The following is a 65,327-nucleotide window of genomic DNA, read 5'->3' on the forward strand; positions in this document are numbered from 1 at the left end:
GTAGCCTGATATTTGCGGGTTTACGGTTTTGGTTATTTAGTACAATTATTATCCATGCTGGCGCAGGATGCCGCGCTCATTTGCAGCAACAGTTTTTCCATGATTGTCCATTATCCGGCCGAGAGCACACTGTAAGCATTTATAAATGATTTATTTGAATTTGTATAATGATTTTGTAGTATGTGTCATTCGCTTTTTTGTGCATTTAGGTTGTGTATGTCAACTCGTTTCTATAAATAGAAGATTCTAGTTCACTGTGTATAATTTCACATTGGTACATGTGTGTAGTTTACTATATGTGATCTCCTTACTATTAATTCAACATTACAAGTATCCTACATGTGTTTGCTTGGAATTTTACTATATGTGATCTCCTTACTATTAATTCAACATTACAAGTATCCTACATGTGTTTGCTTGGAATTCAGATGTTTGTTAAGTCAAATAGTTGGCAATATTGTTTTAAATGTAAATTTGATGCATGTATGTAGAATTCATTGTCTAGTATCAGTTGATTTTATGTACATGTTTGTTTGTTTGTATCTTGTAGCTTTTCACCACATTCCTCAATAAACTTGGAAACATACATCTGGGTTTGATTGTGTGGTTAGCTGCAACGCAGTGACATTGAAAAGAGTGTGAGTACTGCAGCCCACTGGTAGTCGGACCAATACTCGAAGTCATGGCATCCAAGTACTCAGATCCAGAGGATTTATACTTCCTAACAGACCCTGATTCCATGTTGTCCAGCCTGGATGTGCGTCCCAAAAGACAGTTAAAACTTACGGAAAAGGGTTCAAGCCTGTTTCATGAATATTGTGATGTTTATATAAATAAACTGTTGTCATAAACTGTTGTCGTTGGGTAGAAACTTAGAAACTCTGTTGCAGTATGACATATCAGTGTGTAAAAGAAGTGAATTGGGGCTAAAGTTAGACTCTAGTTTTAATGACTATAAACATCTTAGTGATGAATATCTGGAGTTCTTATCAAGAAATAACACCCATGAAAGTTCCCTTGAGCAGACAAGCCATATGGTTGTGAGACGTACCTACATGGAGAGAGTTGAGATTCTGGCACGCTCTATATCCAAAAAGCTTTCCAGTATGCAGTCACCGACACCATCTGCGAAATCTTCCTCATCATCTAGCTCTCAATCTCACCATACAGTTTTACAAAAAAGACTCAGTTTAGAAGCTGCTAAGGCTCGTCTGGACTTTGTGAAGAAAGAAAATACCCTTAAACAACATCCCCTCAACATTCAAACAGAATTAGAAGTGGCTCAGGCAGAACTTTCTGTGGTGGAGGAGGATTGCAGGTCAGATATATCCGACTTGGATCAACTGAGTGTTGTGGATGATTTTATTCGTGGTCTCGAGCCGCCATCCTTGAATGTGAACGCTCCAGAATTTGAACCACAAAATCAGAGAGAGAACATGTTACCATCTTACTTACCGACTTCTTTTACTAATTGTGTTCCAACATACAGTCCGTCTCACTTCACAGATATTCCACTTCCTGTGAATCACAGCCTTGGACCCTCTGTATCCACAATGAGAAAACAACTTACACCCCTCACTGAGACTGGACTACAACCCTTGAACACAGTTGAACCTCCCAAAACAGAAGCCCATATGTTCACAGACTTTGCGAGGTTCTGGTTTAAAAAAGATCTGGTAACCAAAATCGATTCCTTTGATGACGAGCCTGAGCACTACTTGTCATGGAAGACTAGCTTTTTGCGAGTCATGGCGGAACTCCAAGTGACTCCAACAGAAGAACTTGATCTGCTTGTCAAGTACTTGGGACCGAAATCAAGTGTTGAGGCCAGAAACATTAAAGCATGTCATGCCAATGATTCTGTGGCAGGTCGGTTGAATGTTTGGCGTCGCCTGGAAGAGCGATATGGTGCACCCTCACTTGTAGAGGCTTCAATCAGAAAAAAGCTGGAGAACTTTAAGACTCTAGACAGTCAGGATGAGAAAGAACTATACCAACTGTGTGATATTCTGAATGAGATCCAGTCTTTGAAAGGAAATGACAATTTTACTAATTTGTTAGCACAGTTCAACACATCTGTTGGTATTACACCTATAGTAGCCAAGCTACCAAAGAAGCTTCAAGACAAATGGACAATCATAGCCTTCAGGTACAAACAGCAGAACAATTCACAGTACCCTCCATTTGAACACTTCTTAAAATTCATCAGTGAAATGGCAACTATGTGCAATGATCCAGGATTTGTTTATAATCCACCGCGTAAAGATACTTACCGTTATCCTAAACCTGTAGAACGCAGGAAGACGATATCTGCGCACAAGACAAGTGTTTCTAGAGACAATCGGATAGAAATAGATACAAATGACACATGGAGTCAGAATAACACCAATGATGTAACTACTCGTTGCCCAGTACACAAGTCCAAACATTCATTGAACGAATGTGAGGCATTTCGGAAGTGGAGGCTGGATAGGCGTCGTGCATTCTTAAGGCAACACTCTATCTGCTTCAAATGTTGTGCATCAACTCAACATCAGCAGTCATCTTGTACCGCATCTTCTCCATGTTCTGTCTGCAGGAGTACACTTCACCCTACAGCCATGCACTGGTATAGGAGGGACTTGTGTGTTGAAGACACTAAAGCAAAGGTACTCACCTCGGATCATGGCGGGGAAGGAACAGAGGTATCGTCAAAGTGCACTACACTCTGCGGCTCAGTTGATGGCGGACGTTCTTGTGCCAAGGTTGTTCTAGCTAAGGTATTTCCCAGTGATCGTCCACAAGCTGCTGTGACTGTATACGTGCTGCTCGATGATCAGAGCAACCACACCCTAGCTCGCTCTGAACTTTTGAACCAACTTGGGAGTCACATTTGATCCCATTCCTTACAGACTCAAATCTTGTGCTGGAGTGACCGAGGCCTCTGGGAGAAGAGCCGTGGGATTCTGTATTCAGTCTATGGATGGACTTAACTGTCATAAGCTTCCACCTATCATAGAGTGTAATGATATTCCAGACAACATGATGGAAATCCCCACTCCAGATGTCGCTTGTGCTCATCCTCACTTACGGCACATTGCAAAGGAACTTGCCCCACTACGCAGAGATGTTGGTATACAGCTGCTAATTGGAAGAGACTTGGTGGATGTACATCAGGTGCAAGGCCAAGTGACTGGGCCCCCAGCATCTCCCTTTGCCCAGAAGCTTAACCTTGGATGGGTCATAATTGGAGAGGTGTTTAGATGGTCGTCACAAGCCAAGTGATCTCAGTGTCCTGAAGACCAATATTCAGAATGATGGTAGAGGGACAATCTTTACCCCATGCCAGAACAGTATCCATCTTAAGGTCCAAGGCCCCCCTAGTCATGTAACTTTGCAAGCTCGGGACTTCAAGGGTGATAATGTGTTTTACACTGACAGACATGACAATAAGGTGGGAAATTCAGTAGAAGATCGTGAATTCCTGTCACTTATGGACCAGACTTTCCAGAAGAACTTTATGGAAATTGGACGTCTCCTCTTCCTTTCAAGAACGTGCTCCCACATCTAGTGAACAATAAAACTCAAGTTTTCAAACGGGCCATCAACCTTGACCACAGTTTGAGGAAAAATCCTGAAAAGTTAAAGCAGATGTGTGAATTTATGGAAAACATATTCCAAACAGGAGCAGCAGAGAGAGCACCAGAGATACCCAAGGGGCAAGAGTGTTGGTACATCCCCATATTTGCTGTGGCGCACCCAAAAAAACCTGGCAAGGTTCGTGCTGTGTTTGATTCTTCAATAGTTTATCAGGGGTGTTCACTCAATGACCCTCTTTTGTCTGGACCCAACTTGACAAACAACTTGCTAGGAATCTTGTTGCGGTTTCGGAAAGATTTGTGTGCTATCGCAGGTGACATCCAGCAGATGTTCTACCGTTTCTTTGTGAATGAGAGAGACAGAGACTACTTGCGGTTTTACTGGTATGAGAACAACGATCCACTCCGTCAGATGATAGAGTATCGAATGACCGTCCATGTGTTTGGGAACCGGCCTTCCCCCGCAGTGGCAACATATGGACTCAGACAAGCGGTACGACATGCAGATCTTGACGTTGTCAATTTTGTACACCAGGATTTTTATGTTGATGATGCATTGATGTCTCGACCTACTCCTGCTGAAGTAATTGATTTGATGAGGCGTACTCAGAAGGTACTGAATGATGAGGGTAAAATTCGGTTGCACAAGATTGTGTCAAACGTACAAGATGTGGTAGATGCATTCCCTGCAGCTGACTTGGGAAAGGATGTACAGGATTTTTCGATTGGTGAAGATGATGATTTGGTTCAGCACAGCCTTGGATTGGCCTGGAATCAGAGATCTGACTGTTTCATCTTCCAGAAGCCAGATGGGGGCGTCTCTTTCACTAGCCGTGGAATCCTCTCCAGGGTCAACAGTATCTTTGACCCCATTGGTTTTCTGTCTCCACTGACAATCTGTGGAAAGATGATTCTTCGTGAGATGTGTACGATAAGTTCAAGCTGGGATGATCCCTTACCAGAAGAGTACCGAGAGCGATGGGAGAGTTGGAGTAGGTCACTGGACCAGTTAAGCAGTCTACAGATTCGCCGAATGTTTGTTCCACAATCGCTGAGCATAGCACCTGACCCACAAGTGCTGATATTCTCTGATGCATCTGAAGCAGCGATTGCAGCAGCAGCTTACCTGAAGGTCAAGCACCACATTGGCTTTATCATGGGGAAGTCAAAACTCGCTCCTCTGGCAGGACATAGTATTCCTCGTCTGGAACTATGTGGAGCTGTATTGGCAACAGAGATAGGAGAGTTTGTCTCAGACCATCTTAATATCCCGACGTCCTCTATTAGATATTTCACAGATAGCAAGGTCGTACTGGGATACATCAGGAACAGAACCAGACGTTTTTACACGTATGTGAGCAATAGAATTGCTTGTATTCATGCCGTATCAACCCCTAGCCAGTGGAGTTATGTACCCACTCACCTGAATCCAGCAGATGCAGCAACTAGGGGATCAGTTTCTGACGTACGGAATTCTTTGGATACTTGGCTCGTTGGACCAGTGCAGTTATGTTTAGGGGACCTAGCGGATGTGAACCAGATGTGGACTATCCACTCATCAACCCTGATGATGACAAGGATATTCGACCAGAAGTGAGTGCCTTTAAGGCAGATCTATTAAGCAACCCAACTCCTATTGAGGATCGTTTCACAAAATTTTCAACATGGGACAGTCTTGTGTCTGCATTGTCTATTCTGCGCCATGTGTCTGCCTCCTACAAAGGTTCGATTGATTGCACTAGTTGGCACTTGTGTAACAAGACTAAATGTGAATCTGCACTCAAAGACACTGAAGACTTCATCCTTAGATGTGTACAAGCTCAGGCTTTTAGGGGTGAACTTGAAGCAATCAAGGGGAAATGTGACCTACCTAAGGACAGTCGTATTCAGCACCTATCCCCATACATTGATAATGTAGGCTTACTGAGTGACTGGCAAGAAATTCCTGTGCAAAAGCCTTACAATTGGAGTCACATAAATCAAGGTTTATATTATTTTATAGTTACTCACGTTTGTGCATTAGTTCACTTCATCATCGCAAGCCACAGGTTTTGTGTTTATTCTATTTCCACATAGAGAAAATAGACTGGAGACAAAACCCGTGGCTTGCGACAGTGCGTTCACTTCTGAGGGTATGTCAAACATCCTTTACTGATTTGATGTTTGAATGTAAATGATATATAATATATATAAGTAATTATATAAATGCATTTATATCAGGTATGTAAAATGTATGGACAATTTATAGCATTATTGGTAAAAAGAGACAAATATATACTGCAGCACTTTTGTTTACAATAACAATTATGGATTTTATAAATTTCATGTCAAATGTTGACACGATATGAATTTGTTTTCAGTGAAAGTGGATTGGTGCTCTCTTATGATGCTGGGTGGCAAAAACGAGGAAGTGGTAGAAACTACATTAGTCTCCAGGGGTTACAAAGCGCACATCTATCATTACTGCTGTGTCCAAATTCATGGAAGAGAGATAACTCTACATTCTGAAAATTGACGTCATATTGATTTCAGTCATTATCTTTCATATTTTACTGGATACAATGCAATCAATTTTTATTTTTGTAATCCTTTCACCCAAAGGATATTTTGTTTAGGCAGCAAACAAGTCAACATACAGTATATAAAATACAATTTGATGAAACTGAGATAACTCTTTTTGTTTTCTATTATTTACTGTATACGTAATGATCAATTATCTCATAAGATCACCTGGATACAATGGTAAATAATTAGCTATTCTTTGTCATAATAACAAGTACGTAAGATAAGCTTTACAATAATGGTAAAAAATGTCTTCATTTTTTTTGCACCTGAGGGACGGAGTACCTTAATTCAAGTATAACAGTTGTCGTATATATACATGCAGGATTTCTAGATCTTCGTTATTCAAGTTAATTATGAGTGTATAGCATAATCTGAAATGTACGGTCAGGTAAACAATTGCTTCACAGAATACAACTGGAAAGACTTAACATTGTCTTTGGGATATCAAAATTGATAAGTCGTACGTAATTGTTTCATTTAGGACATTAGAGCACAATACATAGTATATACATTTAATCTCCGCTTATTCATCAAAATTCATCATTCTCTTCTCATTGAACATAACCACTGATGAAATCCTTTAACATCAGTAATTTAAAATGTCGCTTTTCATTCGGAAAGGATGGATGTACTGATGTAGTATGGTGTTTACTTACCAAAACTAGCTGTGATGAAACAAGGCCGGAAGTTCGGCGGGTCTAAATCAATCCAATATCACTGATCAACAATGGCTATCCTTGTCGTCTGCAAAACGCTCTCGAACTCCACGCCCATGCTCGTGATTACGGGTGATGACCCTACCGGCCTTCGTGAATTTAACCGCGACACAGGTTGAGATCGCACCAGAACAAGCCTCCGCTTTCTACTTGTTGCGCCAGTGCTGGTAATACTTGGTGAGAATGCCAATTGTTTGGGCGGCTTACTACTAACACTCGGTTCTGGTTTATCGAAATATTCCTTATACCAAGACACCGGTTTTTTTTTCACTTTTGATTATTAGCCAATATATTTTGAGATTAAAACTCCTCTGAAGATAAATTCAAAAGTCTTAGTGAAGAGAAAAGTTTTAATAAAGATATATTAAATGTGTTTCAGATGTGCCGTCAACCATGCACAAGTTCCAAAGCTCATCGCAGTCAACACTTGTTACAAAGAACATGAAGAAATCCATGGGTTATCCCTCTACAAGACAGGGTAACCACACTTGTTTATGTAAAGGATATTGTAAATAAAAAATTAAGATAAATTCAAAAGTTTTAGTGAAGAGAAAATGATTTTGTTCGTTGACATAGGCATATCATATTTGACACATGAGTGTATCACCATGAGACGATGTGTCGAGTACCTTCATGACCTCTAACCTCGCGGTCAAAATTGATTATAGGGTTTTGACATAGTCATACCAAAAGACATGAGTGTATCACCATGAGATTGAATTAAAAGTATAAATGAATTACGTAATTATCGAGTAACCGTTCATGAACTTGAAGCTGAACGTATATATACAGTTACCTGGTTACTTTATACAACTTGTTCTCCATCGACACTTGAACCACTGCATTGACAATGTAGAACTTGTTAAATAGGGACATAACAAATGGTTGTGGTGCACTGGTTTTTTGGACGTGTAGTTGCAAGTCCCAAACTTAATTACGCCCAGGGAAGAGTTCAAGCCATTATGAGAGCGGGGCTTGAAAATAACTTTTTATGTCTCCAGTGTAGTCAGTGGAGGTATAATTTCAACCAGTCCGTAGAAAAATCTACCAGTCCACCAGAATTTTCCAGACATAATTAAACATATTTCGTTCATGTTATTCAAATGAAATATGTAATTTAACTATATACAATATGCCTTACACTATATTTTAATAAGTATGTGAGATTTACATAATTTACTTATCTGGTTTGCCTGATATCTACAGAGGGATACCAAATGCTCGTTTTAAGATTCACAAGTATACGAGCATTTTCCTGAACTTGCACAATCTTGAACATTTGTGACACTTACACCTGTGATTTCAAACCACCGATTTTCCTCAACTATTCCAACCATTAAATTACAGCAGTATTCGTACAAATGGTTCAAGTCTCTTAACTGCATTAGTAAGCTTTTACCATTGGGATCTACTAAACCAAAACCGTTTCTTGAATGTGAATCAAACAGATATAAATTTTGGTCTTGCTTTAACACCATAAACGTTTTATCTAATGCACAAATGAAACAACCATCAGCTTCAATGAGAGATTCTTGTATTGCAAGATCTAGTGGTAAACAATCATTAAATGCACTATAATCTATTTCCACTGATGAATTAACAATTGCTGATATAGAATTTTTTCTTTTAATCCCCATCATTTTCCCTGATATTTCTAACATATCTGGCAGATCTGACATTAGTAATAGATCATTTGTTCCATGTACCCATGTATAAATCTCATTTCCTTCAATCAAAACATTGTCCAAATATGCTTGATCCCATTCATTTACATTCTTTAATTTGATATGTGCTATTGCTGACAAACTATTTGCAACACACTGTTTTCCACTATTAATCCCAAACCTGGGATCTCCCTGATGAAAACTTCCTTGGATGACAACATTTCTCATTTGGTTTCTCTTGGGATGTTTAATAAATAACACATGATCATTTTGTTGCATGTTTTTATTCTATGTTCTTTTCCTATTCCCTTGATCTTTAACTTTTTTTTTCATCTTGTTTTTCAACAAGTTTTGGTTCTTGCTTTTCATTTTTATTTACTTTGTCTTGTTTCTCATTAGCTTTGTCAATTTCAATCGGACATTTTATAGAGTTGACGCTCACTTTCGGACAGTTTATAGAGTTGACGCTCACTTTCAGACAGTTTATAGAGTTGACGCTCTGATTTGGACACATTATAGAGTTGACGCTCTCTTTCGGACAGTTTATAGAGTTGACGCTCTCTTTAGGATACTTTATAGAGTTGACGCTCTCTTTCGGACACTTTATAGAGTTGACGCTCTCTTTAGGACACTTTATAGAGTTGATGCTCTCTTTCGGACACTTTATAGAGTTGACGCTCTCTTTAGGACACTTTAAAGAGTTGACGCTCTCTTTAGGACACTTTATAGAGTTGACGCTCTCTTCAGGACACTTTATAGAGTTGACGCTCTCTTTAGGACACTTTATAGAGTTGACGCTCTCTTCAGGACACTTTATAGAGTTGACGCTCTCTTTAGGACACTTTATAGAGTTGCCGCTCTCTTCAGGACACTTTATAGAGTTGACGCTCTCTTTAGGACACTTTATAGAGTTGATGCTCTGCTCTGCTGCCTGACTCCTTCGCTCTCGCATTCTCAGCTGCTGGTGTTTTTTTTTTGCTTTAGCAGCTACACTTTTCTTTCCTTTGCGAGGCATTATTCTAAAAGTAAAAAACAAATAGCATTTTTAGATGACATTTTCAAAACTTAACCATTCTCTAAAATTGTTAATACTATGTTTACAATTTATCAAAGCTTTTACCTTTGACTTACAAAAGTCCATTACTTAACCTTGACTTGTAACCTTTTTACTAAGAAATAAATACGTATATATATTATACTCTCACTATATATTGTATTCTGCACCAAATAGATAATTTTGACATCATACTCCTAGGTAGAGAGAGCACAATTTTAAGTTTTATAATCATTAATGCTTCAACTATTTCTGTACACAGTACCATATCCATTTTTGAGATTAATGTTTCATGATCCTTATATAAATATATGACCTCTAGTAAATGACAATAAAACCACAAATTCCAAAAAATGCTTAGCGCTCAAAACCTTCTTAGGGTCCTTTAACATGTTAATCTGTAATTTGGTATTTATGTATAGAGTTATTTAAAAAAAAATTCCTCAATTTTAGTATTATCTTAATGCCTTTTTAAAAAAAAAAATGTATCTATTGTTCTTTGTTTCAGTTTGTTCTTGTTTTACATGTAGTGTTTAGTGTAATTGTTTTAAATGATGACCTAAAAATAATTCAACATTTACATGTGCATATATATGTTCATTTTAAATTTAAACATTAAAATATGAGACTTCAGTTTTTACAGTCTCATCCAAAGGACCGCCCCATTTAGTTGCCTATAGCGACAAGCAAGGGGTACTGAAGACCTATTCTTACCAGGATCACCATATGATTAAATGCTCAAGAGTATGGGATTAAATGATTAAGAGTACTACCGGTATTAAAAGTACTATTTTTAAAATGTAACAAACAAGAAATATTTTAAACACAATCAATTTTGAATGTGTACTATCATAATGAAAAAGTGGAAATACCTGTTTTCCAGGTTTGTAAATCTAACAATACTTTAAAAAAAAAATAGACATGCATTTTTACACCTTAATTATATTTCAAAGTTCACTTCATTTAGTATTAACTTCTTGAAATAAATTTGAATTATAAAACATACCAATTTTGTCAGGTAAAATGTCACAAGCAACAATTATTGATGATATGATCTGTACAATCTGAGGACCTGTAAAAAGGAAGATACATTTATTAAACACAAAGAAATCTTTTAAATACCTCACCCTCCCTTATTGTTGAAATATTGAACAGGATCAACTTTACATTTGCTAATAAATATCTGAAGTGATAGTGAAACAATATGGGTTATTTACAGGTCAGGGGCAACCACAATCCTAAGTTTGATCTCTCAAGATAGCGAGCTGCATGACAAATCAATTTGATTTACATGTACTTTAGGGAGCAACAGTTCCCTAGCTTGATGCCTGTCAATCAAATGTTTCTCAATATACTGGGCAGACAATATATTTCATCTACAGTAATTATGGTACCCCAAAAAGGGTGAATAATGAAACTTGTATCACTAATTATGAAAAATTATGGTCAATGTTCCAAGGTTTTTTGAAAAGTAGGTCAAACTTCAATGTCAAAAGTTTTAAGATAAAAGAATTTGTTACCTTAAGAAAAGTCACGTCCAAAGGAATATACATATAAAATATGAAAGGCTTTACTATTCAAAAGTTATGGCCTAGGGTTTTTAAAGTCAAACTCAAAGATGAAGGATCTGAGTTCATAAAGATTTTGTCACAAGAAATACACATGGGGAATATAAGTGCTATGTAATATCTCCATCCATTCAAAAGTTGTGACCAAGGTTAAAAGTTTTTGCGGACACAAAAGGAAACAGACAGGCATTCTAGCAAGAGGCCCATGGGCCACATTACTCACCCGAGTCACCTTGGCCATATTTAAAGATTTTCTCCATATATTTGTGTGTAAAACTTTGATACCTATTGTGGCCCTAACCTACCCCTGGGGGCCATGATTTTAAATAACAAGAGGCCCACATGCCTTATCGGTCACCTGAGTACTAGTGAAAAATTATCACTACTCTTAAAGGGCTATGAAATCTAGAAAAAAATTCCTGTTCTCAATATGTAAACTAAATTTTAACATACAGCAAAGGTATCAAACAATTAAGATGGAATACAACTTCAATGCCCTCATAAGTGCATACACTGATGAAAGGCTTCACATAATATAATAGGCGTATTAACATTAAAAAATTTGGACTCATCCTACAGTCAAAACCCTGGGTTGTGAAATTCACCATTTTTTGCACATCTTTTTCTGCTATTCTTTAGTATGTATTTAGATTTTATACAGTATCAGCAAACTTACACAAAAATTATTTACTAAGTTTGGACCCACCCTGGGGTCACTTAACCCCTACCCGGGGGATCATGAAATTTACAATTTTGGTAGAAGCATTCCAGCTTTACATCTTAATGCAATTAGTTTTTCTTAAACATGTGCAGTTCTAGAGAAGACTTTTGAAAATTGATTAATTTTGAGCAAATTTTGCCCCACCCCTAAGGCACCAGGGGTGCTGGAATCCTGAAATTTACAATTTATGACCCCCTTGTTCCAAAGATGTTCCATACCAAATATGAAAAGAATTGGAATGATAGTTATCCAGAAATTAACAATGTCTATTATTCACACATTTAATAACTGACCATTTTGGCTCCATCTCCATATTAAAAACCCATACCCCTGGGATCACCAACTTTACAATTTTGATAAAGGACTACCTGTTCTTTCTAAATATCCGTTTACTTTCAATATAGTATCAACAGCACTAAAGAAGATGTTATTTAACGTTTTACACATAAAAATGATATACCAAGTTTGCATTTAGTTTTCTTACACATATGCAGTTTTTGAGAAGAATTTTAAAGATTGTCCTTATATATTTGTATGTAAAACTTGATCCCCTATTGTGGTTCTGAAGAAGTCCAAAATGTAAAAAGTTTACAGATGGACAGACAAACAGACGACAACCAACAGGCGATCAGAAAAGCTCACTTATGAACTTTCAGCTCAGGTGAGCTAACACTGCATGTCCCTGAATGGGCACAAAAATTAAGACAATACCAAAAAATAAGGTAAACTTGTATGACAGACTTGTACAAAAAAAATGTCATTGTCAACCAGTCTATATTCATTGGTTAAAACATGTTGCTTGGTGCATCTGTTTGTTATGTTTAGCAGCATTAAAGATATACCACGGAGGTTAGGTCTCCGTTTCATTTCGGAAGAGCTTTATTCCATGTGTACTATAGAGAAAACCCGATCAAAAATGACCCAATTGTTCACGAGATATTTATAGTTAAACATCCCCATTCTCACCTGTGCTATCGATCGATAAATCTTACAGTGGAACTTCCGGTGTAAATGCAATCTGAATCAGTGACGTCACACGTGTGTTTATCTACTCCACATGGGTTACCGACATGGCCAAGAGTGACAATTTTCCCAACGAAATCGAAGGGTTTGATGACGATGCATCATTAGATTTATCCTGCGGAGAAGAAATTCCAGATACTTCTGAGTAAGTTTCTACAGCTACACATTAATAAAATAATACTTTTTAAGACTTGCATGTTAGTGACACTTTTTGAATTAATGTATGTGTTGTAACTTTCAGGATGTACAGATATGTTGCTTACAGACAACTAGCACGGTGGGCTTGGGGCTATTTGGGACAGAAAGTGAAAGTAGTGTTACCTTCCTGTGCTGTGAACTGCATAAGAAACACTTTTCCTAGTGACTCTGGATCTTATACAGGATTCAAACCTCAATAATTATGTGTGTAAATAGCTTTTACACTAGATTATGTCTTTAACATATGAATAGAATGTCTATGTCAGATATATGTACCTGATCATCTTCATTTTGAGCATGATAATTTAATCCAGTGCAATAACTATAAAATGTCTTAAAATTCTCATTCTCATGCATTGGAGCAGGATGGCTCATCAACACTGTCATATAAATCTGATTCAATGACGTTGGCATATCTCGAAATCTTTTCCTGTATTGCCACTTGTTTCTCTGGCTTTTCATATGCACTTGCAAGGGGTGGTGGTACATCTTCAAGGTCCAGGACACTTGAATTCATGGGTTTTTCCTCTGCTAAGGTGACAGCTACATCCATTAATTGACCAATGTATTCTGTAACAAAATATCAACATTCTTATAGTAATAAAAATATATCAAAATTTTAAATGAACAATCAAATTTGAAATTAAAATTTACCATAGGTGCAGTCAACTTTAATTTTTCGGACGGAATATTCTCCTTTCTTGTATTTAGGGAATACAACATCAAATCGCTTTGTTCCGTCCTTAGTGGTGGCCTGATCACGCATTGCATTTTCATTAAAGTGCAATGCCGCGAGTACTATACTGCAATAAACATATTTACAGATAATAATAATATGAATACTAGATCTGGTCTTTAGAAGAAGAAAAAACCCAACTTAAAATGATTTCACAGATTTTTCATATTGCTAACCGTGAGTACATTCCATGAAATGAGAAGCCAATCATTTTGGGGGCAAAATGATTGATAACAGAATGAAAGCCCTCAAGGGAGGCAGTTTGTGGCCCTGGTGACAGTTTTGGAACATCTTTTTTCATTTGTTTGGATGTGACAATATCTGCTAAACGTTCTGCCACTTTACTCCCTGTTAAAAAAAAAAGTAACCATAATTTGTTACAAGTAATATAAACAGATATTTTTTTCAGTAATGTCATATGTTATGGCATGTAGTCACATTATATATGGTTTGTATATTTACCTGGCTGCAACCACTTCTTTTTGCGCGCACTCTCTTCCAATGGGCCATGGGCACACTCTGTATAAATGTCACCATCATGTTCATGGATGTTTTGAACATGGTTGATCACAGATTCCCATTTCTCCAGCATAAGTTGCCCATTCCCACTTGGTGTTGAAGCTGCTGACCAGTACATGTGGTTACATAGACTTTTTATCCACGCCATGAGTCTCTCACATTCCTTCTCCTTGGAAAGGGCAAGAAGTTTCTTCTTCAGGCCTAACATGGATTAAATTACAGGGATCAAAATCCAGATACATTTAATGAAAACAATATTGTCAATACATCTGTGTCAAAATTATCTAGCTTTTACTATGGTACAACTCAATGATTTACAACATACCTTTTACAACATGCCACACATCAAAGTGGTGTACTGAAGTTGGCATTTCTTCTCTCACATACTTCACAATCTGTACGTAAAGATCAATAACAATCTCTTTGATTTTTAATTCTTGGCTTTTGATAAAGTTAACTGATCGAACCAAACCTTCCTTCTCCATATCCTCTTATTGTAAAGTATTTCTGTACAAAATTTGAAAACTGTACAATGAAAACTGTTTGAGTTATCATGTCACAAAGAAAGTGTTCAGAATGACAAAGATCATGCCGTACAGACAGACAAAGTGAAATGACCCCAAAATCTATAGGCTTCTTCCTCTTATTGTACATTATTTCTGTACAAAATTTAAAAACTGTTTGAGTTATTGTGTCACAAAGAAAGTGTTGACGGACAGACGGACGGACGGACAATGTGATTAATATAGGGCTTCTCGCATTTCATGCGGGGCCCTAAATATTCAAACTTCTATTACAAATTTATGTTTTTGTAATTCAATCTTGACTATTTCCTTTAGAGGGGACTGTGGGGGAAATTGTTGGGCGGGGGGGACTACATGTATGGTAATCAATTTAAGTTAATTACTTGTATAAATATAGAGAGATCTAATCTTGAGCGTGTTTACGTGGAAAATACTTGAGTTTGATTTTTTTAAAGTGTGATATTGAAATGTAATGCGTTCATTCAGAACTAGGTCAAAGACGGGTGGGTTCATTGTCCTTAGGGTCGTCTCACAATATTTGTTATCAGTCACAGGTTATCATTAACACCTGTCTGGCTCTTGAATAAAACGTTTTCATGCATTCCTATACGCTAAGTACATATAACTTGCCTAAATTATATATAATGAAGAAGAAAAAATTAGCCAATATATTTTGAGATTAAAATTCCTCTGAAGATAAATTCAAAAGTTTTAGTGAAGAGAAAAGTTTTAATAAAGATATATTAAACGTGTTTCAGATGTGTCGTCAACCATGCACAAGTTCCAAAGCTCATCGCAGTCAACACTTGTTACAAAGAACATGAAGAAATCCATGGGTTATCCCTCTACAAGACAGGGTAAGCACACTTGTTTATGTAAAGGAGATTGTAAAAAAAAAAAATTAAGATAAATTCAAAGGTTTTAGTGAAGAGGAAATGATTTTGTTCGTTGACATAGGCATATCATATTTGACACATGAGTGTATCACCATGAGACGATGTGTCGAGTACCTACATGACCTCTAACCTCGCGGTCAAAATTGATTATAGGGTTTTGACATAGTCATACCAAAAGACATGAGTGTATCACCATGAGATTGAATTAACAGTATAAATGAATTGCGTAATTATCGAGTAACCGTTCATGAACTTGAAAATGAACGTATATATACAGTTACCTGGTTACTTTATGCAACTTGTTCTCCATCGACACTTGAACCACTGTATTGACAATGTAGAACTTGTTAAATAGGGACATAACAAATGGTTGTGGTGCACTGGTTTTTCGGACGTGTAGTTGCAAGTCCCAAACTTAATTACGCCCAGGGAAGAGTTCAAGCCATTATGAGAGCGGGGCTTGAAAATAACTTTTTATGTCTCCAGTGTAGTCAGTGGAGGTATAATTTCAACCAGTCCGTAGAAAAATCTACCAGTCCACCAGAATTTTCCAGACATAATTAAACATATTTCGTTCATGTTATTCAAATGAAATATGTAATTTAACTCATTTACAATATGCCTTAGACTATTTTTTAAATACGTGAGATTTACATTTACTTATCTGGTTTGCCTGATATCTACAGAGGGATGCCAAATGCTCGTTTTAAGATTCACAAGTATACGAGCATTTTCCTGAATGACGTTTATAAATATTGACCAGTCCCATCGGACTGACTGACTGAAACAAATGGCAGTCAATCCGCCAAACTTTTAATCAGTCATGCACTGACGGGCACATGTTAATTTTAAGCCCTGGGGAGACAGATGTTACCACCGGTCTTGGTGACGTCTCCATATGAGTGAACATTTCTCGAGCGTCTGAGACGTTAACCAAGATGCAATCAATACAATCATTCATTTGGATTGATTGATTGTATCTTGCTTAACGTCTCATCTCGAGAATTTTTCACTCATTTGGAGACGTCACCAAGACCGGTGACGGGCTTCAAATTTAGGCCTATGCTCGGTGCTTATGGCCATTTAACAGTAAGGGTTCTTTAGCGTGCCCCACCTACTGTGACACGGGTCATCCGTTTTTAAGGTCATCTCCGAGGACCCGTGACATTCACACCTGATGCGTTTGGCAAAGGAACTGTTACTACCTGTTTTAACGACTTCGGTCTGTTGCGGCCAGGGTTCGAACCCCGGCCTCCCGCATGCGGGGCGAACGCTCGTACCTCTTGGCCACCGCGGCGTTCGTTTGGATCAGTACATGTACCTAGATGTTATTAACATGCAATATATCATTGCTTATTATCTGATTTATATATAAATTTAATATTTACAGCTCTATATTTACACATTTTTTAACAAGGTTCATCAACATATTTCCACAAGTCCCCCGTATGAAGTTTATAGACGTACTATGCCTGGAAATTAAAAAAATCCAGGCGTACATTGATTGATTGCTTGCGGTTTTACGTCGATTTGGTACAAGAGACGTAGTTTTGAAAATACGGTTAAATTTGAGACGACACTTTTTGATAAAAATACGTCTCCAACTCAAGGCGTGTTTTTCAAACTTTATTCATTCTAAAGTGGGAATTCAAAGGCTTGAGACTTTTCAAGAGGCATATTTTTTGTTAAAAGAACTTGATCGATTTCATGAGACATATATATCTAAATCCGGATGAATTTTGTAACTTGTTTTGCAATTGAAGCTATTTTCTTGAAATTTCCCGCAATTTCTCAAAGATATTAATTGGCACAACTTTGTCATAAAGTTGAGACACATTTATTCCAGTCATATTATTAAATAATTGACCCTTTATTAACAAACTTCTTATATCAAAACTTAAATAAGAAAGAGAACCAAAGTGTCAATAGTAATTTCTGGACACCAAGTAAAAAAACATGCGCCTTCAATTAAAATATGGGAATTACAAAATTCATGATGGCTCCGCTCCTTTCCTCCATTTACAGCATAATATTGGTTCTTAAAGTTTCTCACAACTTGGAAGGAATCTTCTTCAACACTTTGGAAACTTCTATTGGGTCCAGCAGGGTCCTCCTTTTAAAAAGGAAACAATGTGTATGTCCTTTTCCCACTGATGCAGTTTCGCACAGTTGAAGACATTTCCAACAACCAAATTTCCCATTATATTGAAGGCTGTTGTATAACATACTACGAGCTGGTAAACCTGCTGTTGCAGCTGTAAGAAAACTCTTTCAAATAAATTTCAATGTTCTGGTGAATAACAATGTATTCCATTATTCAAAACTTGAAAAGACTTTTGAATGCACTTAAGGAAAGTTCTCATTCCCAAACCAAAGTGCAGCCATAATCATGTCTCTTCTTTCTACATACGTAAGGGCCTCCGTGGCCGAGTGGTTAGAGCATCGCGCTTAAAATCACACCTCTCACCTCTGGTCGGCGCGGGTTACAATCCCGCTCGCGCCAGTGTCAGACTTTCCCAGTTTACTTTCGGATGGTCGGTGATCTTCATCCCAGGTACATTGTATCTGGGTTATCTCTTCCACCAACAAAAATATCAAAAATCAATTCAGATCTTCATTCGTAATTTATTGGGTAGTTCTTTAATTACTAAAAAGATTGGTGGATTTGACAATTTACTGCTTTTGAACAATAATGCCCCATCTGTGTTCAAAATAAAAGAACCATAATTTTCAAACAGCCCTCAATAGATCACTCCATCAGTGATGTCCTCATATTTTTTACTAAAAGTTGTTTGAAATCTACTTTGTAAGATGTCTTAAAAGCCATTCTGTAGTACCAATTTTGATGCACCAGATGCGCATTTCGACAAATACTGTCTCTTCAGTGATGCTCAACGGAATTTTTTGAAATCTGAAGTAACAGAAACAAATTTTTCAACAGGTAGTAACGTCGATTTGTTTTATTCATTGGATTTCCAAACTGCAATTTTGCAAATCTTGAATGTTTTATCAAATGGTTTGCAGATTTCTGAAATATTGCATGAATGCGTGCAAAATAGTACAAAGTCTATGATCATTTGGTAGGGTCAAATCCGTTATTTTCATCATTTGCTCAACTCCATCACCAAGAAGGTTGTATTTCATTGCAAACATTGCTATCAGTAACATAAATTGTTATGTTTAATCCAGAATACAATGGGTCATTATCGATGACCTTGTTAATTTATTTGATTCATATACTCTACGAATACATTTAGCATATATATATTTTTTTAATTTTGAATTATATTGGGTCAAATGCTGTCTGACGTGTTTCATACCGATTGTTAAGCCGTTCTTGGCACACTGATTTTGACTTCGGATAACTCCGTTTACCTGATCAGGATATGGGGCTCACGGCGGATGTGACCGGTCAATAGGGGATGCTTACTCCTCCTAGGCACCTGATCCCACCTCTGGTGTGTCCAGGGGTCCGTGTTTGCCCAACTATCTATTTTGTATTGCTTGTGGGAGTTGTGAGATTGATCACTGTTCGTTATCTTCACCTTGCATAGTAGAGTCTGAAGAGATTTATGAAATAGTTTCCTGTTGGAAGGAGTAATTCTGATCTTGAGAATGACCAAAGTTATCAAGAAATTTTCTTCTTGAGAAGGAGGGGTGTGCATAATTGACGGAGTATAAAATTCGGGATTGAAATGAGGAGGTGGTGGTGGAGCCGTTGTTTGCATTGGTGCTCTAGATGTACATCTAATGAATCCACACTGTGTGAGTAACAATTTCTTAATAGCCAGGAGGAGGATGACAATAGTTGTGGCCATTACCCATACAAGTAAATCTTATCAAACTCAAACATGTTTTAATAAAACATATCCTTACTCGTGAACAATTTGTGGTGTATTTAAAAAAATCTGTTCATTTCTTTTTCTGACTTTGTGGAGAATGTCATGCTTTGATTTGAATATCCTTTGATGTTTAAAGAGTGCTTCTAATTTCTTTGATGACGATTGATATGACTAGAGGATTACACATTGGAATCTAATTTTCACCTTCAAATGGAACATTCAATCTAACAAGTAATCTGGTTATCAATTCTGCTTCTTTTAGTATACATGTTCCAAAACCAATTCTTGGAGAGGAATTTTCTACCTTTGTTATCAGTTTGCAAGGTATATTCAATTCCAGAATAATTCCATAAGAAATCTTATTTCACTTAGGTATTCATTACCAGCAATGTATACCTCGTACATCTGCATGACGTTTACTGAAGACCTCTATTCCACAAATGAAATAACACTGACCAACGTTAAAACATCACAAAAATCAAAGGCCTTAAGGGCCTGAGAGTCGACTCTCTCTTCATCTGCTCGTCAATGTTTTGGAGAATATCTCTCATGGGGTACGGAAAGGGGTAGATTGAGTTGCAAGCCTTGTTATATATTATGAATCAGTGGGATAAGACATTTTTTAAAACGTGGATAAATTAGTGTTCTCTGATAATGATACGTGTATTTAAGCTTCCTGGAACATGAAAAAATCTATAAAGAGACACCATAGACCAGAGAGAAATATTTATTCGTGGTTCGAATTTCCTCCATTGTTTACATATACGTTATAGTGCAATATCCTTGACCCAGGCGCCTATTGGTATATATTTTAACATAATGTATATACTTAAAGATAATTTACACTCTAGGCCTAGAGAGGAATTTTGAGAGTCATAATTCAAACAAAACATTGACTTGTCATGACATTATTTCCCTGAACAATTCTTGAGAAAAAATATTTTCCTATATACTGTTTCCTAACACAACATCGGAAAATGTATTCATTGCACTCTCTTTGATCCCCTTTACAAGAAAAGGTAATCAGTATGAATCTGTGGTCCATCTGTATGTTTCAACAATGCACATATTCGATATTGAATTAATGAACATTACCGGCAAATATGTGAATCTCCAATAGTTAGCGCACAGTTCAAAGGTTGTAGTCATCAAAACTGAAGCACGCTCACAACTGACCACCCCATTTCCCGTGCATGACATCTAGCTCCTCCGAGGTAACGCTTTTTAAAATATGAAAAATACAGGTACCACAGCGATCAAATTACCTGATCCTGAAGGTTCAACGGAAATAAAGAATCGATTCGTGCAGAAGAGTTGATGTCAAAAGTAGTATTCCAAGGGGAAATAGCAGGAAAACAACCATGATAACATAAATCTTCGATGAAATGTACGTAGATATTTTCGGTGAACACACACTATCAGTCTCTTCGCGAAGTTCTGTAAACACACGATATTTTTCCCGCTAAAACGTCACGTGACAATGTTGAAATTAGACAAGTCGTTCTTAAAATAATATATTCATACGCGCTCACGTTGTCTAATAAACAGATCAGACGAAACATTTTAAAAGGAGAATTTGCATGTTATGTCGCGCAGAATCATAATCGGAATAGTTTTAAAGAGTATGGATAAGAAAGGAATGATATTTATCAAACAGTGTTGAAATTTCAACAACTAAAGAATAAGAACTATTTGCACGCGCATGATTATAAGCACAGAGAGTTTGTGTGACGCGGTAAATCCGCACGCCGTTGGTAGCAAGGAGCATCTCGCTTCGCGAGCCGACTCAAAAAAACCACGGAGCGGACCGTTTCCGCTCCCGATGAACACCCACCCCCCTCACATGAAAAACCCGGAGGGGACCGTTTCCGCCCCCGATAATCACCCCCCCCCCTCTCCCTATGCATAAAAAAAAAACACGGAGCGGACCGTTTCCGCCCCAGAATAAGACTCCTCCTATCCCCATACATTAAAAAAAACCACGGGGCGGAGCGTTTCCGCTCCCTATGAACACTCCCCCTCTCTTCATACATAAAAAACACGTAGCGTACCGTTTCCGCTCCCTATGAACACTCCCCATCTCTCCATACATAAAAAACACGGGAGCGTACCGTCCCCCCCCCCCCCCGAATAACACTCCTCCTATCCCCTAATAACAAGTGAAAACACGGAGCGGACCGTTTCCGCCCCCGATTAACACTCCTCCTATCCAGTGAACCACGCCACCTCTCCTATGGTAGGTCTCCTTTCCTAAAATGCCTTCGTGCAGTGCGAACCCTGTCAGCAATTCTCTTAAGGTACCCCTTGGGATCCACTTTCACGTGACAGGATCGCTCTTCCCTCTGGTGTTTTTTCCAGCACTCTGGCACACGCCACATTTGTAATGAAACAATCGGGATCTGCAAACATTATATGGTGATTTGATTAATTTATCACTTTAAGTCATTTGAAGTTGTCGTCAGCTATTTTTGCTTTTTATCATATTTCTTACCAGAAAGCATATGGTGGCATTCATCGAGGAGGAACTTTGCTTCCTCCTCTAAGAATAGCCGCCTACCATGGAAGGAAATGGCTGCTGGTGAGGGACTCGATACGGTCGATCTCAGCGGAGTAAGTTGTTCCGGTGGCTCATTGGATGCCTTCGCAGTCTGGAATGGATAAATATAAATGATCTCAGGCTAATTTGTTTATGTTGAATTCTTTGTATACGTGATTTTAAGACAAAAATGTTTATTAGTGCAGTACCAAGGAGAGGGTTCCATCTTTCTCCTCCATCTCTTCAAGTATCGGGCCAGATGGACCTGACCTGTCTTCCAGTGCCTCTGCCTAATGGTAATATAAATATTATTTTCAAACAGTTTTATTTATCCTGAATTACTGAAAATTCTTGCCACTTCTAGTACTTAAATTAAGTTAAAGTATACCTCTCCTGTGGTTTCGCTAGCTCTCATCACGTGAGAGATGACGACCACGATTTTCACCGCGTCCTCCTTCTGTTGGATCAGGTGATAATATTGGTCCTGGGTGTTGGGCCGGTGGCTCATCTGTTGCGCCAACAACAGACTACTACCCGGGTATCTGTTGCGCACCTGCAGAAATCCAGACATTTTATACACTCACTCATTTATCTATGAATTCATTTCTATATACTATAGTATCTTTTATGTGCTACAAAATTTACCGATGTTGCAGCGGCCTTCCGCAGCTGGGTACCAGATAACGGTTTCTTGAGCCCCCTGCCCCCATATGGATTGGATGGCCTTGGATATGGTAGAGGAATTCATCGGTGCAGGCTTGTCCGTCCGGCTGGGGTACGTTAGGAATACGGCATCGTTTTTCTGGTCCAGTGCGTGGTCGAGTCTGGGAAGTCTCCTACGCACCTCCAGGAAAACCTGCATCTGCTTCCACAGGGAGGGCCCAAATACCAGGGTCACTGGCGCAATCGTCCCAGTCTTGTGTGTCGCTATCTGAAAAATTCAAACAGTACTGAGATCAATATTCCATTAAGGCCATAATTGGAAATCCTTGTGCAGGGTTTTATGCAACCCCCTCCCCCAAAATACAAAACCGAAACAAAGAAAACTCAAACTCGCGACAAGGACATGACTCCCCCCCCCCCCCCCTCTCTCTCTCTCTCTCTCTGGCTGATGATCTTCAGCGTCATGCCGATGAGGACTACCACTCGCTGTGCGTTGTCGATGAGTATGTTGATCAAGACAAAGTTCCTCATCAGAGTGTACTCTGCTTCGCTCAACACTCCATCGACCATACCCTCAAACCTCCGGAACAGCTCCTCTGCCCTGTTGTAGATGGAAGACTCCACAAATGTCTGGATGTCCTCCGGCTCGATCTTGTTATCTGTAAGTGACAATACGTTGATTAACCCCGTCATATTAGAACTCAAATTATCAATTACCAAAGCGTAAAAATACACGCACCACCATCTTCTGCCCTCTTTTCCACCCTTCTCCTCAGGAGATCACCCTTGACTGACCTCGACCATCTCCGGAGACGTTCCGTGTTAATGGTATAGATCTCACCAGTAATCCTGCGAGAGTCTTAACAAGAATTCGTGGAAATCTTGCAATGACCCTGGCAAAACATTAAGAACAAAGTAGTGTCAATATGGAACTCATGATTTTCTTAGAGGTCCTGGTTTCAACTTTGTTCGTCAAACTATACTGCTAAAATCTTCCCAATATAGCTCCTGATAGTTCCTGGGGCCAAATCCCCCTGGAATCATCCAACCACCTCTCCCGGATCTGTTGGAGGTTGGTAATGGCCAGGAATGAAGTAGGGTCATCACGGGCCTCTGCCACGTTATGCACCTGCTGGCAGTGCTGCCTCGAATCCTTCACAGACCTGTTCTTTTCGAAGGAGCACTGCCATTAGAGGAATGCCTTCATTGGTTCACCTTAAGGTGGGTCCTTAGTCCTGGATTTTTGTGGTTTAGGTTACATTTTTGTGTTTGGAATCAATAAATTAACATTCAGAGTAATGAAAAAAGGCAAAACAGTTAAGGGTTTCCATATTAATTTTCATTACATACACCACTAAAGTCATATACCCCGATGTAGATTTTTATGAAATTAATTGGAAACAGTTATTTGTTGTTATTTTAATATAAAAACAACAAAATATATTTTGAATTGCATTTATTTATTGGGAAACATGTCAATAACTAAAACACATGTCATTTTCAATATGCTCATCAAGTTTTAGAATAATATGTGCAAAATTATTGAATTAGCGTTATTCCCCAAAATGTTAAAAAACAAACAAACGTGGACGCATTTTCCTTATAGCATGGTTTACATATCATTTTTTCTGTTTATATTAGTAGAGTTACATCTATTATAGTTATTCATGGGGAAAAATCCATACCTTTCCTTAATAATTTCAAATCTATAGCTTCCAGGTTATGTATACCCCCATCAAAAACTGAAGTCTGACACCATACAGCTGAGCTATTTAAAATCACTCGGGATTAAAATTTTATGTAATTTCATGAAAAGACACAGATAATGATTCATTATCACCTTGGTAAAATGTTTGTCAAAAATAAAGGAAATCTATCGCATTGTGGACTTGATAAATAATTGAATGAAAACAGTTATTGTCATTGGATTCAATATTTTGAAACATATCATTGACTATTCAAATATAACTAAGAATTTTGAAATATTTCATGGCTAACAAGATTTTTTTACAATAACTATTGAAAAAGATTCCAACAAAAGTTATGTTCCTATCATTAAATCATTGACTTTGCAAACTCCTATGACATCACAGGAGTGTGGAACTACGTTAATGTAAAAAATTACAGGTGAAGTAATCTGGATTAGGGTAAGTGGGATGTACAAAACCAGATTCACAGATTTGATGTAATTGGAAATCTTACTGCTCACCCAAGGACTCTTTTCCTTTGGTTCCTCCCCTTTCTTTGACGAGCTAGCTGTGGCACTGAAATTATTGATCATTGCATTGTTAAAATCAACCACTTTGAATAGTGCAGACATCAAACAGTGTATGCATTCCAAAGGTCATGTACATACGTACTTATATCTAGGTACCTATTTGTGGGTACCTGCATCTGTTTACATGTACGTGGGTACTTGTATATGGGTACCTGTATGTGGGTACATGTATATGGAGTCCTGTCTGTAGATACCTGTATGTGGGTACATGTATGTGGGGACCTTTTGTGTGGGTACGTCTCAGTGAGTACCTGTATGTGTGTTTATGGAAAGTAGAATTAAGTATCTAAAGTTTGGTATGTAGGCACGCAATATCAAACCTGTTGGTATATGTTGCTATGGAATGTCATGGAATGCAAGTGATTGGTAGGGAAAAATAACTCATTTACCTTTGTTGGTCTCAATGACCTTTTGGTGAAGCTGTTTCCCCCTCTCCGTGCCGTGACACTTCACGAAATGCGTATCCATACGCATCACCGCCCTACCCCTACCACACCCAGGCTCCGGACAGATCTTCTTCCTGATGAAGGAAATTGGAAATGTATTTTCTATTAAAAAAATAACGAGATACGTTATTTATGTTGAAAGTAGGTTATTCTTCTTACCTTGCGGGTTCGGCAAGGAAGTCTCTTGGCTGAACCCATGGATCTTCCTAAGGTGCCGCGGCAACTTCACCACTAGAATGCCAGATAGGTGGCATTCTTTCCTATCCCGTGTGGTGGGCTCACTACGGGGTTTCCTCGGCCGTTTCACCACGTTCATCAGCTGAAACATGCCCATTCGAATTCGCATTAGGTGATATATTCAATTTTTATGAGTTATGTTTAGCCTTAATAGCCACTAGACCTTAGGGTTATGATGTAGGTATATACCTGCTCCTCCTCCTCTCCATCGTCTTCCTCCGGCTCCTCCTCCACTTTCAATTTAATGCCTTTTAGACTGGAGTTGATGGCCCAGTTGTAAAAATCTTTTGAGTCTTGTATAACTACTCGTACACTACGTATTGCTTCATCTGCCATTATTTTTGTTGTGCCTCCTAAGCCATCACATGGGCCCTTTCCGTGTCCGGCCTCAAAATAATTCCACCGTGCAACAATATCGTAGATGTATGATTTGCAACCGTGTAAATATATGTTTCTATATTGACTCGTGGGTCCATCAGTCCAGTAATGGATAAATGTAACTTCAGGGTCAATTTCCTTCAGCAATGGAATGATTTTATTCAAAATTCCATGTACTGTAGTCGCTGAATGTGACATCTCATCAGACACTACAACAAAGCTTCGGTGTTGAAGTTTGTCCTTTCCATTTTCATCTGGCCCAATGAAATGTACCACTACAGGGTGCAAAGTTACAGATGTCCGATTCCATTAGACCGACTGGATTTCCTCATTCGATTTACATGAAAAGTTTTCTGCAAAGTCCATTTGTAAGATAAAATGGTGTCTTGGTAAATTTTCTTTCAAGCGCTTTATTTCTTCATATTGCTTTCCAACCCGGTAAACGTGTTGTTCAAACTCATTAAGCTGTAATTCATATTTTGAAATGAATTATTCTCTTGTATTTTTAGATTCCACTATGCGCGTGACCTTCTTCATTTTTCCTATCTCTGTGACTTCTATCCTTTTCCAATGACTATGAGCTATTTCATCTGGCAATATTTCTCTCAGTAGTGCATTCTCGGGGTTTTCAGACTTTAAAAAGGATTCTGGATTCAACTGGACGGATATCCCATATTTCTTTAAAGCCTTTAATAGCAATGCCATGTTCTGATGCGTAGTGCAAAGACAGCTGCTTCTTAATATGAGGCTTGTTGTAAGAATATGTCTTGGACGCATTCTACAAAATGTTGCAAGCGACAACTTAATTTCTGGATGTTCAGATTGAAACTTATCGTGCAAGTTGGACAGATAATCAGTCAATACTCGAGTATGTCTTTTTTCACCTTCTGATGCAAGGTGAAGATAACGAACAGTGATCAATCTCATAACTCCTGCAATCAATACAAAACAGACAGCCGGGCAAACACGGACCCCCGGACACACCAGAGGCGGGATCAGGTGCCTAGGAGGAGTAAGCTTTATCTGGTTGTGCTCGACTGTTATCGTCTCTTTCCATAAAAACTAACTTCTCTTTTGTAGCGTTGTTGAATTCTCTTCCTCGACATTTTGCCTATGTCCACCCATTTCTTTAAGGTACCACTTAATTTGTTTCTATTCAAACCAGTTTTTTTTTCGCTCAGCCACTTCAGTCCCCTTATAGCGTTGTAGAATTTTTTCGGATGTAATAGCTCTTAAAACTTGGTTCTTGGAAATAGAAGAAACGGCTATTTTTCGTGCTTCCTGCAGTTCAGCTAAGAGTGCATTTCCTAATAACAGTTGTTTTCTAACTTTCTTTCCCCTGTTAGGCGTTAGTTGCACTTCTCTCATGTCTCGCTCAGTTTGACTTCTCGGTGTTTTCGGTGATGAAATCTGGCTTTTTTTTCCGGAGCCGTTGGTTTTTCTTCTGTAAAGTCTCTAACCTTTTCTTAAACTCATCATTCTTATGTTTTAGATGGTTTATTTCCCTGTGGACTCTAGATACTGCTCGACTAATGTATTTCCTTGTACCAGCTCTTCTGTTTCCTGAATTAAATTCCATCCTAACAACCATTGTTCCAGGGGGAGAACTAAGGTTGCTTTCATATCCGCTTTATTCTGGAACAGACTCATCATTGTTGCCCTCGTTTTCAATTTGAACAGCTTCGGCTTTCTTTTTCAGTCAATGTTTGCGTACACGGTCACGATTTTTGGCATTCCTTTTACGTCTCTCGGATGCTGACAGTTCTGTTGACGGAACATAGTATTTCATTCGCCTCCTTCTGCATTTTTCCTTCTCTCCCGGTAAGTTTTTTGTATTTCAGTTCTGCTAAGTGGCATTCCCTGCAATGATAGATGAAATTAAAGTAAGTGATGCTAGAAATTCCTTTGAAATTGATAAATATAAATTCTTTCATAGTGTATTAATCATAAAAATCATCATGAAATAATTGCTCTAAATACAAAAAGTACAAGAGGTTTCATATATTAGGGGCTGTCTGAATCTTACTTCTTCGTATTGACGTAAAAGAAATGTACATGTGTTAATCTGCTACAATGTATTTAATTATGAAATGTACGTTACCACAATTTGAAATGTACGTTACCACCAAATAAATCACGATGTCTTCACTGCATTATATAAGATTTTATTCATGTTTTGTCAGAATGATCGAATGTCCTTTTTATAATAGTTAGAAATTGTTTTTATCTTTATTTCATCTGTATGAACATGATGATGATATAAATTGATGCTGGAAATTTTTGTGATATACCAACAATGTTTCCACTTCCATACCACCATTAAGAGGCTGTCTACAATAGAACCATGCAAAACCAAAATAATATTATGGAAGGTGTTGTCAAATTTTCAGACCTTTTTATGATATTTCAGAAGTATTTTACTAGTTATTTCATATTTTGTGGCAAAATCGATGAGTACCCCCCGAACTAACACCTAATAATGGGCCGTTCTATTTTTAGCACAATATACACATCAATTTCACGCAAAAATGGTGTATTTTCAGCTAGTTATTAGAATATCAAAAGCAGAATAATCACATGTAATTTCAGTTCCGCATAGTCTATTTGAACGGTATCTTTGAATTGGTGAACTTAACTTTAAAATTCATTCTCCAGATTTAAGTCGTATAGTGCTTGAACTAGTAAGAATATGTAACTTTCAAATTAAATGCTAGTTTTAGTGAGTCATAAAACCCCAAGAAAGGCTTAAAATAAATAGTTTCGTGGTTTAAAACACAGAATTATGCATAAATTATCACTACTAAACGGGAATTTGGTTGAAAATAAATAGAAAGTCATTTATTTGGGGTATGAAATTCGGAAATTTTATCAAAAAATTATCTCCCTTTGTGGAACTCTCATGAGAAGAAGGTAAGGAAGAATGATTCATAGGCAGATGACAACAACATGGAATGGATGGAAAGTGATGGAAGATGAATTTATAGCCATGGTGAAAATTTCAAGGAAAGAAGGTGTTTATTTACATCAGGATTGCAAGAAGATTTTTAAATGTCCATCCGAAATTGTGTGAATTCCAGAATCTTTGTTCACTGCACTACACAGCTGGTGTGCATTAACTATGATCTAGACTTGACAGACATCACCATGGCTATGCCAATCATGGACATTGACTTTGAATAAAGAACAACATGTTGGATCATCTATGTAGATGTAATTGTAAATGTCTAAAAATAAAGCATGAAAAAAAAAGAACAACATGTTGTCACCCATTACATGACAAATCTAACTCGGATGTGAAAGAGGGGGGGGGGACTCCAAAGCCGATAGATATGCCACATTGCTCAAGCTGACAACACATGTTCCATTGATTCTGGTAAGTTAAATTGTTTTTATATCTTCCTGCACTAACAGATATTGAAATATGCACTTATGCATAAATACTCATGAATGAAATTTTTAAAATTTTACTTCTATTTTTCTATTTGAAATGTTTAAGATATCAATTTGCTCAATGCACAATTTTCTAGATTAAAATACTGTTACAATATATTTAGGAAATATGATGAAATAGATGTGTTTGGTGTTTGCAGACAAGACAATGCATTGAGAAACACAAAAATTGTGTCCATATTAAGACAGATGTAAAGAAAGACTTGAAAGGTATGATGCAAACAAATGTCTGAATAAAATCTAATAGGAATTTAAGTGACACCTTCTAGGTTAACAACTAACATATAAGTTGATAGAATTATGGATGGAAACTGAATTAAGTCAAACAAATAAAGTAAAATTCAGGTCCAGGATTTTTCTAGAGAATGTAAGAGCAATTTATATTGTAGTTTTTAGATATTTTGTAACTTTTAAAGAAAACGATAATAGAACGGGAGTTTTACTTGGACCAACGATTTGGGGTATTGCAGGTCACTTCCGGTTATTTCGAGTCACTTCGTAAAAGTATATAAAATCTAAATAAAACGCTTGCTAATATCGTTTTGTGACCATGATTAGGTAGTATTCCTATAATTTATTTTTAATTTTGTCAGAAATGTATTTTTACTGGACAAATGGCTTACGTTTTAAGTTGATATGCACACGCGATGTAACGTGTGCGGAACAAGCAGACGGACCAAAATAATATTTCATTTGTCAATCACTATTTATACTCTTTTTAAATTAATTCAACTAGAAGTTGAAATTTCACAAGGTATTTTAAATACTTTTAGAAATTCTACAATGCTTCATAAGGCTTGATAAAGATGTATTGTATAGCTATATTGTTAAAAAAAAGAGGCTGAAGTAGACCGAGGCAGCGATAAAATGTCTTTTGTTACATTGAACAGCCAAAATTTAATCGTAATTAATCAATTTTACAATCTATAATTAATGATAACACATTTTCTAAAAATAAGAATGAAAATGTATATTGTAAACATCAACATGCGGCACAGCAAAGACTCGACGAAGATGTACCTTTTAAAAGGCACGTGACCCGAAATACACTAAATCGAAGGGGGTAAGAAATACGCTATTAACCCCAACGAATTTATTGTAATTGAGATTAGTAAAGTTGCATTCGAAAGTGTATAAAATTACCCTTCCAGTAGTATATAATATGTATTGTTTCGTCAATCGTAACATTCACAACATTGATGAAAATAACAATGTCTCCGTTTTGGATACGCAAAATTCTCCGATCGTGATAGCATGCCAATTAATCAAAGTGTTAATTATGCTGTTTATTTTTAGCATTTCACTTGTTAATTGTGTGAATACGTAGAATAAACCTTCCTGGACGTGACTGCAACAATATTTTCTTTTTCTTTCACGTTTAATGTGAACTGTTATTGAATACACCCAACGACTCCCAATAATCGGGGTGACCCGAAATACCCTATTGACTGTACTGTACATAGTGTCAGACGAATTTTTTGTTGGTTATTATTTATATTGCACAATTTCATTTAAGAGTTTGGGTCCCTAATTCCCATATTTGTTTTCCTGTACATTTTGTTTTTTTAATTGCATCCATGGAGGCAAGCAATTATCATATAATGTGATTACAAACACACATAAGACACTACCCCAAAATTTAGTTAAATTTGACTTAAATTGTGTTTACTTGAACTTGTTTAAGTTAAACAATTACATTGTATTTTATGAAATGTAAATGACTTTGCTGGAATTCTGGGAAGGTTTCACACAAAAATTTGCTTGACAAATGTATATATTTCAGTTTGAATTTCCTGTTCTTACACGATTGTCTATATTGAGCTAGCTTTGCAAGCGGCACGTTGTGCCTTGCTACATTTGCTATTATTATATGTTCATGCTTTTTACAGTGAATAAAGCTCATCTTATATTTATATCCTTTTCATATCAACAATTGTGACATCACAAGGGTTTTAATGTAAACAATGTACATGTAATTGATAAAGTCACATGGAAGTGGATTCAAATATCTAACAGTATAAAAACACAAACTAAAACACTTTGTAAATATGGGATAGCTGAATAATGAATTTTACCCTTAAAAAGTAATCCAGATAAAGACGAAAATTCAGCTCATTTTCTCAACGTTTTTCTCCCTTCGAATTTACACACCATGCTGACATTAGGAACTCTCGGGATTGTTCATAGTAAATTCACTGAGTTTGAGTAACGCCCGTGTTTATCTTGCTACATTGTCAATACATGGAATCGAATTCTTTTGTTAAGCTGGGTCCGTAGGACAATATCATTTTAACAATATAATGTTCCATCTATCTTCTTGCATGCCCTCAAGGGCCTAAATTTGGTTTCAATAAATCTTATCTTATTGTACCAGGACAAGGCATTTCATATATGCCTGATTAATTGTTTTCATTGAAAAATATTATTATATTTATATTTGTTATTCATAATATATTTATACATACAATATGGCGTAATATGGGCACAGCATTAATTGCATCTTATTGCTGAAAATGGACACTAACATAGACATGACCTAATCTGTGAATTTTAAAATATGCCTTCATTCACATGATATAAGATTTATACTGCTTTGTCTTAAATGATTATTTTATAATTTTTATTTCCTCCATTGTACAGATTTTTGCTGACCTTATCAATGGGTGCATATTTATCTATTATGCCCGAATAAAAGTCGTAGTAGAAGTCCATTTAAATGTAAATATCTCTTACTACATAACTTCAACAATCTTTCACAAGAAATTACCCATACCTTCACCTAGTTTGTCTGCTGTCAAGAAGAATACGCGGGTATTAAAATGAAAGTTGAATGGGAATCAGAGTAATTCCCCTTTGGCTCCACCAAATGGGAAATCGAAAGTACAAGAAAATGAGGAAGACGATATATTTGTTGAACTTTTTTCAGCTAGGAAAGCTAATCCAAAGAAATTTATAGTCGCATACCTAAATATAAACAGTCTGCGGAGCAAAATCGAGCACATACATGAGCTATTAACTCGAAATATAGTTGATATACTCTTTTTGTCAGAAACAAAACTTGATGAGACTTTTGTGGACGCCCAGTTCCAGGTGGACAATTATATCCTATGGAGAAGGGATCGAAACGCACATGGAGGGGGAATATTGGCATATCTAAGATCTGATTTACCAGGTGACAGGAAGAGGAAATTCGAATTCAAATCAATCGAGTCCATAGGTATTGAATTGTGTATTAACAATCAAAAGTGGTTCATTTCAGGCGTATATAAACCGCCCAGTATGACAGACTTTATGTTCACTTCTGATTTCAATATGTATGCCGACCAAATATCAGCATCTTATGATAATTTTATGTTCTTGGGTGATTTCAACTATGATATGTTAGATGATTCAAAGTGTTCCGTCATGCAGGAGATATGTGATGTTTTTGATCTTAGAAATCACATCAAGAAACCAACATGTTTCACCAGCTATGGAAAACCAAGTCTTTTAGATCTTATTATCACAAATATGTCATCTTGTGTACATAAAGTTTTAAATTTTAGCAGTGGTTTAAGTGATGTCCTTAATTGTATTGCTGCCCAATTGAAGTGCGACACTCCTTTGGCAACCAAACAAACCAAATTGTGTAGAAGTTTTAAAAATTTTGATGTACAAAACTATTTAGAAGATTTAAGTAATATAGATTTCATAAATGCTATTGATGTGGAAGATGTCAATATGGCATACCAAAATTTTGAAAACAAATTCTTAGAGACGATCGAAAAACATGCTCCTTTCAAGGAGAGGAAAGTTTTACCTAAACAAGTTCCTTTCATGAATAAAACTCTGAAGAGGGCTGTTTACAGGAAAAAGATGCTATTTCACAAATTTCAAAAATATAATACAGACAAAAATTGGAAAGCATATGCAACTCAAAGAAGTTAAAAGGCAGTCTTTAAATAAATACTTTATAGAGAGATGTGAAGGGGGGCCAAAGTCGAAAGATTTCTGGCCTACAATCAAACCGTTTTTGACAAATAAGGGTAATAATACCATCAGAAATACTATCATATGTGAAAATGACAGTTTGGTCAACGATCAAGGTGCTGTATGTGATATTTTTAACAACTATTTCGTTAATGTGGCAAAGGATATAGGAACAAACGATGTGCAGATAGATGAAAACCATTCAAGTGTTAGACAAATTGACACTATCATGAAAGATAAGGACTCACAACTACTATCCTTTAAACCGGTAAATGAATCTTTCATCATTGAACATGTAAACAAAATCAATATTAAGAAAGCTACAGGGGTAGATAATATATCACCCTTGCTATTAAGACTAGCCGTGACATCTATAGCTAAACCATTAGCATGTCTTATAAATAAGGCCATAGAAAATTCAGTTTTCCCTGATTCATTAAAGAAAGCCAAAGTCTGTCCTATTCATAAGAAAAACAGCTGTCTAGACAAGGGAAACTATAGACCGGTCAGTGTTTTGCCAGCCATCTCAAAGCTCTTTGAAAGAGCCATCCATATACAGCTTTCTGAATATTTTGAATCTATATTTCATCCTTTCCTTGCTGCTTTTAGAACTGGGTATGGATGTCAGTCCACCTTACTTAGGATCATGGAAGACTGGAAGAGAGCCTTGGATGAGAATAAGTTTGTAGCTGCAATTCTTATGAATCTCTCTAAGGCTTTCGACTGTCTCCCCCATGATTTGCTTCGCTTAAAACTTAAATACTACGGTCTTGGAAATGAAGCCTTAAGTCTTATGGAAAGTTATCTCAGAGAAAGATATCAATATGTGAAAATCGGGGAGTTTTCTAGTTCATTTCAACCAGTTTACAAGGGCGTTCCTCAGGGCTCGATACTTGGACCGATACTGTTTAATGTCTTTATAAATGATATTTTCGGCTTTGTCTCCGACTCTTCCATTTATAATTATGCTGATGACAACACTGTTTCTTACTTTCATGAAAAAGCAGATATATTAAAGACCACATTGGAAAATGATAGTGTGATGTCTTTATTCCATCCAAACCTCCGTAGAGGGTGAAAACTACAATAGTTACAATGCACAATGTAATACAACAATGCATAAACATAGTACATGTATCTAACATATAAGTAACTTAATATGGAATTACACAATAAGCAAATGTAACATTATCTGTACATTAATAACATGAGAAATTTTATGTACTTTATATGTTGTAAGTATGTAATACATTTTACTGATTTAACAAACAGGATTTCAATACTGGAGTGCACTTGCACTAGATACATGTATGTAATGCATAAAAGGTAACTCTACAAATTATCCACAAAGTAAGCACCTATGAACTGAATAATGTTACTAGTATAAATGTAGTCCTAAAGCTGATAATAATAATCTTACATGAAATGTATCAAGGAAAAAACTGACATGAGAATATGGTAAACAACATTTTGAACTGACCCGCCGCCATGTTAAATATAGCAATACACAAATCGGGTCACTTAGTACACTTGGAGAATATGCACCATTTATGCAAAACAACGGTGTGTGCAATATATAAACATGTAAACAAACACTTATTAAAGACATAGAAAGTAAACTTACTCTTTAAGGAGGCCAGAATTACGCTTGGAATGCGATAAGATTATGATGACTCGTGCAACCATGCAGCGAGTCAAAAACTAAACAAGAAACAAATTCCCGACTCATCCACGGAATATAAAATTCCGGAATGAGGGCAGCACAGATAGCGTATCCCTTTTAAGCTGGTTCAATTGCAACAAAATGAAGGCAAACCCTGACAAATTTCAGGCAATTTCAGTAGGAAAGAAGAGCAAAGATTTAGAATTAACTTTTGATTTAGGAGAAGCTACTCTATGCAGTGAATCGGAGGTTAAACTATTAGGGGTGACCATAGATTATCAATTAAATTTCAATTCCCATAATACTGACATCTGTAGGAAGGCAGCTGGGCAATTAAATGTATTAAAAAGAATAGGACACAATCTTAATCGTCTAAGTAAACTTACAATTTACCATTCCTTTATTTTATCAAATTTTAGCTACTGACCCCTTACCTGGCACTTCTGCTCGGAGAATAATACCAAAAAAATGGAAAACCTACAGAAAAGGGCCCTTCGTTTCATATATAATGATTATGTTTCTACATATGATGAATTGCTTCATAAATCTCTTCTTCCAACCTTAAAAGTAAGGCGTATGCGCACACTGGCTATAGAAACTTATAAAATTATAAACAAATCCAGCCCTCTGTTTCTTCATGACATCATTGCATTTAAAGATCACTCTTACAGTTTTAGATACACAAACACTGCCATTGTGCCCAGTGTCAGGACAACCAGGTATGGGTTGCACTCCTTTAGGTACAGTGCTCCTAAGATCTGGAACTCTTTGCCAAATGAAGCTAGGCATCTTACCACCTTAAATCAATTTAAAAGTTTTATTTCCACTTGGTCTGGCCCCACATGTAAGTGTAAATCATGCAGATCTTAGGTCCATTGTATATGGCTTTACATGTTGCTTCTGCTCTTTTTATCTATGCAGCGTTTATGTGTGTGTCTGCATGGCTCAATAGACCTTTCTTTTCTATTTTTACTTTTTTATTTATTTTTTAGTAAATTCCATCAGCAATGTAATTTTAAATATTTACATGATTAATTTACTACCATCATTTATTTTAATTATATTTAAATTATTTTCAAAAAATCTTATAATATACAGCTTTTACTTGAAACAGCAAACATAGCTAATTGGTTTGAAATTTAATGATGCTTTTTATACATATACTCTTACTTGTAGTATTTTATTTCTTCCTCGTAGTTTTATGCTTTCGTATCTGTATATTCTTGCATGAAAGTTTTCTTTTATTTTGTATTCTTTTGTTAATCTGTGATATGTCTGTGTATATGTGTACATGCATGCTATGTGTCTTTGTCCTTGATATACTTGAATGTGATAGTCGGTTAAAAAGCTCTACAGAGCTTGTGTTTGACATGTTGAATGTATATAGTGCCGACTTTAAATAAAATTTACTTTACTTTACTTTAATGGGTAGGTGAATACCGATCCCGACCAGAATCAAGACGAAGAAAATCAGAAATTTTTACAATAATAGGGGAAAAATCGAGGCGGGCGGGGATGAGAATCTATAAAAAAAAAATATCATTCATGGTCTAACACATCTATGGCGATTGACAAGAAATTGCACGGATGTAAGAGAGTATAAACAAGATTGCAGCACTGCAGAATGACAAGAAATCAAACACTCGATGCGCATTTTCAACACCCATAATATGCCTTACCTCAATCAGCTGTTTACAGTGCTTTACACAGGAATTTGGACCTACGTTAGATACCACCACACAAAAAGAAATCCGGAGAAAATTAATTTTTTTAGGACTTATGAAGTATTCTTATAACATTAGTTTGAAAATAGTTAATCTAGAGCATTTTTAATATAATATTATAAGTATAATCTAACATTAATAAATGTATGTTACCATCTAATATGCATCATGCAGTTTATCATAATCATCCTGACCGTGTGGTCCCAAGAATAATTATGAGAAAAAGAATTAACGGAGACCAAATTCATTTATTATAAAACTTACAAAATCCCATGTTGCTATAACTCATATGTGTGTACATTCATATCATTTATTAGTTGAATTCTAAAATATTGTGAAATGAATACAGCTTCCCGGAGTTTGAAATGCGTTCAAAACATATATTGGATTGCGAGGTCGGTTTTCACTTCTAATTTATATGCTTATGTACAGATAATTTATATAGAAGGTTCTCTCGGCTATATATTAGCATATCTATTATATCACATGACTTTGTTGATCACCTGACGGTCATTTATAATTGTTTGAAGTGTTTCACATAAATCGCTTTAAAATAGCAAAATGGTAGTATTACTTGCGTACAAAATACACGTATTCCATGAAGAGTTCAACTTACCGACACATTTGAGGGTAATCTGTATTCAAGCAAAGCCATCACACATTTATCCAAGCAAGATTCGGATAGAGAACAAACCCATCTTACGATTTCCGTAACATATCTCAAATTAATCCTTATAAATTGCCTGCACTAGACTCTTTTATAAACACATCATCAATCTACCTCTTTCCACTTGTATAAATCAGAGTATATTTCAAAAGTATATTTTTCGAAAACAGTTTAAATACGCTGAATTTCAATCATGGGTAATGAAACAAACTATTTTAAAATATTCGCACATATAAGATATTAAAATACAATTCAGACACGTGCATTTTTAATAGCGTTCTGACATCTTATAGACAGTTTGAAATACTTTGGTCTAAAGTTTTTGACACTCTCCCCGTCATAACAGCTCAAGTTTGCAGTGCCTTGACGTCATTTTCCATTATAACGTCATATATTGGTAGTTCGGAGAAGTAAAGGCATAAAGTGCACTGTGATATTCTATAAGGGAATCCTTAACCTACCCGCGTAATATACATTGTGTACCATTTGAAGGAAAAAATATTAACCAATATGTGTGTCTTTTCATTTCAATTGAATTTCTAATATGCAGCAATCGTCAATGCCTGCCCCCCGCCCCCCCCCCCCCCTTTCCACTTGCACTTTAAAATAAGATATAAGATTCTTCACATCATATTTCATCAAACAAGTAACAAAACATACCCTTTTCCAGCGTTTCTTTGATATAGAAAGAATCCTTATTGAAAGAATCCAGAATTTCCTGCCCAGCCTTTCTGCGTCTTCTTTTTGTCATGTTTGTTGACTCCCGCCTCAAAACATTTATACTTCCGTTCTCTTTACACATGCGCATATTACATGTGTGTATCGTCAGAGGTGCGTAAACGAAGATGGCAACTTCAATCCACACAGTATCTGTGTAATCATGTGTTTGATGAAACCCCGAAAGTGGGACACGTTATTTTTTTTATTTTTCTAGATAGTAGACATGTTATTTATTTGTTTTGAACGATAAAAAAGATTGGGGACCTAAGTCAAGTCCCCAAACTTTTTGAGGCCCCCATTTCAAGACTTGCGTATATGTAGCAGGTCCCCAATATGGCAGAATCACACACACACACACACGGACACACGCACAGTAGCGATGCTATATCCCCTCCGCAACTAGTTACGCGAGGGGATAACAAGTGTTGCGTGTTTTAAGAGAAATTATCTTAGAGATTATCACCATACTTTTTAAGCTTCATTTTGTTCCTATTTATCTTACATTCTTAATTATTTCTTAAGTTTATATGTATTCTACTTTTAATCTGTGTTTATTTTACTAATATATGTCTGTATGTATGTTATATGCAGGACCATATTGAAAACTAGCGTTATCGCTAAATATGTAATCCTGGATAAATAAAGGCTTTATTATTATTATTATCCAGACCTTAAATTAAATGGAACTCCGATCAAAATAGTGAAGGAATTTAAATTATTTTTGATAGTAAATTATCCTTTGTTCCACATATTAAGATGCTTAAAACTAATGTTCTAAAGCACTCGACATTTTAAATGTTGTCAGCAATACTCATTGGGGTGCAGACAAAAAAGTTTTACTTCAACTTTATAGATCTCTAGTCCGATCCAAGTTAGATTATGGATGTATTGTTTATGGATCTGCTAGAAAATCGTATCTCCAAGCTTTAGATGCAATTCATAACCAAGGTATACGTATCTGTTTAGGAGCTTTTCCACCCCCCCCCCCCCCCCCCCATAGATAGCATCTATGTAGAAGCAAACGAACCTTCACTTAAAATAGACGTATAAAATCAAGTCATTAAACTTCGTTCCAATCCAAAACACCAGTCATATAACTGTATTCAACCCGAAATTTCAAACAAAATATAATGAAAACACCAAAGTTATTAAACCACTTGGATTAAGACTCCAAAAACATATTAAAGACTCTAACATAGATTTAAATGTTATTTCTGAATTACAAATTCCTAATATTCCACTTTGGGAACTATCAAAACCTACTGTTAATTTAGATTTAACGAAAGACAAAAAGTCAGACACAAATTCACTTGAATTTATTCAGAAGTTTCAAGAATTAAAACAGTTTTTCAACAAAGAGTGAAATTTACACAGATGGATCAAAAGACAAAAATAAAGTTGCTTCTGCTGCCGTTCAGGGAAATGATATTCTTTTCGGTACGTTTACCTGATAACATTTCAATTTTTACAGCTGAAGCAAAAGCTCTTCAATTAGCAATTAATTTCATAAAACATTCAGAACACAAAAAACACGTAATTTATTCCGATTCTCTCTCTTGTCTACAAGCAATTAAAAGCTGTAAAATTGACCATCCTTATATTTATAACATTTTGAAAGAACATGTATTCCTGAAACGTCGAGGATATTCCATAGTGTTTTGTTGGATACCAAGTCATATTGGAATACGTGGAAACACTAAAGTTGATAGTGCTGCAAAACTAGCATTACAATTATCAATTACAGATTTTAAAATTCCTTACACAGACCTTAAATCGTTAATCAGAGAATATGTAAAACATTTGTAGCAAAACGATTGGAATGAAAAGGTAAATAATAAGCTACATCATATCAACCCTATAGTTAGTAAAACGCAAAATGTAATTCTTAAACGTCGAGATGAAGTAGTTATTACTACATGCATAATAGGACATTCGCGGATGACACACTCGTTTCTTCTACAAAGGGAAGATCCACCCGAGTGTGTTTTCTGTCAATGTCTTTTAACAGTCAAACACATTTTATTAGAATGTGGAGATACAGCTTTGATAAGAAATAATTACTTTGATACACAATCTATGAAATATCTCTTAAGAAATGTTGATTTAAATAAAATTTTAGGATTTCTACATGAAACTGGTTTCTATCAAAAGTTTTGAATTGGAAATAAATTTATTATACGAAATTTTAATTATATGAGAATGGTTTTATGCACAGTGATGATGACATTTTAATATTATATTTTAACATGTTTACAAATAGCATTTGGTTTTAAATATATTACTACTTTTATAACATGTTTTTCCATTTATCTAGACTCAGCCGCAGGATAGCTGAAAAATTGCTCAAGCGGCTATAAACAGTAAATAAATAATCAATCTTTAATGATATTGATACTAAAGTGAAAGTAAATAGATATTCAGGAAGAACAGGTAGTCCATTACCAAAATTGTAAATTTGATTATTCCAGGGGTAGAGGTTTTGGTATCAGGGTGGGACCAAAGTGGTCAGTTATTAAATGTGTGAACAATAGACATTTTTAACATCTTCTTGATATTAAACTATCATTCTAATTCTTTTCAAATTTAGTATGAAACATATTTGGAACAAGGGGAACATAAATTGTAAATTTCAGAATTCCTGGGGCCTTAGGGGCGGGGCAAAAACTGGCAAAAATTGACCAATTTTCACAAATCTTCTTCTCAAGAACCACACACATGTAAGAAAAACTAAATGCATAGTAATGTAGAGGAGGAAAGCTTGTACCAAAACTGTAAATTTCATGATTCCCGGGGTAGGGGTTCTGACCCCAGGGCGGGGCCAATCTTGTTATATAGTGTTTATGTGTAAAACACTCAAATAACATTTTCTTTAGTGCTTTTGATACTAAATGGACAGAGCAGGTAGTCTTTTACCAAAATCGTAAATTTGATTTTCCCCAGAGTAAGGGTTTTGACCCCAGAGTGGAGCCAAACTTAGTATACATAGTATTTATGTGTAAGTTTGCTGATACTGTATAAAATCTAAATGCATACTTAGGAATTGTACTGACACGAAAGCCTAGGTTTCTGTACGTCAGTTTATTCAATTAGTAAAAAGCTGTAACAAAAAATAAATACACAATTACATAAAGAAATTCAGAATAGCTTACAATAAAGTTATGCACTCACGATTGACAAATAATGAGTATTTTAAGAATATGAAAATTTGTATAAACAATTAACTTCACATTATACCAATTAATTATGCAGTATTCAAAAAATATAAATACTAGTATGACTATAAAGTAATATTGAATAAAAGGAAATGATTACTTTTACTACATATATCTCATAAACAATGGTTGACTATGCACGAACTATTTCCCGCCAAACAGGTACATTGTTTACCTACACTTACATCCAAACAGATAAATACTGCATGCCTTAAATAAATGAAAATATAATAAAAACTTACACTGTGGGACTACAGGATACGATAAAGTGTTGTACTCTGTACAATGTGTGGTGGCATCTTTGCCGTACGTGGTGCGCGTGGAGACTTCTGTCTCTGAGCATCTATATCGACTGACAAATCTGATTGTACTAACTGGAGAGTTTAAGACAAGGACAGTGACTCATGAAAAGTTCTACTTCTGAGTAATTCGTACGTAAAAATATCCGTGTTACACAACAGGAATAACAGAAGATGATGTACAAAAGATGGTGAGTTTCACAACCCAGAGTTATGAATTTAGGACGAGTCCAAATAAGTCATATATTTTGATGATTTAATGTTAATACGCCTATTGTTTAAAGTCTTCCATGAGTGTATGCATTTTTGAGGGCAGTTAAGTTTTAAGAACACATTTTGTTTTGTACCGTTGTTGTTTTTTCTAGATTTCATAGCCCATGGAAGTAGTGATACTTTTTCACTAGTATTCAGGTGACCAACAAGGCCTATGGGCCTCCTGTTTCTTTTTTTCGCGGCGGCGGGGGACTTACGCCTACGCGTAGCAATCTCGTATAATTAGCACCCATACCAATATCAGAAAGTCGGTAGTACATTTGTATGTACTGCACCGATTGTATATCCCCATTTTCTCGTTACTGAATTGTACACATGTTGGGTTTAAGAAGGCTCCGAGGAAGAATAATGCTTGTATTAATCTGGTTACCTTCTATAGATAAATAATCTAATCACTATAAAATGAATTAGGCAGACACGAACTCCTGTGATTCATTTCTCTATGAAATCATGCTTTGAACATTTCCACACTCGATTTTCGATTGGGATTTGTAATTACATATATGGAGAAATTATTCATGAACGTTTTGACAAAAATTTCAATTGGATCGAAGTGAATCTTAATGTATATGTTCAGTGTTAATTCACAAATGTAATTGCATGCTTACCTAATTTTTGGAATTTCACATATAGTACGAATTTCGAGATCATTTTTTAAAGAAGATTTTGTTGGAAATTTCAAGATGTTGCAAAATGTTTGATGCAAGAAGGTAATCATGTCTAATTCACCCTGTTGGTCATATTGTGGGACATTCTCTTCCTGATTGACACTATCCGATGTAAACCACCAGTCCTTTTCTTTCTCACAGGCACTCATCCCATTAACATCAGAATTAGGGCAAACTTAAACTGCAGCGAGCGCTAATATTTAGATTTACCTACATTATAATATATTTATCATCACGTAGACATTCCTGTTGGTGAATAATTCGATAGATTTAAGAGTGTATGTCTTATATTTAACAACAATGGATGTGGATGAAATACTCCGTTCACTGGGAAAATATGGCCGCTATCAGAACTTACAATTTGCCTACAATGTGTTCTGTCTGCCAATGATTACATATCCCGTGGTAATATATGTCTTTATAGGTAAGTTAAACGGACAATTATGAAATATGATTGAAACTAGAATTAGCAGTCAATCTCTGTGAACTTCCCATCGTCACACGGGGCCCGCACATCATTGTATTATGTAGGGAGACGTCTCTGTAAATTTCTCACCGTCACACGGGGCCCCACATATCTATATATATATATATATATATATATATATGTAAACCCAAAGAGAGGATGGGTAACACACTATGGATTTGTTTTTAAATTTTAGGTTATATTCCGGATTTTATCTGTAAGGTTCCAACCGAGTACCCAAAATATTACACTCAACCTGACAGTTGGGAGAACGCCACTCTGTCTTCTCGTCAATGTGACGTCATCATAGAGATAAACAGGTCTGGGCTTGTAACACAGGAGAGCATACCTTGTAGTGATGGTTACGAATATTTCGGACCGGCAACCGTGGCATCAGAGGTCAGTTATCGAGGAGGGTTAACATGAGTAACAATGATTCAAAGGACTTTATTAAAAAGGTGAAAGTAATGAATTGATCAAGTACACAAATCGCAAAAAAAAAAAAAAAAAACGAAATCGAGAGCAGGACAAACAGAGACCCCTGTATATGGGATCAGGTGTCAAGGAGTAAGCATCCCTGCCGACTGGTCACACCAGCATTGAACTCTCTGTCTTGTTCAGACGAACCGCGTAAAGTATGGAAATATATCAAAAATTGTAACATATATCTTAAAGGGAACACATCCACAAAGGTTAAAATAAATCTTTAAGGGAGCATACCCAGAATTGTTAACAAATATTATTGAATTCCTTGATAACACTTTCCATTTGAACCTTTTAATATTGCAATTAAATCTGTACAGTATAATGAAATCGAAGCTTTTAAAAGTAAACATAATGTCTCTTAAATGTAATGCTTTAGTAATGAATAACCAATCTTGAAAACGAAACGATCAATTTTAAATACCTTTGGACTTACATATGCACTCGGAGACATATTTTCCTTCACAATAATTACCTTTCACTTTGAAAAAGGTGAAGATTTCGTACAGTGATCAACCACATACCTCCTATACATAACGATCTCCTTTACTAATACAACCTGCCATTGAATCAAATGATGTCTGACATGTTCCATGAAAGGCGAAGATACCGAACAGTGATTAATCTCACAACTCTAAAAAGAAGACACCAATTGTTAGACTGTTTTTGTCACACTGATTCTGACTATGTATTACCCCGTTTACTTGATCAAGATATCGGGCTAACGGCGGGTGTGACCAGTTGACAGGGGATGCTTACTCCTCCTAAGCACCTGATCCCACTTCTGGTTTATACAAAGATCCGTGTTTGCCCAGCTCTCCATTTTGCATTCCTTATAGGAGTTATTAGATTGATCACTGTTCGTTATCTTCACCTTTTGTGATATTTCTCTCTACAATTTTAGTTTTAGTGGGCTTTTCGCAATTGAACGTAAGGTATTCTTCTCTCTACCATGCGAGAGAAAATAAGGACTTGGCTCTTCATGTTTTAGAACAAATCACAACGTTATCAGGCTTCAAATTGTCGGAATCAGCTGTTCCTGTTCTTGTCAATTTCACACAGGTCCGCAGACTGCAGCAGTAAATTAGAAAAGATCCTGAAGACTCTACCACGGTTATTGCGGATATGAATGAAATGCCCCGTCGATAATCTCCAATATATACCTATTGATCAATAAATCATTAGTACTGTGATACGTATTAAACTTTTCCCATGGGATTAAAATGTAATAATTATTGGTTCCATGTGTTTGACCAGAGTATACGTGGTGTATTGGGATATAGACGCAATTTGAGTTGAATTTTTTCAAATTCTATTTTTTAGCTCTTCTGAGCCAAAGGCTCAAAGAGCTAATGCTATGGCCATTTGTGCGGTGTGCGTAAACTTTTTAGAAAAAGGGCTATAACTCAAGAACCCCTTGGCCAATTTTTTTCAAATTTGTTACAGGGTATCATTGGCCCAAGGGCTTTCATACATACTAAATAAAGGGATGTGACCCTTTAACAAGGGGAGATAATCAGGAAAATACAAACAAAAGTAGTGGTTGCTAAAAAATCTTCTTCTCAAGAACCACAGGGTAGATTATCACCAAACTTACACATAAGGATGAGGATATGTTGTAGATTAAAAATTGTTCAAGGCATTACCCTGGGGCAAAGGGCATGGTCTCAAGGTCACTTCAAAGTTGACCTAAATTTAAATTTTTTTAAAATTCCTTAAATCTTAGATATTTTAGTCATTATAAGGACTAGGATCATCAAATTTTGACAGTTGATGCATCTTAGGACCTTGTGTCAAGTTGTCTCAAAAGTAGGTCACGGTGACCTACTTTTTGAATTTTGCAGGTATTTATTTTAAAATTAATTTTGATGCATATCTTGGACACTTTGAAGCCTATGATCATCAAAACTTGTCAGTTGGTGGATCATGGGACCTTGAAATGCGTCAACTGAAAAATAGGTCACCGTGACCTACTTTCTGAATTTCATGGCTTATCATTTATAGATATATTTGAAGTTGTTATTTCAAATACCGAGAGGTTTAGAATCATCAAATCTTGTAAGTTGATGCATCTTGAGGCCTTGAAACATATTTATAAAAAAAGTAGGTCACAGTGACCTACTTTTTGAATTTTGCAGATATTCAAATTTCACATTTTCAATTTTAGATGCATATTTTGGGCACTGTAAAACCTAGGATCATCAAACTTTGTCAGTTGATGCGTCTTCAGTCTTCGGTTTGTGTCGACTAAAAAGTAGGTCACCGTGACCTACTTTTGGTATTTGACAGCTAAATTACTATATTTCAGACACTATTTGACCTACAATCATCAAACTTTGTCAGTTGATGCATCTTGAGTCTTCGGAGTGTATCGACCAAAAAGTAGGTCAATGTGACCTACTTTTGGCATTTGACAGTTATATTTATATATTTCAGTCACTAATTGACCTACAATCATCAAACTTTGACAGTTGATGCATCTTGAGTCAATGGAGTGTGTCGACCAAAAAGTAGGTCACCTTGACCTACTTTTGGAATTTGACGGCTATATTTATATATTTCAAATACTATTTGACCTACAGTCATCAAATTTTGTCAGTTGATGGGTCTTGCATGTTCGAAGGGTTTCGACCAAAAAGTAGGTCAACTTGACCTACTTTTGGAATTGGACACCTATATTTATATATTTCAGATACTATTTGACCTACAGTCATCAAACTTTGTCAGTTGATGCGTCTTGCATGTTCAAAGGGTGTTGACGAAAAAGTAGGTCACCTTGACCTACTTTTGGAATTGGACGGCTATATTTATATATTTCAGATACTATTTGACCTACATTATCAAACTTTGTCAGTTGATGGGTCTTGCATGTTCGGAGTTCGCTGACCAGAAAGTAGGTCACCATGACCTACGATTGGAATTTGACAGCTATATTTCAATATTCAGATACTAATTGGCTTAAAATCATCAAACTTTGTCAGTTGATATTTCTTGGGTTCTCAAAATGTGTAAACCAAAAAGTAGGTCATATTGACCTACTTTTTTTGAATTCTTAGGATTAACTAAAGATTTAGAATACTAAGAGGCTAAGAATAGAAATGGTGGGGTTGTACAATTTATCAGAAGAGCGATTCTAGGCCCTTGGGCCTCTTGTTTTTTTTCATTTTCAATGTTTAGAATGCTTGACTAAGTTATTTTTAATAGTCAGCAAAAATTTAATGGAAGTTGTTGAGGTACATGGGGATTCAGAGCTCACAATTCTTTGTTATGTAAACAAGGCTCGTGCTATGTTCTTGTTTACATAGGTTAAATATACTAATAGAAAATTCGTTTAAAATAGATTTTTTTTCCAATTAGATAGTGTTTAGCACCTCTCATTTTGTTTAAATCATGCTATTTTATATTAAGCAATCTATGTTTAAACAAAAACTTGGCACGAGCCTTGTGAGTGCTGTATCTCACTTGTAACTCAACAACTGATAGTAAATTTTGGTAGACAATTAGAAACTCAATATGTTTTGAAAAATATTTGTAATGAGCAAAGTACCTAAACAACAATGAAGATATAGGCAAATTAATGACGATATCAAAGCATATCTGGAATGAATTTCAGTGGAATCTGGTTTGCGGTTCGGAAGGACTCGGCAGTTTAAGTACCACAATGACAGTGGTAGGAGGGATACTTGGCGCTACTCTTTTTCCCGCGCTGACAGACAAATATGGACGTTTACTGATAGCTTACACCACCTTTTTCGCCCTGTCCGTGTGTTTTATATTGGCGTCAGTTGTCCCATGGTTCACTGCGTTTGTCATTTTGAGATTTCTGACTGGGGTATTTAGTCAGGTATGAAATTAGACATGATTAAAACATTTCTAATGATAGGATAATCGTTTCCAATTGTAATGTCATAACTTCAGAATACGAAAGTAAGACTCGTCTGTTTGTAGGGATCTGGACTTGCTTTTGCAACGCTTGCATTGGAGTTATTTCCAGCAGAATCAAGGGGATTCATTGTCTCTCTGGCAAGCATAATGTGGGCACTTGCTATTTCATCAATCGCACCGGTTGCTTTTCTCCTGCGTTATGTCTCCTGGCGGTACACCATGTTAGCTGCCGGTCTAATTGGTGCCCACAGTCTCGGAACACGATGGTACGTTTACTAATATATGTCTTGTACTCAAAGACGGATGCAGGTATTGAAATGTTTTTGGTGGTTTATTTGTCGGCACAAGGTCAAGCAGCTGAAGTGAGTTATCAGCCAGGACTCATCGCCTGTGGGTAGAAGGAACTGCCATTTTCTTTCAAATCTATAGTTGTTGTAATGATCTTGTTTGAAATCTGTCATTAAGTCGAATACTGTCTTATGTGTTGTATACCAAATGTTACTGATTTTTAATCGCTGGGCGCGCATGCGCCAGCGATTATTAGGAGGGTAGTCAAAAGTCTTCCAATCACCGACACCTATCGGCAAATTTATAAAATATTCAGAACAAATAGTGTAAGGAACAATAACTCTGAGTAGACATTGAAAATGCCCTTCTCATGCCCTTCTGTTAAAATACCGACGCAGTATCTTTCTTTAAAGTACTTAGAATATTCTTGTGCTGCAATAGTAAGCAAGTGTTTTGTGACATGATTTGAAACGCGTAGCGTAGAATATAAAATTTGCATGGGTTGGTTTGGAAGTTTATAAACAATCATCGGGTGTTGCTAAAACGTGGAATGGAAATTGGAAGGGAACGTAAACTACTGTATGCATAGTTGATATTAATCAAAAGGCTTATTGTATAATTACGAACAAGGACAGCAGAAATTAAACGTTTACCAGTTAATGCGAATTTTAAAAATCTGAACCGCGTTCACACGGAAATTTTAATGCGTATTCGTGTGGACGCGGCATAAACTTAATCAATTTACATGTATGGTGCAGAATATTTTAAAAAGAAATGTTTTTACCGCTTGTAAAGAAATTCCTGAAATTTTGATTTTAATGAAATTAATGTATTTGCCCGATCTAAAAAAAAAATATATTGTTTTAAATCCCCGTTAATCTTGCGTACAAAAACAATCATTGGTTGGCTTTATAAGAATTTAATTAACGGTTTCCAATAGTCTTGCAATTCAGCGTTGACAGAGGTACATGTATTAGTGAGCAGCTACATACATAATGAGTTTTTCACCCCACCCACCCTCCTTGAAATGAAAAAGGACAATAGTAAGAAACGGGAAAAAATCGAACCGATCCATGAACGAACTACTGACATTTGTTAATACTAGTAACTGAGTGTTGTGAGTAATTTGGAAATTTTGTTCAAATGAATATACGCACTGGTGACTGCATCATATATCGTTATATTTCTTTCAAATATTAGAATGTTAGATATTAAATTGGGAAAAAAATTCTTTAAAAATATGAAAGCATGTAGAACGCACACAATATTTCAAGTTTGCCTTTTAAGAAATCATAAGACTTCGCTGCATTTGTCATTTCTATTCATCCATTTTGACTAGATTAATATCACCTTTGTATGATCACGAAATTGTATGAGAAAAGAAAAGATAAGCCTCCTTTTGCCCCTTTTTGAAACGTGTCGGCTGTTCTTTCAAATGAGGACAGTTCAAGGTTTAACTACCCAGACCTCCATTTTTTACTGAAGACAGATTGAAGCACGTGCTAGATATTGCTCATTAAAACGTAGAATTGCTGGCTAATGCATTTTTTGTAATTTATTTCTTAATACAGTAGTATTTGATGCTCACAGTGCTTTTTTGTTTGTAAAATTTCAAATTATATACAATGCGCTAATTGCTGAATGTATGGGAGGTATGCACTCTCTGTTATCAGTGTTGTGGCACAGGAAATTTTAATACATTTTGTAGAATAATATCATATTTTCATTAATATAAATCATCCCGTGGGGATCCGGGTTAGAATAGGTCCTCAGTACCCCCTTGCTTGTTGTAATAGGCGACTAAATGGAGCGGTCCTTCGGATGAGACCGCAAAAACTGATGTCCCGTGTCGCAGCAGATGTGGCACGATAAAGATCCCTCCCTGCTCAATGGCCATTAGCGCCGAGCATAGGCCTAAACTTTGCAGCCCTTCACTGGCAGTGGTGACGTCTCCATATGAGTGAAATATTTTCGAGGGGGACGTATAATAATATTCAATCAATCAACCATTAATATAAATCAATGTGCATTGATATTCATTGATGCATGTTTAAAGACAAAATCTACCTCTGTTATATTTCGTTAAGAAAACTATGTGATTTGTATATTTTGAAAATCCCGATCCGTTTTTTGTTCTGTTTCGTTTTCCGTTCCGCGTTTTGTTTTTGCTGTTTTCATCGAACCGAATATCCTACCTGTGATTTGTATGAATTAATAATATCAACTGTTGACTGTGCATGAAATGATTCTACCGCTGTTGATATATCAAATTATCATACATGTATTCATTGACAGAGTCGTCCACTTCTGCTTCATACTTAGATATTTTATTGAAAGTAGACATTAACGGCAAACTAACAACTCAACTGTATGACAAACGGGATGATTTCAGCTTCTCCATCGTCAACTTCCCACATTTATGTAGCAATATTCCATTATCACCTGCATATGGTGTTTATATATCTCAACGGATTCGATATGCAAGAGCAAGAGCTTGTTCTGGGTATAGTCAGCTTTTAAATCGAGGTAAGCTACTGACAAACAAGTTGATGGTACAGGGATTTCAACAGTCTCGATTGAAGTCAGCATTTCGCAAATTCTATGGTCGTTATAACGATCTAGTTCGTCAATACAACCTCGCATTGGGTCAAATGCTGTCTGACGTGTTTCATACCGATTGTTAAGCCGTTCTTGGCACACTGAGTTTGACTGCAGATTTTGACCTGATCAGGATATGGGGCTCACGGCGGGTGTGACCGGTCAACAGGGGATGCTTACTCCTCCTAGGCACCTGATCCCGCCTCTGGTGTGTCCAGGGGTCCATGTTTGCCCAACTATCTATTTTGTATTGCTTGTAGGAGTTATGAGATTGATCACTGTTCGTTATCTTCACCTTGCATTGGTAAGAAAATGAAAACAGTGGTGAGGCCTGTGGGCGTTGTTGTGCATTACACTTTCGATCAAAGTGTGTTCTGGAATAGCAATTTTACTGGCATTATATCATAATATTAAATAAACATATTTAAACCCTAACTTTTAATTTAGAGATAACGTTATGTGATTTTCAAATTTGATACAATTATCCTACAAAACCAATATCAAATTTGGATATTTTTTCTTTCTTCTAGTAAATTGAGAAGAATGAAGTTTTATATGAAAACTAAAGAAAATCACAATATTTTTTTGGAATCATTTGAAAAGCATTCAAAATTATGTAGATCTAAGCGTAATTTTCTTTCTTTTATTATCAAGTACTCCATTTTAATCCTTGCCTAGAGTGTCATTGTACACATCTATAGCACAGTAATTACAAAATCATTACATGTGTCAATTAGTATTAGAGAAAATAATATTATATAGTACATTATTGTGTATAATTAGAAACAGGGAAAAGTATTGGCTGTGATAATATTGTTAAATTTAGAAATTTTATTTTAATATTTCACAGAAGCAAACAGAAAAAAAAACATAGCTCAATGTATTTTAATTGAACACAGAAGAGTTCATCGTTTACCCTGCGCTACGCTACTCGAGGCAGGGTACCTCAAATAATGGGTTTCTAGGTCATATAAAGGAGTTATTTTTAAATAATATTATATAGCATATATAGGTATTCATAATGTACAGTGGATGCGAAAAGGGGCTTAATTCTCACTTAGGATACCATGGATTGGATACATTTATATAATACCAGTTCTAGGCATAGTTAAGAATTTGTTTGAGAAAATGAAATTTAGCATCATTACAAGCCAAGCCTAGCGATTCTCAGTACTTTCAGTACTTTGATTACAACAAATTATTCCATTTAAATGATCAAGATTGGGGGCTCACGGCGGATGTGAACAGGGGATTCTTACTCCTCTTAGACACCCAATTCCACATCTGATGTGTTCAAGGGTCGTCTAAATATTTAATTATATGTAGGATTTACAAAACTGCTCATTGTTTTCATCCTTTTCATTGTTCCTTCACCAAGCGTTCGGCATTAAAGGGTAAAGGGTATGAATATTTCCTAGATACCATGAGTTCAAATTCTCATATTCATGCAACTGACATCTTGAGGGACAGTTTTCTATTGTAGCAGTCATACGTTTGGATTTCAGTAAAGAGAGTAATCACGAAAGGGTTACAAGGTTTATTACTCTTTAATGATGTACACTTCGTTGTATTTTACAGCAATGTATACACTAGATCTGAGTACTTATTGGATTTGGAATCCAATGCTTTTTATTTCAATTGAGGCAAGCTACTGACAAACAAGTTGATGGTACAGGGGATAACTCCGTTTACCTGATCAGGATATAGGGCTCACGGCGGGTGTGACCGGTCAACAGGAGATGATTGCTCCTCCTAGGCACCTGCTCCCACCTCTGATGTGCCTAGGGGTCTGTGTTTGCCCAACTCTATATTTTGCATTGTTTATAGGAGTTATGAAATTGATCATTGTTTGTTATTTTCACCTTTGTTGCGTACCATTTTTATGTTAGGTTTTCGGGACTTTTGAACTGACATAGTTTTATATGATAAAGGGGTAAATATGTGATAAAGTTATGTATGCAATGGAACTTTACAGGATACTGCAGGAATCTCTACGATGGCTTGTTGCTAATGGTAAATATGAAGAAGCTAAAGAGTGGATTAAACGCGCTGCGAAATGGAATAAGAAAGACGCTTCCGATATACTGGCGGCCATGACGTCAGCGAATGGGGAGGTTCAGGTGTTAGTGGAGACGGACACTGACGTTAACAGACTCCAATCTGACGACAAGAAACCGGGAAAGATCAACAAGGACCCACGGGATTTGGAGAAGTTATCAATCCTGGATATCTTCAGAAACAGACACATTTTACTGACCTCCATCTTAGTGTGGATTATATGGTAAAACATTACACATACTGTAACATTACAAGTCCCAATTAATAATCTTTCACAGATATACGAAGATCACCAATTGCACCACTGAACGAGTACCACATATAAGATGGCTGTACAATTCCTTTCATTCAATACATAGAAAAGTTTGTTTTTATATAGAAATTTTAGTCCGGTTTTTTTCTTCTTTTTCTTCAGGTTTGTAAATAGCATCACTTACTACGGACTTTTCCTGACTTCCGGTTCTATGAGTGGAAATATGTACTTAAATTTCTTTTTCAACGGCATCGTAGAGATCCCAAGCGTATTCCTCTACATATTTACAATCAACAGGTAATTTACTTACTAACATTTACATCCGTGTATACACTGTAATTTTCAATATACAATGCAATTTATTGCTCGACAAAACATGCACACAAAGAAGAAAAACCACCACTAACATGTTAGTGGCTACTCAGCTACAAAACTATAGCATGTGTCCATGATTGTTGTTTTCGTAACTCATAAAGCAATATCGAAAGCTGGAGGTGAGGTGAGGTGTCACAAATATAAGATGAAGACAACGAACAGTGATCAATCTTGCAACTCCCATAAGCATTGTACTTGAGGCCTTATAAGCACACCAGTGTGAGTGTTTTAAGTGTTACCTCCTACTTTGAGATCAAGAAAATATAAAAACTATAAAAATACATTGTTTTGAATTCCTTTTCAAACGCATAAAGCAACGATTTCTTCCTTATACAAATTTCAAATGTTCTGTGGTTTTAAATATATGAAAGGTGAAGATAACGAACAGTGATCAGTCTCATAAATCCTATAACAATACAAAGTAGAGTGTTGGGCAAACATGGACCCCTGGACGTACCAGAAGTGTGATCAGGTGCCTAGGGGGAGTAAGCAACCCCTGTCGACCGGCCACACCCGCCGTGAGCCCTACATGTATGTCTATCCGTGGAGATCGGGTTTTATAGTCTGAAGATTTTTTTTTGTTTTCTAGAGACCAATGCATTGTATTAAAAACTGTCGTAAAATGACTGAAATATTGCTAAAACCCAATCATTTAACGCGTATGTAATGCGGGGGAGTCCACTACAATCATAGATATGCGCCGCAGGAGTTTCTCCATATCTATGTACATGCATATAAACTTTATATTATTTTAATAGATATTCCCGCCAAAATATAAGTACGAATACGGTGTATTAAGAATTAGTCATTTTTGGTGAGCTATTCATAATGATCAAGTAGTGTTATATAACAGTCCACTTAGTTTTCTATGCTACATGTAGTAAGCTGCCCGATTTTTGTCAGCTAATAGTGTTTGCCTCTAAAGCGAGAGATTTAACCTCGATTCCAGACCAAGTCAAATCCTAGTTTAAGAATAATTCATCTCAAACTTAAAAATCAACAGCATAAAATGATTTATAACTTCACGGTAGGTTTGGGAATAATATAGAAATATCCTCACTGCTAAATGACCCATGACACTTAAATGAAAATGTGTTGCACTTCAACATGAGCTGGAGACGTTTAATATCCCAAGTAAAACGGGTACATGTATATGATTGTTGCATATAAGATTCTTGAAATCAACACATAACACGATATATTCATATTTAACATCCCACTTTATCAAAATCCCTCTTCTGTACAGACCTTGCCTTTTTATAGATGGCTTTGCTTTACGGTTGTGATTAAATGCTTTATTTAGGTATGGAAGAAAGAAAACTTGTGTGATGTTTCATGCCATTGCTGGTGTTAGTCTGTCGATCTCCGCTATACTGTTGTTTGCAGGAGGTAAGTTTACATACATAACGCCTTCATCTTCAAATGACAGATTTAATATGTCCCTATGAACTCGAAATATAAGACACCAGTGTCTTCCATATCTTCTTCATATTTTCATGTTTTACCGGTCAAAAAAAGATTTAACTTTATGACAAAGAGTTCAAGATATAGGGCTCACGGCGGGTGTGACCGGTCGACAGGGGATACTTACTCCTCCGAGGCACCTGATCTTACCTCTGGTATATCCAGGGGCCCGTGTTTACCCAACTCTCTGTTTTTGTATTGCTAATATATTGATCACTGGTTTTTTTTTATTTTGATATTTCCACCACACTCAACAATTATTCAGTTATCTGGTGGCGCCCAGTTTTATTGGTGGAGGAGAGAACCCAGACACAATGTACCTGGGAAGAGACCACCGACCTTCCGAAAGTAAATTGGGAAACGTTCTCACTTGCCGGCGCGAGCGGTATTCCCCCGTCAATTATATTGCACTGGCTTCCAGTTAATTCCCGTGTTGAATACAGAATTTTAAAACACATATACATGGCACTAAACGGATTGGCACCGGCCTATATCAGCGATCTTATCACTGTACGAACCAAAACGATCTCTGCGTTCATGCAATTCACGATTGCTAGAAAAACCCCGCGTTCGTAAAAAGACATATGGAGATCGAAGGTTTAATGTAACAGCTGCCACACCATGGAACAGTTTACCGATAGACACCCGTTCGTGTGGCACTGTCAAAAGTTTAAAGACAAACCTCAAAACTTTTTAGTAAATCTTATAACCATATTTTGTAATATATTCTTTTTTTAAGTAAAGGCTGGTCTGTCGCATGAAGTCGTAATGTTTAAATTGTTTTATTTTATTTGGATGTTATATTTTATGCTCTGATTAATCTTATCATGCTTTACATTTTACATTGTCGAAGCGCTTACAGTAATTACAAATTATATAATGCACTATATAAATGCCGCACATTTTAATCATTATTATTATTATATTATAGAGGTTTCAACACTCTCGTTCGCAGTCAGCATTTCGAAAATTCTGTATTCGTTTTGATGAAAGTGAAGATAACGAAGTGATCAATCTCGTTAATCCTATAACGAATAGGAAAGGGCAAACACGTGGTGAATATCTAAGCGTCCTCTTCTCCTGAATGCTGATTACTTGGTCGATGTAAATTCTGTTTATCAGAAACTTGTAATTACATCTCGTGTGTAAAAATTCCTCACGAAGTATAAGTCCACATACAGAATATGATAAAGTTTTGTGACGACACAATAAATCGCATTTACATTGTAGATTTGTTGTAAATGAACAAGCCCCCCCCCCTTCTCTAGGATTGCATATTAGGAGAAAATAGGTTTCAGTTAGATATGAAGTTTTATTATATAGCTAATAAATAGTCTATTATAAAATCGGTGTAAAATCTAGAGAATGTTAGCGTTCAATATCCTGATAATTTATTGAACTCTAACTTTGCATTGCGTAAATTGTATGCGCCCGAAACATTCCGAGTATGAGCGTTCAATATTAACGTTACCGTAACGACGTAAACAAGCCAAATTGGCAGACGACAGTCCTCTGAATCTGACAGAGCCGGTATTTGATATTTACTTAAGCAAAATGTTTTACTGTACATAAACAAGAGGTACTGTGAGCAATGCTCACTAAGAATACCCCCCGCTTACCCCAATCTCCCAAAGGGTGTTGGTAATAGGTATAAACTACCTCTTTTCTGAGTGTAAAAAACAAATGGCATGACAAACCGAACCATATTGCTACTTCGATGTCCAGTGCGCGTGACCTTTGACCTTTTGACCAACAAATCGATAGGGAACATCTTCATCCCATGGGTAGTCCATATGTATGATATGGTGACTGTAGGTGGAAAGGATAACGCTTTAGGGCCCGGACACCATATTGCTACTTCGATGTCCAGTGTGCTTGACCTTTGATCTTTTGACCCCAAAATCGATAGGGAATACTTCATCCCATGGGTAGTCCATATGTATGATACGGTGATTGTAGATGGAAAGGATAACGCTTTAGAGCCCGGAAACCATATTGCTACTTCGATGTCCAGTGCGCTTGACCTTTGGACCCCAAAATCGATAGGGAACATCTTCATCCCATGGGTAGTCCATATGTATGATATGGTGACGGTAGGTGGAAAGGATAATGCTTTAGAGCCCGGAAACCATTGCGTCTACAGACGGACGGACAGACAGACAGACGGACAACCCGATTCCAGTATACCCTCCCCACAACTTGTTGCAGGGGGTATAATTATAATGTGTCCCAATTTACAAAATCAGTTTGCTTCATGACGGGTTAAATATTGAACAGTTAAGAAATACATGCCGATATTGCACACCTTCACCTTGGATGTCAATATTGATGAATTCTCGTCTATTTTTAGAGTAGTTTGAGTGAAAAGGGATATAATTTAACAACTAAACACTTTAACTATATAATAAATGGGTTATTGAATTATATAGGTGAATATTGACAGCCAACGAGTGCCAATATTCACCAATATAAGTTCAATAACCCTATATTATTCTCCAGTGCACGTGACTGTCAGATAAACACGTTGTATAGAATTATTACACTGCGGTATAATAAAATTATAACTTTTCTGAAGCAGTTAATATTTCCCTGGGTATATCACAATTCAAAAGAGAGCACTCAATGACAATCTGTGACTCACAGTGTTATCTTTAAAATGAGCTATTTCTAGTTGGACGTCATATTTCTACGTGAAATTTACACATAACTAGGGGGCCGAGTGGTTAGAGCATTGCGCTCAAAATCACACGGCCTCTCACCTCTGGTCGGCACGGATTCGAATCCCGCTCGCGCCAGTGAGAAAGGTTCCCGGTTTACTTTCGGAAGGTCAATTGTCTCTTTCCATGTACATTTTATCTGGGTTCTTTCTCAAACCAATAGAAAATGGGCGCCACCAGATAACTGAAAAATTGTTGAGACTGGCGGATAACATCAAAATAATCAATCAATGAATACATATGACTATGTAACAGCTGAAATTAATCACCCATGACACATACACATTGTGAGATATTTTTTGACACCGTCACTGTCGAATACTCTTCATTGTACATTTTCTATCCGGCGATTTACCAAACTGCGTGCGCATAACGCCGCACTACCTCGTGATCTATGTGCATCTTTTGAAGGAAACTTTGCAGCATTTAGAAATTACAATGCCCCCCAGTTACATTCACATTTATTTATAAATGTTTATACAATTTTTATTCTTAATAACTTTTTTGGACTTTCTTGTATATACTTGTCGATATATTTCACGATATTCGGATTCAATTTCTACATCCACAAACCCTCCCCCTCCCCCACCTCAGCCTCTATTTGTGCAGCAAAAATATTTCATTCGTTAGATACTTGTTTCGTAAACAAAAAGTATGAATTTACCTCATATTATGTTAACTTCATATTTAGGGAATTCTTGAAATTGAAAGCATCCTATGTCGCAAGTGATAAAATTGATTAAGAGTAGATTAACTATGTATAAATTTTGTTTTAGATACACCCGTGATGAAAGGATTCGCATCAGCCATGAGCTTCGCCGGAAAGTTTGGGATATCCGGATCGTTTATGACAATTTTCTTATATACACCAGAAATATATCCCACAAACTTGAGGTCTGTATCAAAACAAAAATCTACAGTATTTATCATCACCTTATGCAATTACGAGTCAGTATTGACGATAATCTTACACACATCTGTACTTTGTGTACACTGGTAGTTTGGTCATATGCAAGTTAAATTTCATATTAATATAATTTATTTTATTCTATTAGAAATCTAGTTCAATGTGCTGGACATGCACCGTAACGTGTTTTCTACTCTATTCATTTAACTTCAATGTGATATCGGCTCCAACACGAATATGCGATGTTTATGATATTCTTTCCTTTCAGAGCACTTGGTTTAGGCTTGGCGTCCACGGTGGCAAGGCTTGGAGGAATGATCTCACCCTATGCGGCTTTATTTGTGAGTGATACCTATTATTGGTCCCATGTACAGCAAAAGACACATGCATGCCCCGAGTGCCGACTTGGGGGGGGGGGGTGTCCCGTAGGGATTTGGGTTAAAATAGATCCTCAGTACTCCTTGCTTGTCGTAAGAGGCTACTAAATGTAGCGGTCCTTCTGACGAGACCACAAAAACAGAGGCTCCGTGTCACAGCGGGACAGGTACGATAAAGATCGCTCCCTCCCTGCGCTAAGCATAGGCCTAAATTTTGCAGACCTACATCGGCAATGGTGTCGTCTCCACATGAATGAAAACTTCTGGAGAGGGACGTTAAACAATATGCAATCTGACTGGGGGGGGGGGGGTGTCTGTTCATGAAATACGAGACAGTTGAAAGACATTTTTTTATTACATCAAACTTTTAACAAAGTGATTGTTCCTTCGCCAAACGCTCGATATTTAGGAGTGAGAATCGCGAATCTATCAAATATTATGAGGCTTCCCGACCAAATTATGAGGCTTCCCGACAAAATTAGGTTTTTATGTCAAAGACATTTTTCCGAGAAAAATATAAAATACTGCAGATTCAACCTATGCAATATAGTGAAAAATTGGTTGACTAATGGAAAATAAACTTGCATAGAACTCCTAGTATTAGTATTTCAGCACTCGGCTGGTGTGCCGATCGCAGCCTGGTAAGTTACATGCAATCTATGGCAGTGAAAGGCCGATAAAGCAATACAATGTCAGATCGATGTTAATAGGTTAACAACAAGATGGACGAAATACGTCACTGTGCCTAGTAACGCAAATTATAGTAGACAGGCAAATTCTGCACAACATGTTTGACACTACATTTACACAGAAGAAGAACTACATTTACACCTGACCAGAACTACATTTACACCTGACCGAAACAAAAGGATTTTATCATTGTATGAATTCTATTTCTTGTTTTAACAATATAAAACTAGATATAACGACTTTTCTCGTTATAGCAAAATGATAGCAGAAATCTATCTATTTATCTGTCTGACTTTTTCATACACACTACACCTGATTAAATTAATGACAAAACAATGTTGAGTGATTTTTCATAGACAACACTAATTATAACGTTAACGCTTGTGCATGGTTTGGTCTACATTACCCCGTATATACGTCAATGACACGATTCAGTAACCGTTACGCAGTCCTGCAGAGTAAAATACGGCTACCTCGACCATCGAAACATTTCTATTGGTTGTTTTCCGTCCCATTCTGAAATTACAGGTGGGAAATATCACACATTCTGATCTATCCACGACGCACAGGACCGTTATAACAAGTTTGACTTGGGGCTGAGATGACAACCCAGAATGCAACACGTTTTGTTTGTTTCAAATAAAACCCTTCCAATCTCTTGATGATATTAATTAACATGTAGAAGGATTATCTATTCATTTGAGTCCACAAAATGTTCATAGGTTTGCAGAATGACTTGGCTACATGTATATCATATTCACTCTGTACATGTATGTGATGTTTATCTGATTTTAACAATACCTCGCTGTGAATATTCCCTTTGATTGTATTTATAACTATTTCAGTTGGTGTATGTGTATTCTGAATGATTATACTAATTTTCCTTTCTGTGAATTTTCTCTAGGGATCCCACATCTCATGGGGACCGGGTGTTGTGTTTGGATCGTTGTCTGTGTTAGTGACAATTCTGTTTCTATGGTTACCCGAAACAACTGGGAAAGAACTACCAGACACGCTGGACGATGTCGACCATTTCTATGTCATAAAGAAGAATAAAAAATGAAACGGTGATCGACACAACAACTGTACCACCACATACTGTAGCTGTAACTGATTTTGCAAAGAACAAAATACGGTTTTGGCCAACATCTGTCCAGCCATGAAAATTCACCAAAATACTAAATTTGGTATTTGGGAATGTGCATTTATTTATTTTTTAAAAACGCCGATATTTTTTTTAAAATCTCAATAGAAACTGTAATATATTCAACGGAAAACCTTATATTAAATTGACGACATGGCCAACTTTGAAGTTAATTTTGACTTGCATTTACGAGGGTTTTCCTCAAACCTCGTATGCTCAATCGATATTTCGAGACGTCCCATATCGTACACAAATCAAACTTGTACCTCACATAAAAAAGGTAGCAATTTTTAATCGAGACGTGTAGAATGATAAGTTTTGCACTGATTTGAGTTGGTATAAATTGAGTATTAAAATAAGGAATGCAAGATCAGGGAGATCGCACCTTGCTATTACTTCATCATACAAAATCATAAAGTGACCAACACTAAAGCAATATATAAAACATATTTATATCAATATTGTTCAGGCATTTCTCACAACCAATTTCTTTAGTACCACGGCATAAAACATTATGTTTAGGATTTTTCAGTGTTGCCTGCATTCGGGAAAATTTGGCGAATCAAAATCCTTTGTTCTCAGCTCTTCGCTAAAACCCGTGTTTTACTGTACTATGTTCGGCATTGAATGTACCCATCTTGATTAAATTGAATTTAACAAATTCCTTTGTAATGAACGTAATAATTGTAGTATTGTTATAAGTAGCATATGAAATATTTAATTCTTGCCTCTAAATACATGTACATACCTTTGTAACTATCGTAGAAAATGTTTGTGTCATGTGTTGACAATTGATTTGCCCCATTTGGCATAAGTCATAGCATCTCCTAATTCCAATGTCTTAAAATTTCATCAGCATCCCAGAATCCCCTGTCAATTACAAATTTGTTATCTTCATTTATCTAAGTTCTTCGCAGTGGATCATTTGCTTTATCATTTCTAGAATGAATTTCTCACCCCAATTCATAAAATGAAGTCCGTAATAGCTCAAAATGACTGAAAATTTTAAACCGTCTGTACTTTCACAATCCCCACCATGAACGGTAGTTATGACTAATTACCCAAAAGAGATGGAAGGACCCATAACGATTTAGAGACTCAAATACTAATATTTATCAATATTGATTCATTATAAATTATGCTAATAACAAGTCTTAATAAATATACAAATGTCTTATGCCTATTTTTATCTAAATCACATTATCACAGGTGTTTGACGATTGATAATAATTATGTCAATGTGGGTAGTTAGTGGTACCGATGAAAATGACTGTGTTAAATGAAAGTAGAGACGGTTTAAAATTTTCAGTCACTTGGATCTATTACGGACTTCATTTTATGAATTGGGGTAAGAAATTTATTTTAGAAATTATATTTTATGCTGCACATTCTATTTGATAGCTTGCTGCAATGCTCAAACACTATGTGTAGTCGTATAGTGTCAGGGCCCAGCTAAAAGTCAACCAAAAAATAATAAACATTTTTCCGAGTTCCATTTCTGCATATCTTGGGAAGTATACGGAATTTCGGGATGAACTTTGGTAGTAATGTAGATTGATTATGTATGAATAAATTAAAATACAAAGTAGAATTTAATATAAATTAATTTATTGTTTTTACATCGGCTAACTTGGGTACCCTATATTTAGAGTTCTATACCTTTACTCTTTATATAGTAAATTCGACCCCAAGCGATGCAATTGCCTGTGTTTTTACAGTATTCACAGAAAATGTCTGATCATAATCTGGATAATGGGACTGCCAGGACGACGCTGTGATGGAGTAGGTCTTCCAGGACATAAGATGCATATATAATGTCGTGTGTCCCAATCCCCCCCCCCCCCAAAAAAAAACGTGTATAAAAATGTTTCTTGATAGTCTAACTATGATTCAATCTTTTAAATGAAAGGTGAAGATAACGAACTGTGATTAATATCATAGCCCCTACAAGCAATACAATATAGAGGGTTGGACAACCACTCAAACATCCTCTGACAGTGAAACAAAATACGGAAGGTGTATTTACATAAATGGATACACACACTAGGATTTAGTTGAGGTGTTATGCAAATATTTATACATGCGCGGGTTAAGAACTTTTTCTCGGTGTGGGAGGTGTCGAACTTTTAATAAGAGAACAAGGTGAAACAATCCACTTGAAGGAAAAAAACCATACAAATCATTAATTCAACCAAAACCTTCGGTTTCTCTGTCCTGTAAATGATTATACAAAATAATACCCTTCATTTATACAGGATTGCATTGTGATCCCATCTTTTACATATCGAGAACATATTTCACAAAACATGAAAATATCAGTTTATATAGATAGATAGATAGATGAAGTACATAAAAAGAGATAATAAACACATGAGTATTATTGAGGATCAAAGTAATGTTTGTGTTAGGCTGTGGTAGTTGTGCATTTTGTAATACCTCCTGGTATCGAGTTCCATAAAATTGCTGCTGAAATGATAAAAGATTTTGTAAAATAGTTTGGTTTCGCTCTGTAAGATAAATAAAATTATTAGAACTCTGTCTTGTATTTCTTGTGTTTACCGCATTCACAAATATAAACACATTCAAATACTCTGAAGTTGTATGCTGTAAAACTATAAACACATGACTACTTTTTCGATCTATAAAACAATCAAACACAGACATCCACATCAAATTTGATAACATTCAAGTGACACCGAATGAGGTACTTTGATGTGTGAAATCATCCTTGCTGCTCTCTACTGTAATCCAAAAAAGCCTATCAATATTTGATGGTAAATATTTTTGCAAATTCGAGGGGAGTTCAGGGCCGCCTCCTTCTAGTTCCGCGCTTGTACTATCTATTGAAACAACTGGCTTTCCCCTCATGTTATGTTTCAAAATGGAGAAAGACTTCCGGATGCATGTACATGACGGGGAAATATTTTATGTTACTTACTTACTTATCCTCTTCGTCCCCAGTGGGACATAAGGCTTCAACAAGTTGTTTCCATCTACCTCTGTCCTTGGCAATATACTGTGCCTGTCCCCATGAGTAGCCCATTTCCTCTAGTTCTGATGTTACGGTTCTCCTCCAGGTGGTACGTGGTCTGCCTCTTTTCCTCTTTCCAGGTGGTGTCCAGTGTAGAGCTACTTTGGGAATCCTGTTCTGGGGCATTCTCATTACGTGACCAAGCCATCTCATTCTTTGTTGTTTAATCTCTGCGCTGATGTTCTTGCTTTTGCACTTTTGGTGTAGGTTTTTATTACTGATTTTGTTTGGCCAAAAGATTCTATTTTATGTGGGTTGAGTTAATACTTACAGGTCGTACAATAATTGACGAGCTCGAAATTCACTCTGAAAGGTGAAGATAACGAACAGTGATCAATCTCATAACTGCTACAAGCAATACAAAATAGATAGTTGGGCAAACACGGACCCCTGGACTCACCATAGGTGGGATCAGGTGCCCAGGAGGAGTAAGCATCCCATGTCGACCGAATTACTATCCTTCGAAACAGGTGTACAAAATTCATAGCATATTTACTTCCAAAATACAGTACCTCATGTCAGAAGTAATGTTTTAGGACATCCCACTCGATATTGTTCAAATTATTCATTGTCAAAGTGAGAAATATTCATCAAATATTTTATTCCTGATACAGTAAGAAGTGGGACAATATTAAACTAAGGGAAATAACTCCTATTAAAACTTTATAAAATGTGGGCAAGATAATGTTCTAAAGTCATCAATAAGATATGTTCAATTCATGTTCCTAAAGTATACAAAATCATATCAATCTGTCTTGTACAAAGTGAGAAAGTTTCCCACATTACTTTCGGAAGGTCGGTGGTCTCTTCCCAGATACATTGTATCTGGGTTCTTTCTTCCACCAATAAAAACTGGGCGCCACCAGATAACTGAAAAATTGTTGAGTGTGGCAGAAAACATCAATTTTTCTTATGCATGTACATATTACGCAAAATATTTTATTCAAAGCACATTTAAAGTCATATATGGCATGCCAAGAATAAATTTTACTAACAAATCAAAAAGCTTAGAAACATTGGGTATGTCCATAAATTCACATACTGTTGACTAATGTTAGAGAAGTACTATTGTGTGTAACTGTATGGGTTTTCCAATGAATAAGATATTAAAAATCAAAAATGAAAAAACAAACTAACAAAAACTGGTGAATATAGAATGTGATCTCTTTGTAGCATCTTGAAAAGCGTTTTGTATTAAAAATTATCCAAAATCATAAATATACATTTCATATAAAGCACAAATCAGGCATCTTTACAAAACAATTGTCACTTCCGATAAATCAATGAAATTACACATCACAGTTTAAATCAGACAACGGTAACTTGTCAGCAAACAAGCCCTAATGCACACAGCTATTAAAAATTGTTTTTAAGGAGATTTCATACAGGTAAATAGGGACGAAATCACTTTACTACAACACAGTATTAAACCACGTATTACCGGTATTGCAATGAGGGCGAAACCACTGAGGGTGAATCCACCCGTGGCGAACAGGTAATCGAGACAAAACCACCCGATTCCGTTTCACACCAACTGAGAAGGAGAGTAATGCGGAAGAAGAGTTTATTTTTCATATACTAGGATATTCATTAGAAAAGGGAAAACAGTTACTGTAAGCAAGTTGCGTAAGGTAAGGATGATTTTAGGTCTTCTTACTGTAATGTAAGTAGGTACTGTTATCTAGACTTCTATCTGGAATCAGGACGTATCAACCAACAAGAGGTACTGTGAGCAATGCTCACTAAGAATACCCCCCGCTTATCCCAATCTCCCAAAGGGTGTTGGTAATAGGTATAAACTACC

At 36.3% G+C, this 65,327-nt stretch overlaps 5 protein-coding genes across 6 annotated transcripts; 4 read left to right on the top strand and 1 right to left on the bottom strand.

Moving 5' to 3' along the window:
- The first annotated feature begins 3,630 nt into the window (after nucleotides 1–3,630).
- LOC130049685 (uncharacterized) lies at nucleotides 3,631–5,027 on the top strand. The gene is made up of 2 exons (XM_056147586.1): nucleotides 3,631–4,823; nucleotides 5,015–5,027. The coding sequence occupies exons 1-2, from the start codon at nucleotides 3,631–3,633 to the stop codon at nucleotides 5,025–5,027; spliced, it is 1,206 nt and encodes a 401-aa protein (XP_056003561.1).
- LOC125663143 (uncharacterized) lies at nucleotides 4,307–6,244 on the top strand. Its single transcript, XM_048895453.2, has 2 exons — nucleotides 4,307–5,562; nucleotides 5,939–6,244. Exons 1-2 carry the CDS (start codon nucleotides 5,088–5,090, stop codon nucleotides 6,091–6,093), a joined length of 630 nt encoding a protein of 209 aa, XP_048751410.2. The 5' UTR covers nucleotides 4,307–5,087; the 3' UTR covers nucleotides 6,094–6,244.
- A 6,473-nt stretch (nucleotides 6,245–12,717) lies between these two features.
- Nucleotides 12,718–13,287, top strand: LOC125662464 (P2X purinoceptor 7-like). The gene is made up of 2 exons (XM_048894696.2): nucleotides 12,718–13,034; nucleotides 13,131–13,287. Exons 1-2 carry the CDS (start codon nucleotides 12,937–12,939, stop codon nucleotides 13,285–13,287), a joined length of 255 nt encoding a protein of 84 aa, XP_048750653.2. The 5' UTR covers nucleotides 12,718–12,936.
- A 100-nt stretch (nucleotides 13,288–13,387) lies between these two features.
- Nucleotides 13,388–14,739, bottom strand: LOC125662460 (uncharacterized). Its single transcript, XM_048894691.2, has 5 exons — nucleotides 14,668–14,739; nucleotides 14,286–14,543; nucleotides 14,000–14,171; nucleotides 13,742–13,890; nucleotides 13,388–13,657 (listed from the first exon to the last, which is right to left on the bottom strand). Exons 1-5 carry the CDS (start codon nucleotides 14,711–14,713, stop codon nucleotides 13,437–13,439), a joined length of 846 nt encoding a protein of 281 aa, XP_048750648.2. The 5' UTR covers nucleotides 14,714–14,739; the 3' UTR covers nucleotides 13,388–13,436.
- A 14,721-nt stretch (nucleotides 14,740–29,460) lies between these two features.
- LOC125662457 (organic cation transporter protein-like) lies at nucleotides 29,461–60,660 on the top strand. Of its 2 annotated transcripts, XM_048894687.2 has the most exons (12): nucleotides 29,461–29,802; nucleotides 32,642–32,809; nucleotides 34,171–34,242; nucleotides 43,450–43,652; nucleotides 47,350–47,580; nucleotides 47,685–47,887; nucleotides 52,483–52,788; nucleotides 52,981–53,115; nucleotides 54,497–54,582; nucleotides 58,151–58,268; nucleotides 58,550–58,622; nucleotides 60,253–60,660. In XM_048894687.2, exons 3-12 carry the CDS (start codon nucleotides 34,179–34,181, stop codon nucleotides 60,409–60,411), a joined length of 1,578 nt encoding a protein of 525 aa, XP_048750644.2. In that variant the 5' UTR covers nucleotides 29,461–29,802; nucleotides 32,642–32,809; nucleotides 34,171–34,178; the 3' UTR covers nucleotides 60,412–60,660. The 2 variants fall into 2 exon arrangements, with proteins under 2 accessions (XP_048750644.2, XP_048750643.2); XM_048894686.2 differs by lacking the exons at nucleotides 29,461–29,802; nucleotides 32,642–32,809; nucleotides 34,171–34,242 and adding an exon at nucleotides 43,059–43,211.
- Nucleotides 60,661–65,327: the final 4,667 nt, after the last annotated feature.

Source organism: Ostrea edulis, chromosome 8 (assembly GCF_947568905.1).
Source record: "Ostrea edulis chromosome 8, xbOstEdul1.1, whole genome shotgun sequence".
NCBI classification, from domain to species: Eukaryota; Metazoa; Mollusca; class Bivalvia; order Ostreida; family Ostreidae; genus Ostrea; species Ostrea edulis.

Coding starts and splice junctions, on each gene's coding strand:
- LOC125662457 (XM_048894686.2), top strand. CDS start 43,088: ATGGATGTGGATGAAATACTCCGTTCACTGGGAAAATATGGCCGCTAT. Junction 54,583..58,150: donor TATACTGTTGTTTGCAGGAG/GTAAGTTTACAT, acceptor ATTTTGTTTTAG/ATACACCCGTGATGAAAGGA. Junction 58,623..60,252: donor CACCCTATGCGGCTTTATTT/GTGAGTGATACC, acceptor AATTTTCTCTAG/GGATCCCACATCTCATGGGG.
- LOC125663143 (XM_048895453.2), top strand. CDS start 5,088: ATGTTTAGGGGACCTAGCGGATGTGAACCAGATGTGGACTATCCACTC. Junction 5,563..5,938: donor TTGGAGTCACATAAATCAAG/GTTTATATTATT, acceptor ATTTGTTTTCAG/TGAAAGTGGATTGGTGCTCT.
- LOC125662460 (XM_048894691.2), bottom strand. CDS start 14,713: ATGCCAACTTCAGTACACCACTTTGATGTGTGGCATGTTGTAAAAG. Junction 14,544..14,667: donor TGTGTGGCATGTTGTAAAAG/GTATGTTGTAAA, acceptor AATCCATGTTAG/GCCTGAAGAAGAAACTTCTT. Junction 13,658..13,741: donor TAAAGTTGACTGCACCTATG/GTAAATTTTAAT, acceptor ATTTTGTTACAG/AATACATTGGTCAATTAATG.
- LOC125662464 (XM_048894696.2), top strand. CDS start 12,937: ATGGCCAAGAGTGACAATTTTCCCAACGAAATCGAAGGGTTTGATGAC. Junction 13,035..13,130: donor GAAATTCCAGATACTTCTGA/GTAAGTTTCTAC, acceptor TGTAACTTTCAG/GATGTACAGATATGTTGCTT.
- LOC130049685 (XM_056147586.1), top strand. CDS start 3,631: ATGTGTGAATTTATGGAAAACATATTCCAAACAGGAGCAGCAGAGAGA.